This window comes from Salvia hispanica, chromosome 3 (assembly GCF_023119035.1).
Source record: "Salvia hispanica cultivar TCC Black 2014 chromosome 3, UniMelb_Shisp_WGS_1.0, whole genome shotgun sequence".
Taxonomy (NCBI): domain Eukaryota; kingdom Viridiplantae; phylum Streptophyta; class Magnoliopsida; order Lamiales; family Lamiaceae; genus Salvia; species Salvia hispanica.
In genome coordinates this window covers 19,652,657-19,724,745 of record NC_062967.1, presented here as the reverse complement: position 1 = coordinate 19,724,745, position 72,089 = coordinate 19,652,657, and the positions used below count along the sequence as shown (strand labels likewise).

Here is a 72,089-nt window from a genome sequence, read left to right as displayed (position 1 = left end):
ATTATTTAAGGAAAAAATAAGAAAGAATGAAAAAAAATTATTGACATCGTAGTGGATAGTGGACCCATAATAATAAAGTAAATAAATTATTTAAGGAAAAAATAAGAGAGAATGAAAAAAAATTATTGACATCGTAGTGGATGGTGGACCCATAATAATAAAGTAAAAAAGAAAGAGAATTTTTTTTCATAAATAAATATGATCACAATTTAATATATATTTAATTATAAATATATCTTAACTAAATATATATGCAAATACTTTTAAAATGAGAATTTTTCATTAAAAAAAATATACTATCCAAACTTAAAAATTTACATAATCGAATTTTAAAAACTAGGGTTCTCAAATTTTCCTAGAGAGTTTTTTAATATTTTGCAGTGCATTTTCAATTACTGATTCTCATTTAGATGCGTCTTTCTTGCTTGCTTTATATAACACATTCTGAAATACGAACTCGTTTATTTTAAAATGTTGTCATCATTTGGGAAATCTCATGCTTCCCTAGGAAAGACGAGTTCACTTTTTTAAATTGTTGTCATCGTTAGGAGCGGCCGTCCGACGGGGTTGCATTACATCCCCCTTGAAAATGATCGGTCGTCGTTGAATCGCCGGCCGCCCGGCAAATTTTGCGGCTGACATTGCGGCCACGGCCGCGCAATTGAGTCCCGATTGAGTCGGGCACATGTTTTAAGAAAGTTTTTGAGTGTGTAATAAATAAATATTGTAGTGGATGTTGGGACCCACTTTTAATTGAGTGTGTAATAAATAAATGTTGTAGTGGACGTCGGGATCCACTTTTAACACTTTTTTACTTACTTTGTAGACATTTTTTATTAGTTTATCCCAACCGAGACTCCTAAAGCAGGATGCAAAATTGATCAACCGGGACTCCTAAAGCTGGACAGAGGGAGTATGTTTTTTTAAAAAAAATATTTTTGTCCAATTAATTTTAGTCTAGTCCAATTAAAGTATACAAACAATTGATAAAATTAAGTGATTTGTGGCTGTGGCGTGGCTGGACAAGTTTTTATTTATGGCTGTGCTGCTGATTAGGCGGATAAGTTTTTGTGGTTGTGCTGACAAGGAGAACAAGTTTTTGAGGCTGTGGCGTGGCTGTTCCACCTTATTGTGGACACTCTTAAAACAGTAATGTCAGATGATGGGATGATGAAATAATGAGTTGATGTGGAACTTGAAAGTTGATATTGTGGGATCGAATGGAAAAGTGTATAATGAAGATTGAATAAGCCTAATGAATGTGCCACATGAAATTTAAAAATACAAAAAACCCTGAAACTTAATATTTTTTAATTAAAAGTCGCAATCCATTGGGCCGACCCGCAACCCGTTTAGCCTGTTTTGTATTCAGGTTTCAAAATTACAGCCGTAACTCACTGATTTATCGGACTATTCGGCTGACTCATGAGTTTCGGGTTGGATTGACATCCTTGACTAAATATGAAATTAGACGTCTTAATATATGAATCTTTACTAAATTCTAGATTTGAATATGAAATAAAAACATTGTCCCTAAATTGTATTCATACTTTACGTAGCTGCCAATTAATTCTAAATTAACAACATTAGATGTGAAGTAGAATCAGTGAATAATGTTGTTTAGATGTCCTTACTGAAAAAAACCATTAAATGAGCCCATTGAAATTTATACATAATGGAGTATAGCATAATTTCAAAATGTAAGAAGCATTGACTACAATTAATGTCTTAAAAGTGTACTGGAGCATGGAGGGGTAATTTAGAATAGGGATGCAATCGAGTCGGTCCACTGGGTTTAGGGCCAACTCTATTCAGGTTGCGGGTCAATCGGGTGCGAGCTAGTCGGGTTGTGATTTTTTTCTGGTTATAAAAGTTCGACCCTAACCCTAAAAGCTCGGGCTTCGGACTAGCCCAACGCGTTAATCGGGTCGCTACCGATAATATTAATATGCGATCAATCCAATAAATATCGATGAAAATTAGTTATATTCATAAAATGTAAAATATTTAATTATGATAAATTTGAATACTGTATGCTTAATCAATCATAAACATGATTAAATACTAACATTTGAGATATTTCGTGAAATTTTAATGCATGTTTTAGAAATTTAAATATTTTTTTAGTGAATTTGAAGTTTTAATTTATTAATCAATTATTATATTAATAAAATTCAAATATATAATTTGTATATTTAATATAAAATTGAAGCTTTATTTTTTAGTTATATATATTATAAAATTAATCAATGAAGTGTCGAATTAGAAGTAAAAAATAGAATAATAGAAATTTTTTCGGGTTTTCGGGCCAGCCCATCGGATTTTTGGGCCTGGCCCTACCGGATTGCGGGTTAATCGGGTGCAGACTAATTGAGTTTTAATTTTATCGGGCTATAAATTTCCAACCCTAACTCAAAAAATTTGGCGGGTTATTCGGACCAGGCCACAGATTGCGGGCTATACATTGCCATCGCTAGTTTAGAATAAGAAATACTCTATCCCACTACAAGTGAGGCGTTTCATTTTGGCCGTTGTTTTACGAAAATGATAATAAATAGTTAAAGTAGAGAAAAAGTAAAATAAGAGAGAGAATAATATACAAGAGAGTCGTATAGACATTATTATCTTACTTACTTTACTTTATCTCTACTCTAACTATTTATTATTATTTTTGCAAAACAACGTTCGATTTGGAGCGTCTCACTTATAGCGGGACGGAGAGGGAGTAGTACTTCATCCCACCCGCTCAAGATATCCACATTCTTTAGTTGCACGAGATTTTTAGAAGGGGTTGTTAGGTGGAGTTAGCAGAGAAAAAAATATAATTAAATGTTTCAACGAGGAAAGAGAGGAAAGCGAGATTTATTTCCAATTATAGAATGTGGACATCTAGGACAAACTAAAAAGAAATGGACAAATATGATTCATCATTCTGCCTCTGTGTCTAAATTACAACACTTCTTCTACGAAAACTTAAGATTTTTTCTTGATCTCTTCCAAGGCATGGATTTCCACTTACCTTCTTGTTTGTTTTCTTTTGAGAATCGAGGATTTTTTTATCTCTACAGATTGTGGCTTTAAAAATTTTGAATTAGAGAGTCTATAAAAGTTAGCATCTTCAATCTGATCAATATTATTAAACTTCTAGGTCCGCTGTGGGTTCGCGGGACATAACTGTTGCTGTTCGGCAATTGCAGCCTCGGCTGCTCGGGTTCGAGGGCTGCAGCCGTGAACGACCTTAAAGCTAAGTCCTTTGGGTCGTGGATTGAACTTCTAGTCTTGATTTAAAAACAGCTCCTTTCATTCTCTGTGTTCTCTCTTCAACTTTTCTTATATTTGGTGTGAATTTGGACGTGATTTGTGAAGTGAAGGAGTTGTGATCATGAAAAGAAAGAAATTGTGTGTGCAAGTTGCCGTGGGATTTTCTTTTGGAAACTAGGAGTTGTGAGGCATTTTACAAGAAGTAATAGGGATTTAAATTTGTCAATTGAATTTGTGTCATTTGATCTGCAGATTGTTGAATCGGAGAGTCACGCTGGAAGAAGAACAGGCGCCACTGTATAGGAGGAGGAAAATTTGGGCTTACAACAAGAAAATATTTGAAGCAATGGGCTTGACATATTATTTGATGAGTTCACATAAAATATAAATTGATGTACTTCTACTAGCGAAAATATAATTGTTAGGCCCAAAAGATTATCATTTGATTTTGACAAGCCCAAATACGAAGGAAATTCCTCTTGCTCGACAATAAAAATTTTAGTAGTCGAAAAGAATCAAGGATTAAATGAAAAAAATCAGCTTGAAAAAAAATTCAAACTCCATTCAAGAATAACTAAAGGATAGAAAAAGTCGGGGTGTTACACTCCATGTTCCTCATTCTCATCTTCTTTTCCTTGTTCGGGCTCTTCATCCAAAAAGAATGGGTTGGTCATTCTAGGTAATCGATTCTGCAGGTCTTCCAGGTAGATGGCATCTTCAATATGCGCATTACCGTCCTTCTGGAATAGCTCGTCATCTTCCTTGTTTCCATCAGCAAATTTCTCACCATCTGTCTCTTTCATGGGACCTTTGAACTCTTTTTCTGATCTCAAAGTAACCTCACTGATGTTAGGTTTTTCAGGTACCTTCACGATGGTAGGAATCCGTCCTAGGCTCCCTGGCATGTCGTTGATCGAGGTGGCTATTTGGGACAATGCTTAGTGAGCATGTCCATACTAACTTTATGTTCTGCTTGTGCATCTTGCATTTTATGCATCACTGTGTGGTTGTCCTGTGTGTGATCTGCATATGCTGTTGTTGGTTCAGCAAATCCACAACCAGAACATTTTGAGTTAGCCTAACCAAAAAGGAAAGGTGCCTTTGATAGGAAGGGAGTATTATTTTATTTATATTTATTGAACATTTATGGTAAGTGTTGGGATGGCCATGCAAATACTACAAGTATAGTGATCGACTATGCTTGATATTTGTTTCTGTTGAAGGCAATTTGTTCTTGATCAGTTGTAATCGAATGGTGAGCTGTGAATTAAACGGTTGTCTCCATTGCTGTATAAATAATTTATTTAGCTCATATTTTTTTATGAAAAAGCAAATGCTCAAGTCACAAAACGGTGAGCTACAAAAAAGCAAGCCAAAAGGCGAGACCCTCAAGTTATTCGAAACACCCTACCTTGAAGAGTAGAGGATCCAAAACAAGCAAAAAACCACCTCAACACTAAGCAGCACCAAAAAGCCAACAAACCAACCACCCCATCACCAATCCAAACCCTCAACAGTGTCACATGAGAAGGTAAAACCAACAAGAGCCAAGAGTTCAATTGAAAATCTGCACAACATACCTCTTCGTGAATCTCTTGTTCTTACCCAGCCTCTAACAAACTTCAACTCATCCACTAACAACCCCCGGTGCAAAGGAAAATTTCGGGCAACACACTTTTGCCCAAGTTCCAAGATGCCACAAATGACACTTCTTCTCGAACTCTCAGTTAGGTTTGAAATCTTTGAATGCCTTTTTGTTTCTAATATCCCAAATTGTCCACACAACGACATAAAACATGGCGGTCCACGAGCACTTATAAAATCTTTTGAATGGAATACCCACCCAAGAAAGTAGGCATATCTTTGGATCTTTTGGAAGATAAAATGATATATTCCAACATTTGAAGTAGTGATACCAAACATTGCTCGAAGGTTTGCAGAAAGAGAAAAAAAAAAAAAAAAAAAAAAAAAAAAAAAAAAAAAAAAAAAAAGCAAGTGTTTAAACAGTTTTCGTCTTCTTTGCACAAAATACATAGATCATCCTCAATTCTAGCTACTCCTAGTCTGAAAAGCCTCTAGTTAGTGTATATCTTTCCTTGAAAGAAGAAACCATACTTGAAGTTGCACTCTTGGTGGGGCAATATTCAGAGCCTTCCTTGTACTTGTGGTGAGCTCTCGTCCTCCATGATCTAGGTAACCTGCAAACCAAAGTCAGACACCGAGAAGAAATTCCATAAATCACTCTACCATACTCTCTTGTCATTCATGTTTTTGCACAGCTTTGTAAGATTCACGGCGTTGATGAGGTCTCTAAGAAATTCTTCTTCCCGAGAAAAAAGATTTCTCGTCCATGGAAAAGTCCATCTCCACTCCCATTCACCCATCTCCACGCAAAAAGATTAGCTCATTAAGAGAGCTAACATAATACTACAGTGGAGATGATTTAACTTGTGCTTTTGATATCACTTTACACACACGTGGCTAATTTGTATGTTGAGTCCTTAAATGAATAAAATACCGAGCTGATTTCGTCTCGTCCGTGGATGTAGACGTATGTTGAACCACGTAAGTAATAGTTGTGTAGTTCTTGTTTCTACATTGTTTGATTGATTCTAACAATTGATTATCAACAATAAGGGAAATGCATATCTACAAATTAATACGTATATCATTTATTCCAAGATTGAAATATAATTAGGACGAGTGTGAAAATAAAAATATAAACACATTACTTGTCCCATAATATCTTCTTACATAAAAGTGCCTGAGTTTATATTTCAATTACGAGTTAATTAATGCTAGTGTAAGTATATTTGTATTATGAAGCTATCAAACAATGAGTTGGAAATGAAATATATATTGAACTGAGCCATTTATAATTTTAGATCATTTATGAATTTCGCTATCTGTAGCACTGAGAACAACATAAAAAAGAATGGTAGAATTAAGGGGTCCACAATTATTCATAAATTTTGGGCATTTTCCAACCTACTTGATATTTGATGGAACTAATTCTGTAGGTCACCAGACAAATTGGAGCCCATTACCAACTGTATTTTGAAACACTATCACTTTCTTCAACACAATAAAATAAAAATTAAGCATCTTTTCTTGTTGTTGTTGCTCTATATTAAAATCTAGAACCATCTGATTCTATAACAACCCATTTAAATTTCCTCCTTAGTGCCATTAAATATTTCTTTGTGGGCGCTAGGTAATGATTAGAAGCTCATGAAGACTGACAAAATAATACAAGTTTAAGAGTTTGATGCATGTGACTATGTGGAGAAGTAGAGCGACAATTTGCCAGATTTAAGTAAATTAGAGTTGAGATTATTCATTGGAGTGTGTTTTTATTATTTTAATGTTTATGCAATTATTATGTTTATAGTCCAAACTAGAATTTTAACGTGATACATTGCACCTGGAGAAAAAGATAATGTTATTTCAACTTCAACAGAATACCTATCTCATAATTGTGCATGAATATGGTTTAATTTGTTTTTATTTAATAATTAAGCTGGAGTATAATGAATTCCAAGGTTGCAAATAACGTCTTTTTATGTCTCTTCGTGTTCATTTGTAGCCAATCAAACTCTTTTCTTATAAGGGTCTGGTTTAAAACTGTTGAACTGAATAAAGGAATGGAAATAATTTTAATTAAATCACTTCCTTTAATAATTATATATCAGAAAAAACCACATTTGATCATGAATCCATGGAAATTGGACCATTATATATAATTGGTTTTCTAACAGATTCAGTTTAAGATGGTTGCAAATAGTAGTATTAAGAATAATTGGTCAGGAATTGATTGTTTGTCTAAGTCAACTAGAATTTCGGCATGAATTTTAATTCTAAAAGATGTGGATACTTAATTGATTATAGCTTCATTTGCTATGGAACAACTAATGATTTTTCTACCTCTAGATTTTGCGGAAAATCTTCGCACTTATGCAGTTAATGCATTGCTGCTTTACTAAAAGTATGCATTGTCTTAAATTTTACTCCATGTTTTTACCAATAACATGTCTCTACCATAATAGTAATATGCATTATTTCTTATTTTTGATTAATCATGAAATAGGAGTATATAGTGCTATTTTATCTTAGACATTCTTATCCCCTTATAAATTAATTTGATTTTTAAATTTTAAAAGTATATCTAATTTAATAATCTACTAGGATTTCAGAATTAGGGACTTTTACGTCAGTCAATTTTTTTATTAATATTTTCTTTTGCTTTGTTTTCTTTAATATTTCGATGAAGAAATGAATGGACAACTTTGAATTACTCCACCTAATAGAAAGCGTTACCAGTCATATTAGCCATCCACTACTATTATACAGGGGCAGATTGTTACATACTATGTTGCAAAGGTAAGAACATGTAATAATCAAATAATGATGAATGGCCGTTGCAGAATGTTGACTCACCAAGCTGTGACGTGATGTGCATGCAGTATATACATGCATATATATATGTAAAAGATATAAGTATAAATATATTTAAAGGATCTGCTACCTATCTTAAATAATTATGTTAACCATGTCAACGTCCTATGTTATAGATGTCAACACGAGAATTCATTTGTATTGGCATTTATAATATAGGCTGTTGACATAATTAGCCGTTAGCAATTAGCAAATACTCTCTCCGTCCGAGAATAGGAGTTTCGTTTTTCTATTTTGATCTATGCGCGAACTGGAGTCTCGGTTTATTTATACTATAAATTGTAATAGGCCCCACATTCCGCTAATTCATTTTACTCTCATTTTATTTAAAACTAATAAATATAAGTGGTACCCATATAGCACTAACTTTTTTCTATCCACTTTTCTTAACATTTCTTAAAATCCATACCGAGAAGAAGTGGGACTCTTGTTTGCATACGGAGAGAGTAGTTAGCAACCGATCGTATTCCCATGTTAAATTAGTGAAAATGCTACAAATATGTGAATCTGGGATAGATTCGTATAATACTTTAATTTGATTTTCATAATGTGATATACTATCCCTATTAAAATGCAAAAAATAGGTAGTAGCACTACATTAATAGCAGGAATAAGACATGGTAGTGAAAAGGAAGATCTCGTGGGTAAATGATGAATTATGTACTATAGTATAATGGAGAAATAGAAGGAGCGCATTTGGACGCACAATGTCACATGTCATTTATATATGAATACCCAATAACAGACATTGTGGTATGTCTGGAAATTAATGCCTACATATCTGCGGCACATGCATCTTACTATCCAGGACCTACAAATTTTCCTAATATAACATATTTGTCTTGCAATAAATATTGCTACAAATTATTGCAGATTAACATATTTGTCTTGCAATAAATATTGCTACTACAAATTATTGTGCAGATCGTCACAATCCCTTTCTGTACAGTATAGGGTCTCCGGAATGTGATAACACAATGTTGTACCTATAAAGCGTCGCTTAAATGTAGTGATGCGAAAGCTACAAACATAAATATTTCAAAAATAGTTATGAGAAATTCAGTATTTCCACCTTAAATATTTATTTGTATTTAACACAGAATGCATATCAACTCAAGTTATTCACGAGGGAATTACATAAATTGTTTTCAGTCACTACAACATGGGCATTTGGGATGACACAGAAATTAATGGATAATTGGTAAAATAAGAGACAACTAGAGATAAAAAGTAATTATAGTATTGTTAGTGAAGAATACAACCCACTTTTATTAGAGAGAAGAAAATTATCAAAAATAGAAAGAGATATTTTTATGTGACATTCCAAAATGAAAAATGTCCTTATTTTTATGGGACAAGAGTATTTGATAACTATCTTGTCTGATTTTACACATAATGAGGTACTCCCTCTGTCCTCGAATAGGGGTCCCATTTTTCCATTTTAGTCCGTCCGCGAATAGGAGTCCCGGTTCACATTTACCATAAATGGTAATAGGGTCACACCTTCCACTAACCCATTCTACTCACATTTCATTTAAGAGTGAACTGCATGAAATGTCCCTAACTTTTGCACTTGTAACACCAGTGACCCCTAACAAAAAAAAAAAGCACAAGAGGGGCCACGTTAAATATAATCACGAATCATGTTTTTTCGGACCAAAATACCCTCAGGCCCTAAAAGGGCGTTTTTGTCACTCCATTATATTGCTGACATGTGATTTCTGCCACATTTCTGTCAGCAACTTCTTATGTAATTTTCTAATAAGTTTTTGTACTTCATACGTAATTAAAAATTTTCCATTATTTGCATTTTATCATTTTTGTTATAATATACATATTTATCATTATCTGCATTAATATGAACATTAATTAATATAAATATGAATATATTTATAAAACTCATTTTCTGGTATTTTTCCGTGTTTTTATTTCCTGTAATTTATTTTATTTACATTGATTTATGGATCAATTTTATTTATTATGAAAATATCCTAATTTTGTAGTATTAATTTATAAATTTACATTGTCTTATTCAAATACTGTTGTTAATAAAAAAAATCTTGAAGGATTAAATAGCTAATATCACATGCTTGAATTTTTTCAAAATATTACTCATGTTTCAATTTTATCATAAATGACAAGAAACTATGCAAATTTATATTTAAAGATTGAACGTTTATATGATGTTAAAATTTCAGTTTGAGCTAAATTAAAATTACATCAATAAAATATCAATCGTAAAAATCATATTAAAGTTAGGCTTAGAGTAACAAATTAGTTCGACGATATATAATGAAATAGTATTTTAAATGTCAATGTTTTTAATAAAATAAATATTGTATCATTTATTTAAAGGTGCGATATTTTTATTCTGTGTATTATTGATTCATATTTTATTGCATAAATAACTTCACTTTTTTCATATTTTTTGTTTCTCAATGAATTTCCTACATGATATAAGTACTATATTGTTACCACTAACTAGAAATAGAGGGACATAAGAATTTTTTTTGTACAAATATTGACAAAACTTTAATCACGTATGAAGTACCAGAATTTATTAGAAAATCACTTAAGAAGTTGCTGACAGAAATGTGATAAAATTCAAATGTCAACGAATTTAGGGATTGCCAAAAATGCCCTTCAAGCTACTTGGGCATTTTCGTCCGAAAAGTGGCTAAAAAAACATGATTCGTGATTATATTTAAGACTCATCTGATGTAATTTTTTTTGTTAGAGGTCACTGGTGTTACAAGTGCAAAAGTTAAGGATCTTTTATGTAGTTCATTTTTCATTTAAAACTAATAGTATATATAATTGGACTTCTGTTCCACTAACATTTTTCCACCCATTTTTCTTAACATTTCTGAAAACCCGTGCCATCCATAAATGGGACTTCTAATTGCGGACGGAGGGAGTACCATTTATAATTTATAAATCCTAACTAATCCAAAATTTTATTAAATTTATATTTGAATTTCACCACGTCGAAAATATTCTCATAAAACTGGTGGTAACCATAACCACAATACGTTACAACTGCGGCTCAAGCTGAAATAATTGCTTATATTCTGAAAGTGGTAGCCTTGGCAAAAGAAGATGTGCATAATAATTATTACTCCTTCTGTGTTCTACTATCGGTGTATATTTCTTTTTTTTCCCTTGTTTAAAAAAATATATATTGAATTTGTCTGTTAAAAAATATCCATTTTTGCTATTTCGAGGTGTCTACAGTTTAAAATCTTATTGTATTTATTTCATTTTAAATAGATGAATCTCACCATATTTAACTAAATCATTACACTTTCATTCTATTATAAAATTAATACTCTTCGTCCCCAAAAAATTGACAAACTTGTAAGAGCATCCACAATGGTAAATAGGCTAGCCATAGGCTAGTCTGCTTCTCCTCCTGCCACATCATCAGGACAAGCAACTGGACAAGCAATAGGCTAGCCACATCATCAACACTATTAAAATAAACAACTAATAAATTTACGGAATTAAACACAAAATGCGGAATTAAACATACGACACATATACGCAAAAAATCATTAATTTCATTAAAATAAAAAAAAGTACATTACTTTAAAAAAAATTACATAATAAAAAAAAATACATAAAACAAAAAAACTATCGACGTGCAATCCTCCGCGCCCACAACTCTTCAATTAAATCCTTTTGGAGTTGTATATGCGCATCCACTTGGCGCATGTCGGCATGTGCCTGGAGGCGGCCGGCTTCATCGTGAGGTACCCCCCTTCGTACGTTGGGGGTGGTCACGCCGTGGCTTGGACCGGCTTCATCGTCGTTGGCCCAATTTGTCAGTTGTACACCTTCATCTTTGACTATCATGTTGTGCATGATAATACAAGCGTACATTATAGAAGCAATGCAGTCGACATGCCACAAACGCGTTGGAACCCTAATTGCCGCCCATCGAGCCTTGAGCACACCAAATGTGCGCTCCACGTCCTTGCGCGCCGACTCCTGGCGTTCCGCAAAGTAGGCCTTCTTGTCCTCATTTACGCATCTGATTGTCTTCACAAAGACGGGCCACCTAGGGTATATCCCATCCGCCAAGTAGTAGCCCATATCATGCCGGTTGCCGTTGGTGACAAAACTGATGGTCGGACCGACACCTTGGCACTGCTCGTTGAAAAGGGGCGACGAGTTGAGGACGTTGAGGTCGTTGTTCGACCTGGCTACCCCCAAAATACGCGTGCCAAATCTACAGCCGATAATCAGCTACAGCCTCGAGGATCATCGTGGGATTTTTTCCCTTGTAGCCGGTGGTGTAGAACCCCTTTCAGGCAGCGGGACAGTTCTTCCACTCCCAATGCATACAATCTATGATGCCTAACATCCCCGGGAACCCATGCTTCTCTCCGTGCATCTGCATCAGATCCTGACAGTCGATCGGGGTAGGGCTTCGAAGATACTTGGTCCTTGAATATTTCAACGACGCCCTCACGTAAATGCTTCCGACACTTCAGCGGCAGACGTCTCACCGATGTGGAGGTACTCGTCCCACATGTCTGCCGCGCCTCCGTAGGACCAACTGCCTGATTGCCGCCGTGCACTTTTGAATAGGGGTGTGGCCGGGTTTGCCAGCCGCATCATGCCTGAAGCGGAAGCACTTATATCGACGCTCCAAAGCTTCAACGATACGCATAAACAGCTCCCTGCGCATCCTAAAACGCAGCCTGAACATGTTGGCGTTAAACCGCGGTAGCTCTGCGAAGTAGTCGTCATATAGCCGCGGATGTGCAGCTACGTAATCCAGAGGAATCACTGCTCGGTGGACAACGGGTGGAGGTCGAGGTACCGCCGGCTGCATAGCCCTTTGTAGCAGCCGGTCTATCTCACCCTCCGTATAGGCCTCCAATGCTTCGTCCATTTGCCGTTCGTACTCCTCATCACTACTACCACTACTACCACCCGCATTACTCATTTCACGTTGTTGTTCTTGTACAGAAATTAATAGAGAGAGAAAACTCGTCAAAACAAGTGGTGCGAATGAAAATGACGCGAAAATCATGTATATCATAGTGTTTCGAAAATTTAATAAAAAAAATTGCCCTGGCCGATCGCTCGCCGATCGCCAGCCTACATTAGCGGCGAGCGCATCGGCCAGCGCCCGAGAACCGGCGACCGCTCGCCGAAATTCTCACCGATTCCGCACTCGCCGGTTGCAATAGTTCGACGAGCATACCGACTAGCGTCGGGTATCGGCTAGCCGGTCCCTCGCCGGTTACTGTGGATGCTCTAAATAACACGGATTTTAATGTGTAATTGGTAAAGTAAGACAGAGACGAAAAAGGTAGTGGAACGAGTGCTCGTTGATTGTGGGGTCCACATTATAAATGATGTGTAACATTATTATTTGTTCAAAAACTTTCCATATTTAGAATTTGTCTAATTTTAGAGGACGGCCAAAAATGGTAAAACTAGTCAATTTTTTGGGGACCAATCCAGCATATAAACTTGAGGCATACATTCCACAAACTTATTTCCACATTTTTATCAGCTTGGATCACCTACAACTTATCCTAATCCACTCCCTAATCCACCCCTCACAAACATGAAATATAATGATGGGCCCATCACTTGTGTTTGTGATGGGTGGAGTAGGGAGTGGATTAGGATAAGTTGTAGGTGACCCAAACTGCATTTTTATTCACAAAGTCAAATAATTTTTTAAAACCCATGTCGAGTCAACATATGACCATAAATGGCGAATAGAGGGAGTAATAAACGATTAAAGTGGTGAGAAAATAAAGTAAGAGAGAGAAAAATATAGAGAAGAGTCTTAACTATATTATTTTTCTCTACTTTAACTATATACTACTCTCTTCGTCGGCGAATGAGTCCCGTTTTTCAAATTCAGTCCGTCTGCGAATAGGAATCCCGGTTCATTTTTACTATAAATAGTAATAGGGTCTCACATTCCACTAAATATGTAACATTTGGTTTCCAGCACGGAATTTTATGCAGTATTATTTTGTGGGTTAATGGAGAGAAAGTAAAGAATGAGAGAATGAAAAGTAGAGATAGTGTTATTTCCATTTTAATAAACGTTTCATTTTCATTGGGACAACTCAAAAAGGAAAATATTTCATTTCTAATTGGACAGAAAGAATTGTATATGCTAGTGTGAGCTATATTCCACTAACTTTTTTCCACTATTTTTTTTAACATTGTTTCAAATTCTGCGCAGCTAAGAAATGGGATTGCTGAGGGAGTATCATTTTTTCAAAATAAATACGGAAAACAAATGTGCCATTAGTAATGAAAATATAGGGAGTACATCTTTATAAATATTACTCATTCCGTTTTAAGGAAATCAACCCCTTTTGGGTAATACAAAAATTTATGCAATTTTGTCTGCGTGTGAAATGGAGATAGTAAAATAAAAGAGATAAAATAAGATAGATAGAAATACTCAAGTCAACATGAGTGGAATTGTGGCAATACTAATTTTCTCGGGTAAATTTGCTTAAATATCTTAGCGCAGATACACATGTTTGGCGAAATAATGAAGATGTGGTCCCCCAGTGTTTGCCACGTGGCACGCAGCATCGTCTGGTATTCCACGTGGGTCCAGCCAAAGTCAATATGACGGTTAAATGTGGCCCATCTTGTGGGGCCCACTAATATAAACCTTTCTTATTTCGGGCCCTACAAACCTTTTTTTTCTCGGTCTTTACTTACAAAAGATTATCTCTCTATAATGAAGATTATCTCGAGTTGTATTCCCTTTTTTCTAGCATTTCAATAAAATTGAGTCATTTTTATTTTTGACAAAAAAGTAAAATAAAATATTTTATTATTCTTTTTTTATTTTATTATCTATTTTATTCTCTCTTCATCTCTCTTACTTTTTTTTTCCTTTCCTAATTATTTTAATTTCATTTAATCTATTCAACATAATTTCTTAATTTCCATACCCAAAAGTTTTATATCAATTTAGTTCGGACGAAGGGAATATTTTGTTACATAGTTACTCCCTTCTTCAACCATTAGAACATTAGCATTTAGCAATAAGATTTTTTATTACTATTTTCATTTTTGACAAAAAAATAAAATAAAATATCTTATTACTCTTCCTTTATTTTATTATCTATTTTATTCTCTCTTCATCTCTCCTACTTTTTTTTTTCCTTTCCTAATTATTTTAATTTCATTTAATCTATTCAACATAATTTCTTAATTTCCATACCCAAAAGTTTTATATCAATTTAGTTCGGACGAAGGGAATATTTTGTTACATAGTTACTCCCTTCTTCAACCATTAGAACATTAGCATTTAGCAATAAGATTTTTTATTATTATTAAAAAAGGCTTGAGTATGTAAGAGATGAGCAAATAGTAAATGTAATATACCATTGATACTAAGAGAGACACACAACCACTACACTAACCACTACACTGCTAATGAATTTCAATATTTCAATAATAGATATGTAAATAGTAAATGTAAAACTCATTCGTTCCCGATTAAGAGTCATATTTTTTCATTTCGGTCCGTCCTGAATTGAGAGTCAAACTTCATTTTTACCATAAATAGTAAGTAGGTCCCAAATTCCACTAACTCAATTTACTCACATTTTACTATAAAACCAATATAAAAAAATGGGTCTCACATTCCACTAACTTTTTCAACTAACTTTTCTTTACATTTCTTAAAACTCGTGCCCGGTCAAAGTGTTACTCTTAATTGGGGACGAAAGGAATATACTTTGTTAAGGTATTTTAGAAAAATAATTAAATAAGTGTCTCAATTAGTACTCATTATGTTCTGCCATAAACAATGTGTTTGTTTTGGGGATTAGATTTAGGAAAACAATATTTAGAGAATTAAACGAAGATAAGGAGTAAAGTAGAAGATAAAATGCAATGTATAAAGTAAAAAATGAATAATTATAATATTTCTTTTAAAATGAAATAACTCATTTTAGATAAGACGTTCATAAAATTGAACACGATTTGCTTACAATGGAATGGAAGAGAGAACACTATTAATTGCGTTCAATGATATTATTCTTTCAGAAGGAATCTCTGTAACGTGGTGTACAAATTATGTAATACTCAACAAAGTACTAATGATATTGTTTTAATTGGTTATTAAGAAGACAAGTACATATTAAAATTTAAAAAATGGGTCATAACTATGATTAAAAAGACGCATAAAATGATATCCTTAGATTCAAATTTGACAGTATACTGTATATATTGATATTCGCAATAAATTACTGATATGAAGAGACATGTACATGTGTATACATTTTGATAAGTATATATGTGTCTTCCATAATTTCATAAAAACAATAAGTACTGATATTCGCAATAAATTTGATATGAAGAGACTTGTTTATACATTTTGATACTCATTATCTCTGTTTACAATTTCATAATTCCTCTAAAAGGGATGTGACAAAAAATTGTAGATTTGCCAATTGTGTAGGTTGGTTTTCTTAAAAATACTTTTACGTCTTTTGCAAAACTTGTGGGACCCAGGCCCCAGCCCTTCCCCGTTAATCTTCGTATAGAAGTCAGGATACATAGAATGCATTTAAGTTGGTGCATAGGAATCAGTCAAAATATGTAAATAAATATATTTGTATATTTAAATCTGTATGTATCACTACGGCGGAATGGCATCATCGAAGAATGGCCAATTTCTGCCAAAAACGAAATCTTCAATTCAATTCCTGCCAAGGGCAGACCGGCGACTCCCATGATTGAAAGTTGACTCATAAACATAATTAGATATGCATCCATATTCTTATTAGATACTCCCTCCGTCGCTGATTAAGAGTCACACTTTGACCGGGCACGAGATTTTAAGAAATGCAAATAAAAATTGGTTGAAAAAGTTAGTGGAATGTGAGATCCATTTTTTTTATATTGGTTTTATAATAGAATGTGAGTGAATTGAGTTAGTGGAATGTGAGACCTACTTACTATTTATGGTAAAAATGAAGTGTGACTCTTAATTGGGGACGAACCGAAATGGAAAAGTGTGACTCGTAATCGGGGACGGAGGGAGTAGTACTTAAACAGTATTATGAAAAATATAAACTTTTTTAAAAAGAATAATAATTTAACTTCCTTAGAATAATTAAAAATAAACTCAACTATCTTAGAATGCAATGTAATGTAGTGTATAAATGAACGTATACTCCTAAATAGAATATGTATTGAATGCCTCTATATATATGGAAAATTAGTTGGTAACTATTATCTCCGTGTCCCTGAAATTTTGTCACATTTTTCCATTTCTATTCGTCCTATAAAATTTGTCACATTTCACTTTTTACTATTTTTGGTAGTGGATCTCATATTTTACTAACTCAATTTAACTTACATTTATTATAAAACTAATATATAAAAATAGGATTCACTCTCCACTAACTTTTTCAACCCACATTTTATTATAAAACTAATATATAAAAGTATGATTTACTCTCCACTAACTTTTTCGACACACTTTCCATTAGATTTCTTAAAATCCGTGCGTGTGACAAAATTTAAGGGACGGAGGGAGTATAATTCTCTCCTTGTGCTTGTCATTCAATAAGACTAGTATAGTACTCCCTCCGTCCCATAGTAGATGTCACACTTTCCTTTTTAGTTTGTCTTACAAAAAATGTCACATTTTCTCTTTTGGAAAAAGTTTCCTCTCATATAAATTATAAAATTATATTTTCTCTCACCACTTAACACATAAAACAACATCTCCTAAAATCTAGTGTCATCTCCCAAGTGTGCCATCTTCCTTGGGACGGAGGGAATATATACTTTTTCCGTCTCATTAAAAATGAAACATTTTCTGAAATAGAAACAATATCATATCTACTTTTCATTTCTCTTATTTTATTCTCTCTTTATTAACTCACAAAACAATACTCCCACCGTCCCCAAAGATGAACTTTGGGTTCGGCATGTGTTTTAATGCAAAATTGGTACGTAAGAGAAAGGTAAAGAAAACAAGTAAATAAAGTATTGTTAGTAGAGAATGAGTCCCACCTCATTAGAAAGAAAAGAGTTTTCAAAACCAGAAAATTGATATTTTTTTGGGACGGACTAAAAAGGAAAGAGTGCATATTCTTGGAGGACCGATGGATGCTGTTAGAGTTTGTATACTAGAAATCACGTTTCGAGTGATTGAATACTATAAAACTCTTATTTTATTTTTCAAGGAATAAAACAGATTATTTTTGCCATAATGTTGTTATGTTTTACATTTAATGGATGTTGATTGCATATTTAAATGTATAAGTTAACTTAACAAAGTTTAAGTCTTTATTTTAGTAGACCGGTTGTGGGCGACGTCCACTTTAAGGTAACACGGTCAGTCCTAAACAAAGAAAAAAGAAGAATTTACGACCTAGATGGAATTAGACTATCCATTGTGAAAGGTTGCAATATTAGTCCGCATATTTCTAAGCCTTACTGAAATAAAATGAGATTGGTGTGGTAAAGCACTGAACGGATCTAACAGCAAGACGAGTCTGTGTGCTATCTACTGAAAGACGAGGTCTTGATAAATATTTGTTTCTTAATCAATGTAGGTTAGCATTGAACATACGGTATTGATTATGCATTACTTTGACTTATCAAATGGTGTGGGTTTTTCGCAATCCAATAATCCCGATATATTGGGTAGTGGTGATTAATATCTAGCGGTGCTAGGATTGCTATTATATTCAATCGTGCGCGAGGTGAGTCTCGTTTGATAATGTCCTCAAGAGGAGCGTGAAACAAGATTTTATTATTCGGAACCTAGCTAGTTGGAGTTTGATTACTGTAAGAATAATAAATAAGCGTTTCATGCTAAGTCCACTCTTGGAAATAATAAGAAGTTAATTAATCAAGTCCACAGTAGACATTAATTAATTAATGGACATTTTTATCTTAAGCGCGGGAAATGAAAGTTAAAACGGAAACCCGGATTACTTATAATTTCGGATTTGGATAGGAAGAGTTCAATATTACTTCTGTAGTGGCTGCTTGTAATATTCCAATTAAAGCTTGTATTAAATTGTGGGTTCAATTTAATTAGTAAAAAGTAAATTGGGTGAGTCCATATCCAAAACCTTTCATAGATCCTTGTCTGGAGACAGAAATCAATTATTATTATTATTATTACTCAAATTTTCGTCCCCCTCTGTACTTGAGGAGCTCGAAATTTTCTCCTTTTAGGAGTAGGATTAGTTCTGTTTCTTTTATTTAAGTCCTAGTAATCCGGTGAGATTAGCCCACACTGATATTGGAGTACAGTTCGGGAACCAGAGAGAAGATCCGTGGTCTAGTATTAAAAGCGTCACGTGGAGAAGTCGCTAGCCATCGTCAACTCTTTGGAGAATTAATAAGGAATTATTTCTGCTCCGTAGAAAAGGATGTTTTAGGTTTCAATTATACTTAAAGCATGATTAATTCAAGTTATGAGCATGATACATGTGAAATTACGCGAATAGAATTTGTCTAAATAATCTGCTAAATAGATCTGATTATTATGTGATTTATTTGTTTGATTTAAATTCGAATGCTCCCGCTATCAGTTCCTTCAGAAACCACATAAAATCCAGTGCCAGGAGAAAATGTGTGAGATAGAGAGTGTACGAGAGTGGTTCTAGTGAGAACTTTATAAAAATGAGCATTTTAAAAATTGAAAATAATATTAGTTCTCAAATACATTAATATCAATTGAAATTACAAATCAGTTACTGATATTTGAATGAGAAACAGATATAAAGATAGAAACTGACTTCGTGAATCAACAATTATCAATGTATTTGTAAACTGACATAGTTATTGTTCTGACTTTAAGAAAAGTTCTGTCATGATATACTTCCGAGGAGTGCTTAAAAAGTACTCCTTCGATGCCACTTCATGTTATTGATTTCAAATTTAGAAGCAAAACCGAGAATACTTCCATGAAACCTAATGAATCACGAAGGACCATCGACACACACATGTATGCACAAGAAGAAGATGATGGGAAGAACACTCGAGCTCATATAAAGAATGAGAGGTTTTACAAAAAAACCTAAATTGCAGAGAGAAGGTAGAGCATCTCGCATACAAGAGTGAACAAATAAAAGAAAGATAACTATCGACCTAGAGCATAAGGTGCATCGAAACAATATTAAATACCTTTGTCATCTATTCATCTTTTTCAGTAATGTTTGGAGACACATATTAATTTCAAAATTGGAAAATATATAACCCAAAAGATAATTATAAATCCTAATTGCATTAGTTAACACCATACTATAACATACTCCCTCCGTCCGCCATTTATAATCTCATTTTGACTCGACACAATTTTAAGAAATTATTTGACTTTGTAAAGAAAAATGGGGAAATGAGTTAGTGGAGTGTGGACTCCACTTTTATATGCTCCCTCCGTTCCATAAAAATACGTGTTCTTTCCATTTCCATCCATCCAATTAAAATATGGATACTTCCATTTATGAAAAGTTCTCTTCAGCTTACTACCCATATATATCAATTTATTTACAACTTATACCACTATGACCTACTATTACAACTCATTAAAAACTAATACTCCCTCCGTCCCGCGTTACTTGCACTAGTTTCCTTTTTGAGCGTCCCAAGTTATTTGCACTCTTTCATTTTTTAACAAAAGACAAAACATCTAATCACTCTTTTTTTATTCTATCATTTACTTAACTCTCTCTTATCTTTCCTACTTTTTTCCATCTCTCTTATTTATTTAATATAATTTCTTAACCTCCGTGCCCAATAGTAAACGTGCGACTAACCCGGGACGGAGGGAGTAATAATATGAGTCCCACAAACACTAAATCTACTTTAACTACTCTTCTCTTATTCTCTCTTACTTTACCAATTGTGCATTAAATCTCATATCATTTCAATTTCCCATATTTTTATGGGATGAAGGGAGTATTGGTTTTATAATAGAATGTGAGTGTAATGATTTAGTTAAATATGAGGACTTTTAATCACGGACACCCCGAAATGGCAAAATGATTCTACATTTTTTACGGACGTAGGAAGTAGTTAATTAAAATTAATACTCCCTCCGCCCGTCATTAAAGATCTCATTTTTTTCATTTTCGTCCTTCGGTCAATAAATGTCTCATTTCACTTTTACTATATTGCTAACTCTTTTCACTCACATTTTATTTAAAACAAATACTCCATCCGTCCCTGAAAATTTGTCACTTATTTTCATTTCCGTCTGTCACTAAAAGTTTGTCACCTTTCACTTTTACCATTTATGGTAGTGGACCACATATTCGACTAACTCATTCCCACTCATATTTTATTATAAAATTAATATATAATAGGTTCGCATTCCACTAACTTATTGTATTACCCACGTGTCACTAACTTTTTCAACTCACTTTCTATTACATTTCTTAAAATCCATGCCGAGTCAAATGGTGACATATTATGGAGGACGGAGTGAGTATATAAAAATAGGTTCGCATTCCACTATGTTATTCTATCCATTTTACTTTATAAAATCAAATAATTTCTTAAAAATCGTGATGGTAGATATGAAACATTTAATCTTTAGGTAGATAAAATAGATAGTTGTAAAAAGTTGTAAATGAGGAAAAAAGTGGGGAAATATTTAATGTGATTAACTGAATTTGGCATCTTCCAATGAAATGACGCGGTAAGTAACAAACTCATCTCATTAATTATAGTCAACCTAACTTATCAGTTAGTAGGAGTATGAATTATCAGCCTCTCCTCGTCAACTAATTACGCTATAATTAATTAATTAGATGAGTCTGTGGTATCCAATTGCCTATATATAGCAACCCTCAAACCCAAACAAAGAAACCCTCAAACAAAACCATGGATCATCAAGAAGACTCCATCTACTCCTACTACCTCCCCACAGACTCCGATCTAGACCTCAGCTTCACCTCCGCCACCACCGCCACCACCCTCTCCGCCCGCACGAGCTTAGCCCGCAGCAGCCTCACCCTCAGCTTCAACGACCGCCTCTCCACCGCCTCCACCACCACCACCACCAACTCCCATCCCCGCCCCCACCGCCGCCACGACAACCCGAACTGGGCCGCCGTCGACGCCGCCACCACCCTCTCCTCCGACGGCGCCCTCCACCTCCGCCACCTGAAGCTCCTCCGCCTCGTCGGCGCCGGCAACCTCGGGCGCGTCTTCCTCTGCCGCCTCCGCGACTACGACCACGCCAACTTCGCCCTCAAGGTCGTCGACCGCGACTCCCTCAGCTCGAAGAAAATCTCCCACATCCAAACCGAGGCGCAGATCCTCTCCTCCCTCGACCACCCCTTTCTCCCCACGCTCTACGCCCACATCGAGGTCTCGCACTACATTTGCCTTCTCATGGACTACTGCCCCAACGGAGACCTCCACGCCTTGCTCCGGAAACAGCCCTACAACCGGCTACCGGTTCACGCGGTCAGATTCTTCGCGGCGGAGGTTCTGGTCGCGCTCGAGTACCTCCACGCGCAGGGGATCGTCTACCGCGATCTCAAACCGGAGAACATCTTAATCCGCGAAGACGGACACATCATGCTCTCGGATTTCGATCTGTGCTTCAACTCCGAAATCTCACCCAAATTGGAAAGCAAGAAACACATCAAGACCGGATCCAGGAGGTACGCCTGCGTCACCGAATTCATAGCCGAGCCAACGACGGCGTTCTCGAAGTCGTGCGTGGGGACGCACGAGTATCTCGCGCCGGAGCTCGTCAGCGGCAACGGCCACGGCAACGGCGTAGACTGGTGGGCTTTCGGCGTTTTGATATACGAGCTCTTGCACGGAACGACGCCGTTTAAGGGATCCACCAAGGAGTCCACCCTACGCAATATTGCGTCGACTAGAGGGGTCAAATTCCACGAGGCAGAAGGGGAGCCCGGGATGGCTGAGGCCAGAGATTTGATCGTCAAGTTGTTGGTGAAGGACCCGAGGAGGAGGCTAGGCTGCGCCAGGGGTGCAACGGATATTAAACGGCACCCGTTTTTCGACGGAATTAAGTGGCCCTTGATCCGGACGTATCGGCCGCCGGAGATTCGCGGGCTGACCGTGAAACGGACGAAGAGCAAGGCCAACGTGAGCGGAGCTATGTCACCGAGGCGGCGGCGGTGCTTGTGGAAGAAGCTGAGAAATTTGATGAGGATTAAGAGGTCTAAACACAGATTAAATTGCAATTCCAACTATTACTCATATGTTGATTACGACATTAGCCAAGGTTTAGGTGGTGTTTAAGTTGTCATTATTTTTGGTTTTAGATGAATTTATTATCTTGTACAATTTGTCTGGAGTTAGGTCGCCAGAATATACATCAATTTTGGAGAGGCTGTAAATCACAAAGGAAAAGGGGGCATGGAAATACAGAGCTTGCTTGTACATTGTTCATTAATTACTTTTATGTTTATTCTTGGAAATTCATTAAATTCTTCTGCGAGATCACTGTATCCAATAACAATTTATTATGGAGTAATAAATTCCTCTTTCAGAAGCTGAAAATACTGCAGCAAACAGATGATAATATTGCATTAATTTCTTCGTCGCCTTACAAATTTTAACTTTTGACTTTGCTTATTATAAAAGATACATTTCAAATTATTTGAAGAAGGGTGGTGTTCGATCATGGCCGGCAGAATTTAATCATAAATCTATAATAAAAAAAATATGAATGCCACGTTAAACAATTAATAATTGAATAAAAATATGTGAAATTCTCCTATTATTCAGTGCAAAGTTAGAGATTAATGTGGCATATGCATGGTAACATGTGGGAGCAACATGGGTCCTCGTTTTACGGATGCGAGAGGGGATTTGACTTTTGATTATCATATTAGTATTAATATATGATGATGAATATTAATTAGGCTGATTACCTAACAAATGTTAGTAGTTTTCTACTTCTTATTTGTCGATCCACAGCTCATCTACATTACTAATACCAGCCATTTAGCGTGATTGAAAATAAAGAGATTCCACAAGTTGCAATTAATTTCCTGTCGTGGCAGTCACTTTTAATACCATTTGCTTATACTCCTTAAGTTCTTAATAATTTATCACCATGATTCGACACGAATTTTAACAAAGATAATAAAAACTAGTTGAAAAAGTTAGTAGAATGTGATTTTTATTTTTATATATTGATTTTATAATAAAATATAAATAAAAATAGATTAGTGGAATGTGGAGTCCATTATAAAAAATAATAAAAAATGAAAGGTGATAAATTTTTAGGATAGTATAAAAATGAAAATAAGTGATAAATTTTCAAGTACGGAAGGAGTAATTATAAAGATATAATTTTCCAATTATCATAAGTATATTATAAAAATAAACTACAATAAAGTAATACTAGCATATTAATGGCTTGGAAATATATGTAAAAATGAAATTAGAAATTAATTACGAAGTTGCAAGTGGTGACTACACAGCATCTGTTTCGATCTAATTAATTCTAAGCAATCGATCTCAACAATTTGGATAGCTACAGATCGCGAGAATGAAGTAGAATAATATATTCCTTACAAGCAAAAATCTATAAATCTATATAGATATAAATATAATACTCATTCACCTTGCATTTAGTAGTAGCTCACAAGGAAAGAGGGTTGGGCAAAATTATGAAAAATGAACCAGCTTTAACTACTTCCTTCGTCCCAGGATACGAGTTTTATTTTGCCATTTAAGTTCGTTCCACAATAAGAGTCTTATTTCACTTTTACCATAAATGGTAAGTAAACCTACATTACACCAACTTATTCCACTCACATTTTGTTATAAAACTAATATATGTAAATGACACTCATAATCCACTAATTTATTCAACCCACTTTCTTTTGCATTTCTTAAAACTTGTGTCATAATTAAATATGACTCCTATTTTGGGACGGGAGTATCATCTTAAAAATATATCCATTCTTCGGTATGTATGTTGGGTATCCGTTGCTACCCAAACTCGAAAAATCAAATATTCGAACCCGACATCTCTAAAATATTTTATCCAATATTCGATCCACGTGTTAATTCATGTATCCTTATACCCAAATCTGATATCCAAAAATAATTTAAAAATTATTCCAGTTATTGATTAGTATAAAAGTTATTGAAATTAATATTATAATTATTGACTATGGATCAAAATTCAAAATTCAATCTTAATACTTCAGTTTTCTCATTAGTATGATACTACAACTATACATATATACAAATTAGTAGTAATAGACACTTATGCAACACAATTGAACTTATACGAAAACATAGTTAAACTAAGAGTGATTAAATAAATTTACCTTATGGGCCTAAGGCAAACAATATTCATAACTACAAGCACAGATGCATAAATTCATAATTGGGTACTATTCGCGGGTACTATTTGCGGATACTTGAATAACTGTCTGGGACCTGAAATCTAAAAAAATCTTTACACCAATTACCTGAACTCGTACCGAACCCAAAATTTTGGGTTTTGGGTACTCAAAATGCACTGGGTATATCCAACATCCCGGAACTAAATTTGCACCTCTATTTTTTCAGTATTCACAAAAATTGCTTGAATTAAAGTCGTTATAATTAATAATAATTCTCATTTTGCCATAGATATGGTTTAGTTTGCTTGTCTACATTTGACATGGCACAAATTTTAAGAAATGCAATAGAAAGTTGGAGCGTTAGAAGTTTGGAACAAAATTTTTGCCTTTGTGCCTTTCATCAATTTATGGATCGGAGTTTTCTCAAAGGATCAAAAGAAGGACATTTATTTATGGAAATTTCCAGCAAGTAGATTGGTTATATATATGGGTGAGTATATTAGCTACACGAGAGAAACAAAAGCTAAGATTTCAAGTCCATTTATTGTTATATCCTTGCATTTTAAAGTAGTTGGGGCCAGTTTTCATTTCCATTGTTTTTGTGAATACCATTCTACATGACTTCAGCCCATTTCTAATTAAGCTCGATAGGCCCAAAACTGCTTCATCAGATTGCAACAACAGCTGCTCAGCTCTTCCCCACATAACTTAGTTATGAAAAGGAGATTTATCCTCTTAAATTCAGGCGTGGCTATCTCCACCGATTATACAACTGCCCTTATATTCACAATCTCCAAACACGCTTCACAATCAAAATCAGAGAGAACCGAGAGTGTGGAGATGAGTTTACCAACTGCAATTCTTCACACCAAAGACTATAGAGGTGAACGACACGAGCAACAAACGGTTAGTTCGGTCGCCGGAAGAGCCTGAACGAACAGCAACTACGAGCCCGATAGTGACGACACGACGACCGAACAGCGACGGCAGGGGCAGTAGCTGCGCGGCGATAGCAGCCGTGTGCGGCAATATATAGTACTACTACTTTATAAGATTTGAAAATTATCAAGATTTGGATTTCATATATTTGTATAAATTTGTAGCTAAATCACTGCAGCGATTAGATCGTAAAATGTGAAGAAATTTTAGAATTTCGTAAGTGCTATGTCCTTTACGATACTAGTACTAAATGAACTACTGTATTAAATTTTTAACTTGGGTGATAAATTTGCCTACATTTTATATTTTTCACTTATTTACATGTGCATTTTATTTATTTTTATTTATTTTTAATTTCAAGTTTTTTTTTTAACTAATTAGAAAAGATAATTGTATAGCTAGGACGGCTTCCTAGTTTCCACAATATTCAAACTAGTGCGAAAATCCTTGACAATGACAACAGGATGGATACACACTAATTTATCCAGGTCAAAGTCAAAGTCATGAGCCTAGCTATCTTGCATTGTTCAATTTCGTTTCATTCGCTTACGAGATATTTTTCATTAGAATATTACAATTAATTTGAAAAGATCTTTGTGTTAATAATATATACTAGTTCAAGTTAAATTTCATAAATTAATCATAATGAAATTACAATTAATTTGAAAAGATCTTTGTGTATATAATATATACGAGTTGAAGTTAAATTTAATAAGTAAATCAAATACTCCATTCATCTGATATTAAATGTCCCATCTTTTCTTTTTCAATTATCCACAAATAAATGTCTTATTTTACTTTTATCATTTTTGGCAAGTGGTATCCACGTTCCACTAACTCATCATACTTACATTTTATTATAAAATTAATATAAAAGATAGGATCCATTAACTTTTTTTTTCTACTTTTATTTATAAAGTCAAACACTTTCTTAAAACCTGAGAAAGTAAAAAAAATGAGACATCTGTTGGTGGATGGAGAGAGTACCAATTATGCGTCATGGAATAGATGAAGAAAATGTCCAAGTGCTTGTAGGAAGATATATGGAAACACAAAGTGTTAAAAGAGCTACTACTTCGTATGAAATTATTACTCCCTCCGTCTCGGATAATTCGTCCCAGTTTTTCATTTCGGTCCGTCCCACATAATTTGTCCCATTTCACTTTTTACCATTTTTGGTAGTGGACCTCATATTCCACTAACTCATTCCTACTCACATTTTATTATAAAACTAATATATAAAGGTACGGACCCACATTCCACTAACTTTTTCAACCCACTTTTCATTACAATTCTTAAAACCCGTGCCCGGTCAAAGTGACCCGAATTATCCAGGACGGAGGGAGTAATTCATTTGGATGGACACACCTGCTTTTATAGAATGAATTATATGTTTAGTTCCAAATATTTTGGGTTCTCACACCCATAGACCCCTAGCAAACAAAATTAACCTCTACCATTTACATTATTCACGAATGTGGTCATTTTTCATTTTTTAGGGTTTTTTTGGATGAAAACGCCTCCCCTTAGACAACAGTTTTGTCCATTCCGAATCCCTCAACCTGCAGCAAACTGTAGCACTGTGTAATACACCAAGATATTCTCGGTGCAGAGGGGGCAGCGGGGTGGCCAAAGAGGAGCCGATACGGGGAGCTTGGCGGCGGGATTTGGAGGAGGATGGTTAGGGGCAAAACTTGCGAGAGAAGTAAAAGAGAATATGAAGAAGTTAATTCTAATTCTTTCTTGTTTCACAATGAGTGAACAAGAATTATTTATAGGACCCTAGGCGGTTTGACTAATACGTTCATGTAAAGAACCGTCACGAAAACCCATAAATGAGTTTATAATTATGACGGACTCGAAATGCGGTTGGAAGTGGATGAGACTTCCAGGCTTCTGAGTTGAATATTTGGTGACTTGGTGGGTGCGTGACAAACATACAAACATCTCGCCACATATTTGGCCAATAGAAGGCCGTCGAGAGCTTATGAAAAGTTCGAACAACGCCTTGATGACCCCTGAGGAGCACCATGAAACTCTTTCAACAACTTGTAATGCATCGAAGAGGACAGACTAATATAGATGCGTCTCTTGTTGTAAAGTAGACAATCGTGTTGTATGATAGCGTCGTGCCAGCAGATACGACCGAGTGGAGGAGCCGCATGTCATCAAGGTTGGAGTTCTCGGCCCGAATATCTGCAAGAATTGTAGGCACTGGACGTGCCACCATGGTGAATAGGGTCACTGCTGAGGCTGCCAGCTCAGTATCAAGAAACCTTGTAATTGCTTTACTTTAGTCGGGACTTCCAATCCTTCATAGCCTTAATCTTCGCCTCGTCTGCTTAGATAACACCATCTAAATGATATGGCCTAGATAATCAATATTGGTCGTACAAAAGGGAGCACTTTCCCAATGTCACAAGAAAAGAGTGTGATGCAAGTATATACAACTTCACAAAGAAATAGTAGCATATGGAATCAAGGTTCCAATATTCTGATACATGTAAGTAATGAATATATATACACCCTCAGGTCCTAAGTAATTGTCTCATATTTTCTTATTTGGATGGTCTCCAATAAATGTCATATTTCACTTTTACCTTTATTGGTAGTGGACTTTATATTCCACTAATTAACTCAGTCTCACTCACATTTTATTATAAAACTAATACTCCCTCCATCTAGAAAAATATTCTCATTTTGCCATTTTTGGATGTCCAGAAAAAATACTCTCATTTCTATACATGGATAGTCTCTCTCTCATACTATATCCACTTTTTCTCCTCTCTCACATATTTTACCTACTTTTTTTTCCATATCTCTTTTTTTTTTTCTCTATCTCTCTTACTATATACCTACTTTTTCTCATTTTCTTTTACTTTACCAAATCTTACTATATATCTACAAATGAGACTATATTCAGTGAACAAAGAAAGTATATAAAAGTAGGACTAACATTCCACCAATTTTTTCTATCTACTTTTACTAATAAAATTAAACAATTTTTTAAAATCCACACTAATCAAAATATAAATTATTTAATGAAGACCGAAAGGAATATCATTCTCCCTCGTACCAATTTATGTAAAATTGATTATATTGGTTTAATATACCTACATTGATTTAACTACAAGTGGTCGTTTATCAATAAATTTAACTATATTCCATGGTCTACATCTCAACTCATTTACCAACCAATTTTTAGGTGCAAAGTCCAAATTATTAAAGTCTGCGTTCCAAAAATCAATATCTAATCACATCTAGTCATTATTCTTTATTACCAAGATCAATTACTGTTTTTCTTGTTTATTGGCTCTTTTAGTAAACTCTTTCATGGAACTATGTTTGTTAAATCATGCTATTAGATACTTTTGATCCTTAGAATAGTTATAAACCTTAAATATTATTTTATCAAGAATGAATATCATTTTACCATTATTAGACCCCATCTTCTAACAACCATCATTTGGCCTGCGTTAATTTTTACCTGATGCAGTTTATCTGTATTAAAGTTGCTATTAGCTAGATAAACGGATTTAATTATCAAAATTACAATTGAAGCCTGATCAATATTATTACTCCATATTACTCAATCTGTTTATACCAATTTTAAAGAAGAAGGTGGATTAGTTTTGAAGACGGTCATAATTTGTAAGCTAATTATCAATGTGAATACAAAAATGAATTATTCTTGCGATGGATGGACCATCCAAGGAGCCCGCTGGCATGGTTGATAATTTGTTTGAAAGAATATTGATTCCAAGTCAGTAGACTCCCCATATATATGTATTCTTTCTTCCAATTTATATCCACTATCTTTATAATACTTCTCATTCCGCCAACATGAGTTTTATTTTTTGGCGACACGGATTTACAGAAATATTAGTAAAAATTGATGAAAAAAAGTTAGTGAAACATGAGTCTTCACTTATAATATACTTTTCGTCCTACTATAATATATACTACACTTTCTTTTTTAGTTTTTCACACAAAAGATGTTACATTTATTTTATGAAAAAAATTCTCTCTCAGATTAATATAAGTATAATATTTTCTCCCTCAAGTGTCATATATTATACCCCTTCTGTCCGCGAATAGAAGTCCCGTTTTTTCATTTTAGTCCGTCCGCGAATAAGAGTCCCGGTTCACTTTTACCATAAATGGTAATAGGGTCCCACTTTCCACTAACTCATTCCACCCATATTTCATTTAAAACTAATATATACAAGAGGACCCCTATTCCACTAATTTTTTTCCACTTATTTTTCTTAACATTTCTTAAAACCTGTGCTGTCCATGAATGAGACTCCTAATGGCGGACGGAGAGAGTATTGAATATAGTCGGTCAAGTCATCGGAATAGAATCAAGGATTCGTCCATGAATGTATTTCTCCCAACTCCCTGCATCCACAATAAATAAGTCATTTTTCTATTTTGAATGACCATAGTTGGATTGTTTCATATAATCACTGACGGGAGGGAGTAACAGTGACTAAGTTTTTCTTGACAAAAAAATAAACATATATAATTAGGTGATAATGATAGTATTGATAAGATACGATATACGTCGACAGCACTGCACTTCCTTCACATTTGGACCCACCAAAACTTTGACAATACCAATTCTACCAATAATTTCAAACGAACAGACAATTTTGACTGCTTTAACTATCGATTTTCAATATGATAATAGGATGCAAAATCTCCCATTTCAATACAAATCAAATCTTGATCCGCAGCCATGGATGAATCCCGAAAGCATTCATCACCGTTTTTACTCGTCTATCTCCTGCTAATCCGCTCCCTGTTTTCCACTGCAAGCGACACCATAACCACCTCTGCAAGAATCAGAGATGGAGAAACACTCGTTTCAGCAAACGGAGTGTTCGAGCTCGGTTTCTTCAACCTCACCAATTCCACCAATCGCTACGTCGGAATCTGGTACAGCAACATAACCGTTCCTACTTATGTGTGGGTCGCAAACAGAGAATCACCGCTCACAGACAGAAACGGCGTGTTAACGGTAACGGCGCCTGGCGTCCTTGCTATTCTTAACAGAACTAACGGCACCGTCTGGTCTTCGGCGTTGACGACTCCATCCCCAAATCCAATCGCGCAATTGCTCGATTCCGGGAATCTGATCGTCAAAGATGCAGGCGATGATGATAATGATAACTTCCTCTGGCAGAGCTTCGATTACCCCTGCGACACGTTGCTCGCCGGAATTAGGCTAGGGTGGAACTACGTCACCAACGTGGAAACCTACATTTCGTCGTGGAAAAGCGACGGCGATCCCGCGAAAGGCGAGTATTCGTCGCACGTTGACACCACCGGATACCCGCAGATGGTGCTGAAGAAGGGAGAGGCCTTCCAGTACAGGATCGGGCCGTGGAACGGGCTCCGGTGGAGCGGGGCCCCCGACACGAGCAACGACCCGACCTACTCCGTCTCGCTGCAGATGACGCGAGACGAGGTGCGTTACACGGAGGGCAGGGTCGGGGACTCTGTTTTGTCGATATCGAGGCTGAATCCCAACGGGGAAGGAGTTCGCTCCACGTGGAACGATCGGACAAATTCGTGGACTACTTACACGAACGTGCCGGCTGACAACTGCGACAGCTACGGGCTGTGCGGTCCCCACGGCAGCTGCAATGCGGGGACGTCCCCATCGTGCGGATGCCTCGACAGGTTCGTGGCGAGGGATCCGGAGAGCTGGGGGCGGACGGACTGGTCGGATGGGTGCGTCAGGAGGATTGCGCTGAGCTGTGGTACGGATAAGTTTTTGAAATACTCTGCCATCAAGCTGCCTGATGCTCGGAACACTACTTACAATGTGGAGAGGAGGAGCCTTGCGGAGTGCCAATTGGATTGCGCGAGGGACTGTTCGTGTGTGGCGTATACGCAGCTCAATATCAGTGGCGACGGGAGCGGATGCTTGTTCTATCATGGCGACTTGATCGATATCAGGGTGATGGCTTCGGCAGGCCAGGATCTTTATATCAGGATGGCTGCGGCTGAGCCTGGTGGTAAGTAAGAAGCTTGTGACGATGATGATATTGAAATGAGATTGATTGATTGTGATGTTTTGTTTTGGTTGATTGAAGATGTGGCGAGCACGAGCAGGAGTGGCGGAAATGGAGGGAGAACAAGAACTATAGTCATAGCAAGTACTACGTCGGTAGTGGTGATGGTTTTTGTGTGCGTAATCCTCGTTTATGTTTATGGCCGGAGGAGAAAGAACGATCCGAGTATGAATGATGAAGGTATGTATAATTATGTGGTTAAGTTGTGTAGATTCTGTGTGCTTGAATTTGATGATGATGTTGTGCAGTTGTAGGGCTGTTCAGTGCAACTCATGCGAAAGAAGGGGAGCTGCCATTCTTCAGTTTGCCTACAGTTTTGAAAGCTACTGATAATTTTTCAAACACGAACAAGCTGGGTGAGGGCGGATTTGGACCTGTCTACAGGGTAAAGACACTACAATTCTTAGCAATTTCACATTATTTGTATGGCATTTCACATTTTCCATATTGCGTGCAGGGCTTGCTCGAAGACGGGCAAGAAATTGCTGTGAAACGCTTGTCAAAGACGTCGAGCCAAGGAGTGAACGAGCTGAGAAATGAAGTGATGCTGATAGCCAAACTCCAGCATCGTAATCTAGTGAGGACTCTTGGATTTTGTGCTCAAGGAGAGGAGTACATGTTGATCTACGAATACATGCCTAATCATAGCCTCGACTTAATATTATTTGGTGACAAACTTTTTCCTAACTCTACATTTAAACTCACTTTGGCTCTCTTCTAATCATATATATGTTTGGACAGACAAGGAAAAGAGTAGGCTCCTTGGCTGGCAAAAGCGCTTCGATATCATCAACGGAATCGCTAAAGGGCTACTCTATCTTCATCAAGATTCGAGGCTGAGAATCATCCACCGCGACCTCAAAGCTAGCAACATATTGCTTGATGCTGATATGATTCCCAAGATATCCGACTTTGGATTAGCTAGGAGCTTCGGAGGAAACCAAACCGAAGCTCAGACGCGCAGAGTTGTTGGAACATAGTAAGAAAATCAATCTCAAACAATCTGAATTTACTAAACATATGTATCCTTACATGAATTACTCTATCACAGCGGCTACATGTCTCCAGAATACGCTATAGACGGGTTGTTTTCAGTCAAATCCGATGTTTTCAGTTTCGGTGTTCTCGTGCTGGAGATCGTTAGCGGCAACAGAAACAGAGGATTCCTCCTTAAAGACCACAATCTCAATCTTCTCGGACATGTAAGCAGTGCTCTTCACTTTTTTTTTCTTCTTTTTAGTGCTTGATAATCTGAATGAGCTGAAACTGTGCGCAGGCGTGGAGGCTTTACATGGAAGATAGTTCGAGAAAGCTACTCGATCCTTGTCTGGATGAGGCGTTCAACTGGGGACAAGTGGAACGTGCCATCCACGTGGCGCTTCTGTGCGTGCAGAATAGCCCAGACGACAGGCCAAGCATGTCGTCTGTGGTGTTCATGCTGGGGAATGAAGTGGCGCTGCCGCAGGCGAAGCAGCCGGGTTTCTTCACGGAGAGAGACATTTCTATTGATCACAACAGCTCTAGCAGCTCTAATCCCACAGCTACGCATAATGAGCTTACAATCACTTGGACACAAGGTAGATAGAAATCAAAATTGTTGTATAGTGTGTTGATTATATGTGTAATTAGAATAGAGTGAAAGACAGAGAAAGAGAGAGGTGTGTAGAAATACTGCCATTTATTTGAAATTTTGATGCTTGAAATCTTAGCTGGGGTCTTAAGATATTCACTCCACAAAATGCTTACTATCTTGAAGAATGATGAACAACCTCATAACTCTACTGAATACTCCATATTGTATTGTTTAGGATTTCAACTCCATTACATTCTAACTTATTCAGTAGACTTATATTTTACATTAACAAAGAAAGTAGTATTCGATCCTGTAATATCAAACAAATAAGGTTGTAAAGTAATACAATTCATAGTTTATTAACGCACTAGAAAATTATTGGGTAGATTCAGAAAATTAAATGTAATTAATACCTGGGATTCTGGGAAGCTAGAAAGTTGCACCTAAATAAAATTAATACGACCAATACAAGGTGGAATTGGAGAAATAAATATGGGATATGGATCGTCCAGTTCCTATAGAACCTATCACTAAAATCCCCTTAGAGGGGGATAAGGCTAAGCGGAGCGAAAAGGGTTTTCCATGAGATGGGAAATGCAAAGTATTAGTCCCACACGAAGTTTGTGAATAAGTGATTGTCTGATAATGAGCAAGGAATACCCGTCTTTCTGCTAAAGAGGATGTATTGATCCCCTGTTGTGCTCAAAGCCACAACAGGGTGTGCTGTTTCACACAGCCAAATATAAAATTCATAAATAATAACATTTAAATATTAATTTCTTTTTTAATTAAATATTTGGCTGTGTGGAACAGCACACCCTGCTGTGGCTTTGAGCACAGCAGGGGATCCATATCCAATAAATATGTTATGTTTGCAAAGAAAATCTTAGTAGGAGTAATTCAGAGAGAATCTACCGAAAAGTAACTACTCCCTCCGTTCCGCTTTAGGAGTCCCGGTTGAGATAAATTAATAAAAAATACCTACAAAGTGTTAAAAGTGGGTCTAACATCCACTACAATATTTATTTATTACATTCTCAAACACTTTTTTCTTAAAACATGTGCCCGACTCAACCAGGACTCCTAAAGCGGGACGGAGGGAGTAATATTTAATCATACCTTTAAAAATATTACTCCCTCCGTCCACGAAAATTCGTCCCGGTTTGACCGGACACGGGTTTTAAGAAATGTAATGGAAAGTGAGTTGAAAAATATAATATTAGTTTTATAATAAAATATAAGTAGGAATGAGTTAGTGGAATATGGGGTCCACTACCAAAAATGATAAAAGTGAAATGGGACAAATTTTGGGGGACGGACGAAAATGAAAAATTGGGACAAATTTTCGTGGACGGAGGGAGTAATTATTTTTTAAATCCGTTCCTTTAAATTGTGATAAATGAGCTATTGGTATGAGCTAACCAATTAGGGCTGACAATTTTTGACACGACATGATAACACGACACGAACCGGCACGAAATTAATGGGTTTGGGTCAGAGCTTATTGGGTTCGTGTCCTTATCGGGTCGACCCATTAAGGACACGAAAATTTCGTGTCGTGTTCGTGTCGGGTTCGTGTTATCCGTTAACAATGCGTGTTCGTGTCGTGTTCGTGTTATCCGTTAACAAATAATATTTTAATATTATTAATTCTTATTGTTTTCATTTTTCACTACTTATTAAATGACTCTTACAATCTCAATTTTCAATACGTGTTGTTATCATGTCGTGTTGACCCGAAGTGGTTCGTGTCGTTAATGGGTTCGTGTCGTGTTGTTCGTGTCTGAGGGTAGCGGGCCGTGTTCGTGTTCGTGTTTGAGGTTTTCTTAACGGGTCGTGTTCGTGTTTGTTGTTATCGTGTTCGTGTCGTTATCGTGTCGAACACGCACGATTTGCCAGCCCTATAACCAATATTTTAAAAATCGGACCGGCCGGCGAACCGGTTCACTGGTTCAACCGATTCACTGGTCGAACCATTGGTCGAACCAGAATATTATTATAAACATATATAATTAATATATATTAAATAATGAATGATAAATGTAATTAATAATTTATTACTAAAACACATTTAACATTATGTATACTTATATAAAAATATATTACACAAAAAATAGTAGTAAAATATATTAAATATTAAATTTGTACTAATATTTTTTATAATAAAATATATTTTAAATATACTAATTTTTTTTTGATATTTTATGATAAAAACAAATAAAGTTCATTTTTTTTTAAATATGTTTTATTTGAAGCAATAATATAACATATATATAAAATGTAAATGCATACTATATACATTAAGATTCAATAAATATCAAAATAAAATTAATAATATATAAAAATATTAAACCTTATGTATAATTGATTATATATAAATAATATTAAAATTTAGTGATTGCTAAATATAGTTATAGATACTATAATTAATAATTATTTATTAAATTTGGATTATAAGTTAGTGTAAATAAAAATTTATCATGTTTAATATATAAATTTAGTTAATGTTCATGTCATATTACTCAAAGCATTGTGGTGGAGTGGTAAAGATGTCATAAATTTTCTGGTTTTTAAAACACTGGAGCTAACTAATAAGCTAATTATTATTTTTGTTACCGATCCGGTCCGGTTTTTAACACACTAGAGCTAACTAATAAGCTCATTATTATTTTTGTTAATAATTTAATCTAAAAATTTTGTCTCATTTTCTTTGTAAGAAACAGAACATCTACGTAGGCCTGCTTATTCGGCCGGTTCCGGTTCTACCCGGTCCGGTTGACCGGGTACCCGGTTACAAATTTTAATGAATCTTGGAACCGGAACCGGAACCGGACCCGGCCGGATCCGGTTCAGAACCGGTCGGGTAAGAACCGATCGGTTCCGGTTCAGAACCGGAACCGATTTATAATTTTAATTTTGATTTATTTAAATAATTCAATATTTAGAAATATAACAATTTAATGCCAAAAAATTTAAATAAACACACAAAAATACAAATTAAAATATTGAAAATCTAAAATAATACAGTAGTAACTTTTAAAATGGAGTAAAAATATAGTTCTTGACCACTAATCATGTGATTTATGCCCAACTTTGTCTCAAAAGTGGTATACAAAATAAACCTAGTCCACAGATTATGAAATTTCAATTCTTTAATATCTTTATTACATTATTATTTGTATTCACACAACAGAATACCTTCCAATAAATAAAACATTAAGAAGGAAAAATGAGTCATGAAATTGATTACTTCAGTGATTGATATATTCACAAAACTAGTAGTTTTGTTATTTTTAATTTTCTATATGCTAGCCTATTTTCACCCAGTATATATATATATATATATATATATATATAGTCTATGTGTATATAAGGCTTATAAATTAATATAATTTTAAAGTAGTAGTATTTGATTTTGTCATATATTTCTTAACGATACAGATGTGTATCAAAATATTCACTATATAGGTTAATCGAAAAAAATTAGATAAACTATACAATATGTTATTAATTGAAAGCATATCAAACAAATTTATATTTGAAGCACGTTCTTTTGATTTATTTCCAACTCAATTGAATGCAAAAAATGAGGAGATATCAAATGAAAAATATGTACTCCATAGTTGTTGGCTAGGAAGTTAGGAATAGGATTAATTTTATTTAAGTAAAAATATTAAATTTTATTAAAACTAAAATTAAAAATCTGAAATTAATATATTATCCGGTTCCGGGTAAGAACCGGTCGGTTCCGGGTAGAACAGGAACCGAAAAGTTTGAAAAATACTAGAACCGGTACCGGAACCGGAACCGGTTCTCCGGTTCCCGGTTCCCCAATTACCCGATCGGTTTCGGTTCCGATTCCGGGTACCCGAGAACCGGAGAACCCGTTAAGCAGGCCTACATCTACGCACTAAGAAACACTCCATTCACACTTCACAGCAGCAAGAAACTCCAATACTTAGTCTGCTCTTTGTTTTATTCGTTTAGGCTACAGAGGCGCTCCTTCCTTAGAAGTTCTTTGCACGCAATAAGAGGCGAAGCCATGAATTTTATATTGGAGCCCAAAAAGAATAAATATCTTGACTTTGCCTCGGTTAATAATTGCAAAAGCATCACTAGATTTAGATGTTGTCATTGTAGGAACACCCTCTATTATTTTCTTTCATCATATGGAAGAGAGCTTGAAAGCAAAAGAGCATTTTCAATTATGTAGAAATTAAAATATAAAGCATACATCAGGCTTTATCATGTCAGAAAATTTAATATCAACAATTTGTGATAATCTTATAAAGAAGTTTACATACTACTAATACATTAACATAATAATAAAATTAAGTTTTTTCCATAATTAAATTAATTAATCGGATCTATTAGAAAATTTTGGTAAAATTATGTAAAGTATTTTAAATTGGAACTACAGGTTTTACAAGTCATTAAATTAATAACATCCCTTTAAACTATAATCTTTAAAGTCAACTAGTAAGTAGTTTTTACAAAATATTTTTCAATATACTAGTATTAGATTTAAAAAATAAATTTAAATGTATGGAGTAGTATGCACTATGAACTACTAAAAAGTAAATTGTTTTAGTAATAATGCAAACTATAGTATTTAAAAGTCATTGGATAAATATAGCATATCTCGAAAATTAATTTGACAAAGTATTTTATTTGTAGTGCATATAATATATATTCAAAAAGTTGGGCTTGACAAAGTATTTTATTTATAGTGCATAAAATATTTTTAAGAGTTATTGTGTATATATTCCCACATTCCGTTATTAAGAGTCTCATTTCTTAGCGGTACGGGTTTTAAGAAATATTAAAAAAAATAGATGGAAAAAAGTTAGTGAAATAGGGGGTCTCATTTAGTGGAAGGTGAGACTTATTCCTATTTATGGTTAAAGTGGACTGAGACTCCTATTCTCAGACGGACTAAAATGAAAAAAATAAGATTCCTATTCGCAGACAGAGGGAGTATATTCAAAAATTTGTGCTTGAGGAAGTTCGACCTCAGTTGACCTAAAGTCAAGGAGGAAGACCAACTGCAATCCTCCGTCTACAACAATGTTTTAAAAACCGGACCGGTGGACGAACCGGTGTAGCTACTGGTTCACGGTTCAACTGGTCCGACCGGTCGAACCACTGGTCAGACCGGAATACTGTAGCAACACACTTATATAGTTAATTAAATAATATATTGTGCAAATAATTAAAATAATATCAGTAATAAACAAAATTAACAATTACTCCCTCTGTCCCGCTTAAGATGACACGTTTTCCTTTTTAGTTTGTCCCAACTAAGATGACACATTTCCTTTTTTGGTAACTTTCTCTCTCCAATTAATACACTCAACCACTTTTTCTCACTCCTATTAAAATATTTATCTTTCTTTATCTCTTTACTTTAATAGTTACACTCATCTTCTCTCTTTCCAATTAAACACTTTAACCAATATCTCCTAAAACCCCGTGCCGGCTAAGCAATGTGTCATCTTAGCCGGGACGGAGGGTGTATAATGCATTGTTTTGAGCATTCGTAACATAAAATATCAATAATCATACAATCTATATAACTTTCTCCACCGAAAAGATGCTAGAACAAAACTTTTTCTAAATATTATACCACTGTACTAGTTGTATATTTTTACTATATAAAATTTGTTATCAAAACCTCAAGTCCTCAACTTATTTATTCAATAAAAAATCAAAAAAGTAAAGAGTAAAAACATGTTGGTTAAACGGATGGCAGATTTTAATTTAAAAAGAATAAAAATTTAAAAATACATCTTAACTAAAGGAGCGAATATTTTGTAGTAGTACTTAATAAATTAGTACAGCAGGAATAGGAATGTTGTATCCCACATCGATGAGTAAAGGTTGATTCGTAGCTTGGAACTTCTATAAATAAAGCACAATTGCCAATTATAATGTTTAAAATAAAGTTAAAAGCTTTAAACCGGTTTAACCGGTCACCGGTTTCCGGTTGAACTGGGCGGTTTGAGCGGTTCAAAACGGCCCGATAGTGGAATGGTTTTATCGTCTAAATCGGACCAGATAAGGCGCTGGTTCGCGGCCGAACCGGTCTGACCGGTCGGTCTGAATCGGTTTTTAGAACACTGGTCTACAAATATAGTCTCATTTTGCCATTTTATGATGTCCACAAAAAATATTCTCATTTTTAAAAATGGAAAGTTTTTCTCTGATACTCGACCCACTTTTTCTCCTTTCGTACATACTTTACTTATTTTTACTTAATATCTCTCTTATTTTACCAATTTCTCATTAAAACTCGCGTCGTCCACAAATGGAACTGTTTTTTTGGACGGAGGGGATACTAGATAATTTTATGTATTGTTGAACATATATATAATTCTAATTAGTAAAATGGCTTGGGGCCCATGGGCCCCCTGGCCCCAACGTAGTAGTGCTCCTGCCTACAACAATGGAGTTTGAATAAGAGCTGTTGTGGGGGTCAATGACAGCTTCAAATCTCTACTCCGGTGGTACTAATGGGATGAGGGAGTGTTGGTCGACCCTCTCCCCCCATCCAAGTCTGTGATCCATCCATGTTTATCTCATAGTGATATTACAACATGGTATTTGTAGTTAATGAGGAATTAAAGATATGTTGACCTAACTTCAAGGAGGAAGACACTACTCCCTCCATCTACGAAAATAGTCTCATTTTGTCATTTTACGATGTCCACAAAAACTAGTCTCATTTTCAAAAATGGAAATATTTTCTCTCATACTTTACCTATTTTTTCTCCTTTCTTCCGTACTTTACTTACTTTTTTTTTCGTATCTCTCTTACGTTACCTACTTTTGTCCTTCTCTTTTACTTTACCAATTTCTCATTAAAACTCGTGTCGTCCATGTTGGTTTTGCAGCGGAAATCTATTTAGTTTGATTGAAAGATTTACATCTAAATATGCTTTTATCTGATTGTAAACTAGAAACATGTTCATAAGCATATAATCACAGATTGTACTGAATATATGCAATTAAATAAAACATACCGTAGGAATTCAAGAGTTGAATTCAATCACCTTCTTCAATTTCTTCAATTTATCTCAACCACGGATCTTCTGATCCGTTCCCTTTAACTCGGAATTGACCTTTGTGTGGGCAAAGCTTGTCAAATCCTCAAAAGCCGGAGAAGAATTGAAGACAAATATCTCTGGGTTGAAGAACCCTAAATTAACGATTTTTCACTCTCTCAAAATTGCAGAGAACGAAAAATATCGGTAGAATTATTTATCTGTCTTCTCCTCTTCTCCCTTTTATATTAAATTAATTATTTTGGGCCAGATCAGGGATCTATGGAGGATTGGATTGGGCCACAGTTCAGGCTTTCACTAATTAAATTAAAATTAATTTAATTCGAGCCCAAACTTAAATATTATTATCATCCACTATAGATATAATATTGACTGCCCGTCCAAATCGAAATTACGAGTATTCCGGGACTTCCTTTTTAATTAAATAATTTCTCGTGTTAAAGATATAAATATCCATTAATTAATATCAAGTCTGCTATCTGACTTTTATTAATTAATTTCTTTTTCCAAGAGTGGTCTAGTTCAGAAATATTATTTATTATTCATGGAATAAATTCCAACTAGCCAGTTTTCTGAATAATAAAACCTTTTTCTAAACACCTTTTGAGGATATTATTAGACTGGCCTCTCCCAGCACACGATTCATTGCAATAACAATACTAGCACCACTTAGACATTATGATCACTACCCAATCTATCAGGATTCTTGGGCAACGAAATACCCTCACTATTTGATAAGTCAAAGTACTTTTCAATTAATATCGTATGATCAATGTTATGTCAACAATGATTAAGAAATGACAATCACCGAGACCTCGTCTTTTAGTAAATAGCCAAGAAAGACTTATCTCACTGTTGATCCTGTCAGTGCTATACCACACCGACGTCGTTCATTTCCTTAGGTAAGGAAACTTTCGGACTGACGTCGCAACCTTTCACGATAGGTAGTCAAAGCCTATCTAGGTTGTAAAACAATTTTCCTTCTGCAAGAACCGACAAGTTACCTACTGTGAACGCCGCTCACAACTTGTCTACTATGCAGAAGACTTAGACTCATTTTGCTTAAACTATGTATTTAAATGAAAAATATATTTCAACATCTCATAAATACATAAACAACCCATAAGCGAAACGCATTGTAACAAACTCTTTCTCATTAAATGGTAAAAATGGATAGAAGAGTTATTACATATACAAGCATTTAAAAGATGCTTTCAGTATACTAAACTCTAACAATCTCCCACTTATACTCAAAACAACTTTCGAGTATACCAAAACTGCAAAATCATTTGTGCTAACAAATACCTTCTTATCTCGTAGACTATAGAATTCATAGCCTTTCGTTCCACTGGGATACCCTACAAACAAACATAACTCAGTACGAGACTCCAACTTCGTTGGATCTTTCTCCAACACGTGTGCTGGACAACCCCACACTCTGAGATGTCTTAGACTAGATTTTCGTCCAGTCCACAACTCATGTGGTGTTGTAGGTACTGATTTGGATGGTAAGTTGTTCAAGGTATAGCTTGCTGCGAGCAACGCGTGTCCCCAGAACGAAATAGGTAACTTAGCATAACTCATCATCGATCGAACCATTTCTAAGAGGGTTATATTCTTTCGTTCAGCTACGCCATTCTGCTGGGGGGGGGGGTGTGCCAGGTGCAGTCATTGGGATTCAATTCCCGCCTCTGCTAAGTAGTCGAAGAACTCACTACTGAGGTACTCGCCTCCACGGTTAGACCGTAGAGACTTGATTGTCTTACCATGTCGCGTCTCCACAAGTGCTCTGAATTCTTTGAACTTTTCAAAAGATTCTGACTTGTGACGCATCAAATAGACATATCCAACTTTCGAGTAGTCATCAATGAAGGTGATGAAATATCGAAAGCCGCCTCTAGCTTGAGTAGTCATTGGTCCACACACATCAGAATGAACGAGCTCAAGTACTTCCTTGGCCCTATTACCATTGACCTTAAATGGACTCTTAGTCATCTTGCCTTCCAAACATGATTCACAAGTTGTATAAGGTTCTATTTCTAGATCCTTAAGTAGACCTTGATCTATCAACGCTTGAATCCTAGTAGGGTTAGCATGACCAAGTCTAAAGTGCCATAAGTACGTTTCGTTCATTGAAACAGAAGGAGATTTTCTTTTTCGAGAAACTTTCAATGTTGAGTTAGATTCAGTTTTATGTTGCATATATTGTGTAGACTTTATAGTGTAAAGAATATTTTCCATGATACCACGACAGATATAAGAACCACATTTCTTGATAATGCATGAATCATCAAATGAAATTGAATATCCATCAGAAACAAGTTTAGAAACTGAAATTAAATTTCTTCTAAACGAAGGTATCAACAAAACATTGTTCAACACTAAAATTCTATCACTAGAAAAACGTAAATAAACGTCTCCCACTGCAACAGCTGCCACTCTCGTAGCATTGCCCAACTGGATTTCGACCTCTGCTTCATTCAACTGCCTTGTTACCTGCATAATATCAGGATCAAAGCAAACATGATCAGTAGCTCCAGTATCAACCACCCATTGCTGAGTAGATACAACTACTAAATATGATTCTACAATGAAAGCTTGGTGCATACCTGAGCCATTGCCCTCTTTAGGACAATCCGGCTTCCAATGCCTCTTTTTGCCGCATTTGAAGCACTTGTCGCCTTGCTTCTTGTTAGTGTTCACCCGTTTCTTTTTGCCCTTAGCTATCTTAGGTGCTACAACAATCTGGGCTTTCTTCTTCCCCCTACCTGGCTTAAAGCCTGAGGAAGACGACCTAGAACTCATCTTAGCAGCCTTTGTCTGGACCATAAGATCCTCCGCTGACTGCAACTCAGTCAATAGTTCAGCTAGGGTGTAAGCCCTCTTGTTCATCTCGAAATTGAGCTTGAACTGCTGATAGCTAGCTAGCAAACTCTGAAGGATTATGGTTACTTGGGACTCGGGATCAATGGTCCCTCCCAAAACCTCAATTTGATGGAGGTGACTCATCATCTCGAGGACATGGTCCCTCACAGGTGTGCCCTCTTTCACAACCTTAGTCATGATGCTCCGAAAGGCTAAAGACTTAGCCACTCGATTCTAAGTACCAAAAAGGTTATTAAGATTGTTCATAATCTCAGTAGCAGTGTTCATGCCTTGATGCTGATGTTGAAGTACTGTTGACATAGAAGTCAACATGTAGCACTTCGCCATCTCATTGGCTTTACACCAGTTCCTGTATGTTTCTTTCATTGCTGCAGAAGCATTTGCAGCAGGTACGGGTGGACATTCAGTAGTGAGCACATATTTGTACTCTTCGGCAGTGAGAACGATATCCAAGTTTTGTTTCCATGCAATATAGTTATGACCTTCGAGTTTGTGTTCTTTAAGAATAGCGGAAAGAGGATTGAACGACATCTTGTTTGGATATAGCTGAGAAAAAGAATAGCTTATTGTTACAAACTATGTAAGATTCTAAAGAGTAAAAAGGTTAGCCCTACACTGAGTATACCTTTTAAAAAAACTGTTCTGAGATTCAGAAATAGATGTCGTCTTTATCAGAGAACTGTTAGGGAAGTCCCTAAAGTATGCCGGAACCCAGAACTCTCTAGATTCGAACATAGAAACAAACCATTCAGCGTCTTCAAGTTCATATGTCTCCATCACAGTCTTCCACTTGTCTTCAAACTCGGTGGGTTCAATCAACTCCGACCAAACACATGAATTCAAATCCTTTTTAAAATCAGAATTACCAAGAAGTGATTTAGGTACCTTTTCAGCGACTTTAGCCATGATGTGCCACATGCACCATCTATGACGTGTATTCACAAGAACATTTTCAACAGCTACTTTCATTCCCAAGTCTTGATCAGTAATTATCAACTTAGGAGCTAGTCCCATGCACTTGATAAACTGTTTGAAAAGCCATGAAAAAGAGTCTGCACTCTCACTACAAAGCAAACCAGCTCCAAAGGACACCGCACGCCCATGGTTGTCCTTCCCAGTGAACGGAGCAAATATCATAGAGTACCTGCACAGCAAAACAACAAAGGATTAAATCATGAACAAGTAGATCTCGATGTAGTATGATAATATGTCATAAAAAACTGAAATCATAGCACAACAGAAAAAAGGTAGCAATTTTAATTGGTCAACATTTACCTATTCGTTGAGTACGTAGTGTCAAACGAGACAATATCACCAAATTGCATGAAATTCTTCTTAGCAATAGGATCGCACCAGAATAAATGCGTCAGTCGACTACGAGAATCAACCTCATACTCGTACGTGAAGGCGTCACAACTTTCCTTCTTCTTTTTCATCTCGTCTATTATCATTTGGGCATCATATCCTTCAGCGTATCTTCTGATATCCCGTGTGTAGTTACGGATGTCCAACACTGTACACCCAACGGAATCATATCCGCCCATCAATTCAGTCAACAGCTTGAAAGTGAGTGAAGGACCAATATTAACACCAGCACAATCTGTAATAAATTTTTGGTGTACTGGATCAAGTTGACGATTTAATCTCATGAACTTCTGGTGTTGTACCAAAACCATTGGGTGGTTGTGTTCTTCGTTCAAGTGTTGAATGACATAACCACGGTCAGAATCGAATTTGAATGCAACCCGAGCATTACATCCACATTTTTTCGATTTACGTCGTCGTTTGGGTTGTTCATCGATAAATTTCTGCTCACCTTCTCTGTTACACACCATGTAAAACCATATGGTGAGATTATCAACCTTCTTTGAACCGTTCTTCCTTGTGTCAAAACCGACACGGCGCCCATAGTTCTCGTAGAACTCAATGGCGTTGTCCAATGTGGGGAAGCTACGGCCAACAAAAGGTTTAAGCTCTATAGGGCATTCTGGTGTATATAAATCTGTAAAAATTCATAATCAGAACACACCTACAAACTAACGATGAAGTAAAGACAAGTTTCGGTCAACTGGATGTAGAATGATAATAGGTCATAATAGGATGGAATCGTGGCATACAACAAGTTGAATTGTCTTATACGGAAATGGGTCATACTAAACACAAAACGAAGCATAGCGGAAAAATCGATCAAATAATAGAGGTGAAAAGATTCATTTTGACAGAAGACACTGGAAGACACAGACACAAATATAAGAAATGGAGCAAAACAAATAAATGAAAAATACAACAAAAGGTTTAAGCTCTATAGGGCATTCTGGTGTATTTAAATCTGTAAAAATTCATAATCAGAACGCACCTACAAACTAACGATGAAGTAAAGACAAGTTTCGATCAACTGGATTTAGAATGATAATATGTCATAATAGGATGAAATCGCGGCATACAAAAAGTTCAATTGTCTTACACGGAAATGGGTCATACTAAACACAAAACGAAGCATAGCGGAAAAATCGGTCAAATAATATAGGTGAAAAGATTCATTTTGACAGAAGACACTGAAAGACACAGATACAAATATATGAAATGGAGCATAACAAATAAATGAAAAATAGAACAATAGCCATAACCTGTATTCTCAACAACGTCATCGGAGTATGATTGATTATCTACGTGCGGAGTAGAATTTGTGTCGGATTCCATTCTTGGTGTTAGGATCTGCCAACGACTATGATCTAGAATTGAAAATAGAACAGCTTAATATGGAACACGATTGGAGTTGGGATCTCCAACGACGATGATATAGAATTGAAAATGGAACAAATATATCTGGAACATGTATAATGGAAGTTTGACGGTACTGTGGCTGAAGGCGAAGAAGATACGAAGGAGATGAAAATGAGGAATGTTAAATCATAATTCACGCATATGATTTGTTAGTGGAAAGAGACATTGCAAAATTATAGGATTTGCCAAAACAACCGATGATTAGCTAATTACTTTAGTAACCTTTTTGCATTTTTAATGAATAAAATAATAAGATTTAGTTAATAAAGTGAGCCATCAGATGTTTTCATCGCAAGATGATCTCGCAAGATCCTAAGGCTGGAAGTTGACCTTGATTTCTTTATTTAAATCAATTCTTGTTTTGATCAAAATCCTATATATATATATATTTTAATTCTAAATCTAAAACTCCTAATATAGTTTAATTCTGCAATTTTGTAATAAAAAGTGAATTTGGATATATGACTCTTTCTTTTATATTGTAAATAGGTTACTCCTTTTGACAAATCAGCACACGCCGCAATGCACCTAATTGATGCTTTTCACACACAAGACATGTGACAAATTTGATAAGAATAGCCACCGACCGTGTATGTTATGGGATTATTATACAAAATATTAATTTTCTATTATTAATATAGAAAATTTAAAAAATCCCACAAAATATTATTTTTCTATTATTAATATAGAAAATTTAAAATTTCCATTTTATTCGTATACATTACTCCCTCCGTTCCATAGTAATAGAGGCATTTCATTTTCTGCACTCGTTACTAAAAAATGATACTCTATCCGTCCCGTTTTAGGAGTCCCGGTTGAGATAAATTAATATAAAATGCCTACAAAGTGTTAAAAGTGGGTCCCAACATCCACTGTAATATTTATTTATTGGACACTCAATTAAAAGTGGGTCCTAACATCCACTACTATATTTATTTGTTATACATTCAAACACTTTTTTCTTAAAATATGTGTCCGACTCAACCGGGACTCCAAAAGTGGAACAAAAGGAATATTAAATAATTAAAATAAAAAAAGAATAAAATAAAGGAGAGAATAATATAGAGAAGAGTCTTATACTCTTATGTATAATAGGTTCAAATTTACCAAAATTTGAAAGCAGACGCTAAAAAGAAAAGAGTACTCCCTCCGTCCCATTGAAGATGACCCACTTTCCTTTTTAGTTTGTCCCAACTAAGATGACCCATTACTTAAAATAGAAACACTTTTGTCTCTACTTTATTCCCTCTCTCTTACTTTACTCTCTCATCTCAACACACAAAATAAATTTGCATAAAATCCCGTGCAGCCTAAGAAAGGGGTCATCTTCCTTGGGGCGGAGGAAGTACTATAATCTCGTTGGGGACAGAGAGGGTAGTTTGTTTCAAGCTGACTAGCACCACAATGTGACGTGGCGTCCTAATCAGTAGCTAATTACCCCTTTCTGACGTGGCACAAAGATTGTTGACGTCGTCGTTTCGGTGGAGTTCTTCATTTCCTCTCAATTGGTCGTCCAGTTAAGACGCCGTTAACTTACTCACAAAAAACCTTGCACTCCAACTCAAGCCACTTTCCCCAATCTCACTCCTCCGATTACATTCACCTTCGATGAAATTCAATCCCTAGATCTCTCTGTCGGCAGCCATGGCGGATCGGTATACGAAATGGATGAAGGAAGAATTCAAAACATACGCCTACATTCTCATCTACATCGCTCTCTCCAGCGGCCAGATATTCTTCAACAAGGTCCCCCCCTTATTATTACCTTTATCTAACATTTTTATCTGATTTCTGCGCGCGTTTTTCCTGCCTGGGTTTACCGCCACGTTTATTCATGCAAGCATTTTGCCGAACAAGTGGCAGGCATGTTTGGTTGATCTGTTAAAGCTTTAGATCTGTTTAATAAGCTGAGTGAAGTAGTGAAAATTTGATTTTAGGTCCTCCGTTTTTGCTGCAAGTTGTCTTCCTCTGTTTGTCATGATCAAGTAATATATGTTGAAGTAATTCACTGCTGGAAGCAGACTATTCATAAGTTGCAGAATTTAGAAATTTCATGTTACCGAGTTCTGGTGCTGGTTTTAAAGATACGAATTAAATTACTACTTGATAACATAGCAGAAAATAGCTACATGATTGTATTCCTTATATTGAGTTTTTAGTTTCCACGTGAGTTTGGTTTTGATATGATTCAGAATCCATTTAAAGTGTGAAAATAATTGACTCACCTCTTGATATATATGTCACTCAGATAGTTTGACATATGGAGTTAATCTACTTGCATCAGTATCATGTATGTAGGGTAACCATTCGGTCTATTTTTTGATTTTTTGAAAAGAGAAGATACTAATGATATTCGATGATCAAATACCATCAAGAGGTAATTTCAGAACGGATATAACTCCTGAGTCATGGTTCATTGGCATTGTTGTCATGCCATGCTTCTACTCCTACAAGTATGCTCCAGAGTGTTGCATTGCCATTTTATAGCCAACCAGCACACACTGAATATACTTATGAGCATGCCACTGTTCTTAGCATTTACAGACATCTCATGTGCGGAATACGTTTCGTCGTTGGCTAAATTTTACTGTTTTCTAGGATTTGTTTATATTGGACTGACTGAGGAGACAAAGTATGTTTATGGTACATGTGTGTAACCTCTTGATCAACCCTTTTCGAATGCAGTGGGTTTTATCATCAAAGGAAATGAACTTCCCATATCCCCTTGGATTAACGCTGCTTCACATGGTGTTCTCATCTGCTCTATGTTTTTTGGTCACCAAAGTTTTCAAGGTAATTATTCACAACTGAAGCTTCTTGATTCGGATAGTCAAACTATATAGTTTAAAAACTCTGTAAACTGCTCAATATTTACAGATCATGAAAGTCGAGGAAGGGATGACTTTGGATATGTGAGTTCTCTAAATTTTAATGGCTGTGCTACAGTTCTTTTTTTGTACAATGCCCATAACTTCTTCTGTAGTTTAGTGTACAGGCAAAAACACAGAGAAATTTTGTCATTAGAATGAGTAATATGCCGAATAAGCAAATCTACAATTTTATTCTTCTAATTATTGTTTTTCTAAAATTTGATACGAAGTAAGTATTTATTTTATATCCTTTGGAAATCCTAAATTATCCTGTCATATTGCATTAATCTTGAAGTTCCATGTTTAACTGTAATACAATATTGCAATTGAATTCCTGCAGATACATATGGTCTGTTGTCCCGATTGGTGCGATGTTTGCAATGACACTTTGGCTTGGGAACACTGCTTACCTCTACATATCTGTTGCATTTGCTCAAATGTTAAAAGCAATAAGTAAGAGAATGTTCATTTAATGGTGTAATAGTAGTTATTGTCAACATAACATATATAGCAAACAACTTTTATCAGTATTATTCTAGTAATACTGCCTAACACTTGGTTACAACCACAGTGCCAGTTGCCGTATTCATTCTTGGGGTATTAGCAGGACTTGAAGTGATGAATACTAGGATGCTTCTGATAATGTCAGTTATCAGTTTCGGGGTACTCGTAGCATCTTATGGAGAAATAAGTATCAGTTGGATTGGTGTCGTTTACCAAATGGGAGGTGTGGTTGGTGAAGCCCTAAGGCTGATATTCATGGAGATTTTTGTGAAAAGGAAAGGATTAAAACTAAATCCTATTTCCATGATGTACTATGTCAGCCCCTGCAGGCAAGTATTATGAAGAATTCTTTCATATTTTTTGTTTAATATCCTTTCAATTCTAAGAATTCTTTCATATTTTTAAACATAATTTGGTCAATTGTCCAGTGCTGTTTGCTTGTTAATCCCGTGGATCTTCCTGGAGATGCCTAAGATGGATGCACGGGGCACATGGAGCTTCAAACAACCTCTTATTCTCACACTAAATTCTCTCTGCACTTTTGCACTCAATATTTCGGTTTTTCTCGTCATTTCACATACAAGTGCTTTGACCATTCGTGTGGCTGGTGTTGTCAAGGACTGGGTTGTGGTTCTAGTATCTGCACTCATCTTTGCAGATACAACGTTGACACCTATCAATCTCTTTGGTTATGCTGTTGGTAAGTACGAAAATTTTCAGTTAACCCAAATCACTTCACTTGAATATTTTGGCATGCATTAAAGTTGTCTTCCTCATAAGTGAAACCATGTTACTCTACACTTACTGCTTGTTTGGGTTAAAGTTATTACTAATATGTATATGCATGATTACCTTTCATAGTTGTTCTACTGAAATTGGTTCACAATTATGTAAACCAGTAGTCTCTTTTTAAACTGTGAATGAAAACCAATGTCTTACTGCAGCAATTGCCGGGGTAGTAGCGTACAATAACCACAAGCTGAAGAAAGAAGCTACCCGAGTTTCTCCAGCCGAGCCAGCTGAAGCAGTCCCGCTAGTTTCAACACCAGACTCAAATAGGTGAGAAACAGGGGAGCATATGGTGTTTACGAAGTCAGGTTTTTGGGCACAGCTACGGCCTTCAGTTCTGGATACATGTCTGTTGGGAACAACGTAAACTCAGCATATCTGTGTAGCTAAACCCGGGGTTTAATACAGTTATCATTGTATCATTTATTTGTTTTTTAGTCTCAAATCTGTTTTTTTTTTTACAACATATTGTAATCTGACCACGTGTAAAGTAGAGATATATACACATTCATTTTGTGTTGTGCAGAAAGGTACAACTGCTTTAAAGAAACTTAGCAAACTGCTATGTGGTTTTTTCGTTTTCTTCCCCTTCATTTTAGCTAATAGTGAGTTCACTAAATTTTAACTTATCTTCATATTTTTTTTATCTTTTATTTGCCACTCCATTATTTAGTCCAACTCCTAATTCTTCAAAATTGAGGCCCAATTCTAATCGTTCAATACATGGAACATTACAATACATCTACTGAATTAATCGTTCAATACATGGAACATTACAATACACCACCCTAATCTTCAAACACCGTATTATCCTTATTAGGAAAGTGACAAAGTATTGGAAGAAAAGATTATGACACCACTATCAAGAAAATAATGGAATTAATATCATATCATATACTCCCTCCGTCCATTAAAAATGAAACGTTTCCTAAAATGAAAACAACTCTATCTCTACTTTTTAATCTCTCTTACTTTACTCTCTCTACATTTACTCACAAAACAACACTACATAAAATCCCGTGTCGATTCCCAAATGTCTCATTTTAAGTGGGACGGAGGGAGTATGAATATGCTAGTATACACGCAAGTTGATTTTTATTTCTAATATTTTTGCTCACTGGATAATGAAGAAAAAGTGTGTGAAACACACAAGAAGGGTGTGGCAAAGATCATCCCATTAATCGGATGTGGTTTTGAATTCTAACCTCCAAAAGCTAATCCTGAATTTTGTGTCACTCCATCCATTCTTGACCACCACTTCCTTTGTCTTCTTCTTCAGTTTCCCCTATTTTTTCTTGTTTTTTAGCAATTATTTGTCAATATTTGTCTTGGTTCACTTATCTACTATACTAGTACTAGTACTAGCACTCCCTCTTCGTATTCGCTCTGCTCATTTGTCTTCGGCCTTCAGGTCTGCTTCCCACTCTCTACTTCTTTTTGTCACCCCCAACTTTTGATTAGAAAAATCTAGTTAGTTTAGTTAAAATATAATTAAACTAACACCTTTCTTGATTAAAGAATCTAGTTACTTCATCTCTATTCTTATGCTGTGGTTGATAAAAAAACAGTAATGATAGTTTATACTACTAATATATAGGAAAAGTTATTTTTTTTTACTAATTTTATGTGATTTATAATTTCTCTATTCTTATGCTGTGGTTGATTAAAAAACAGTATATGATCTATGTCTGGACTGAAATTTGATTATCCCAACATTCATATTTATTGGTTTCGTATTATATCAATCAAGATCAAAGGAAGGGAAGTTTTGATAAACCAAGTGCAGAGATGGGTGAGATCACAAACGTAACTGAGTACCAGGCTATTGCCAAGGAGAAATTGCCAAAAATGGCGTACGACTACTATGCATCGGGCGCAGAGGATCAATGGACTCTTGCCGAGAACAGAAACGCGTTTTCAAGGATTCTGTAAGTTGCTTAAGAATCATGTCAGAAGAGCATGCTTATTCGTTTTCTGATGACATCTCCAAACCATATGCAGGTTTAGGCCCCGGATTCTGATTGATGTGAGCAAGATTGACATGACTACCACTGTGTTGGGCTTCAAGATCTCCATGCCTATAATGATTGCACCGACTGCTTTTCAGAAAATGGCTCACCCTGAAGGTAAGCAACGGTCGTTCCAGTGAGCCTTATGCACAGGGCGCGCTAAGCTTAATATGAGGCAAAATAAAATGTTGTGAAGCTATTTGCATGATCACTAGAAAGGCTTTCAATCTGTTGTGAAAATCAGTTACTTATTATTGAGTTTTGGTTGCATACTGATTATATCAAGCATGTCTATGCATAGCATAACTTAACTATTTTGCTTCCAATCTATTATCATGCAGGAGAGTATGCAACAGCTAGAGCTGCATCAGCAGCTGGAACTATCATGGTTTGGTTTCTCTCTCTTGAAATGCTTTAAAAGTTAGAATTTTTCAAACAGGGGTGCGTTATTATATTGCTAACTTTTCTAAAATTGCTAACTTGCTATCTCATCAACGCAGTGTATTAAAAATGTCAACATAAACTTAGTTGATATTTTAATACACAGTGCTGACATTGTTCGCACCGTGTATTAAAATATCAACCAAGTTTATGTTGACATTTTTAATACACTGCGTTGATGAGTTAACAACTTAAGAAAGTTAGCAACGGATCACTACCTCTGTTCAAACATACTCATTTCTAGAACTGAGGAAGTACCAACTCTATTTCAGACTCTGTCGTCATGGGCTACTTCCAGTGTCGAGGAAGTAGCTTCCACGGGACCTGGCATTCGATTCTTCCAGCTTTATGTGAGTCTGCAGTTGAATTTTAATAGGGTGTTTGTCGAGATGTCTAGCTGAATCATTGCTTATGTATCAGGTGTACAAGGACAGGAACGTCGTGGCTCAGCTTGTGAGGAGAGCTGAAAAGGCTGGTTTCAAGGCCATTGCACTCACTGTCGACACCCCAAGATTGGGACGCCGTGAATCTGATATCAAGAACAGGTTCGAGCATTGAACTCATCATCATCACATCTAGACAGATATACTGATCTGTTGTTTTATTCAGATTTGTTTTGCCACCTGGCTTGACATTGAAAAACTTCGAGGGTTTGGACCTCGGGAAGATGGATGAGGTTAGTAGCTCGTTATATCGTTTACTAGCTAGTGGATGCTCCTTCTCACATAGTCATTGCTTCACATTAATGCAATGTATGTAGGCTAATGACTCTGGACTTGCATCGTACGTTGCTGGCCAAATTGATCGTACATTGAGCTGGAAGGTAATCTTCATGTTCATCATAGATTGATCAATTTGGTATTTGGATTTATGAGGTGTGAAATTGAGTTATGATGTACATGGTGACTAATGAAGGATGTTAAGTGGCTGCAATCAATCACTTCAATGCCCATCTTGGTGAAGGGTGTGCTCACTGCAGAGGATGGTAAGAGCATAAAGCATTTGAGTTACTGCATTGTGTGTGTGTGTGTGTGTGTGTGTGAATACTAATGTAGTAAAAAACATATGTGCAGCAAGGATTGCTGTCCAGAGTGGAGCTGCGGGTATCATCGTCTCCAACCATGGCGCTCGCCAGCTAGATTACGTGCCCTCGACCATCATGGCTTTGGAGGAGGTACTGACTTTCCAAAACCCCATCAATCACTGTCCATGCATTGGTGAGCCAATGTATTGCCCTCTTTGCTTGTCTAGTCTCTAAAGAGGAGTGGTCCTTTCAGGTTGTAAAAGGTGCACAAGGCCGGGTTCCGGTGTTCTTGGACGGAGGTGTCCGCCGTGGGACAGATGTGTTCAAGGCATTGGCATTAGGAGCCGCTGGCATCTTTGTAAGTTAAATATAGCACAAACTAACACAGACCCGCTAGGCAGAATGGTGATATAGGACAATCACTATTTAAATGCATAACTAGAGAACACGAAATTTAGTTCACTATAAAGGCTTTTTATGTTCACAACACGAATTTGAAAACACGGAATAAACCAAAACACCTTTATAAAACTATACCCTTCACGAAGTAAATCCTTCACTATAGACTATAGTGAACTATATCGCTCTTACAGTGAACTAAATTCGTATTCTCTAGTTATGTGTTTAAGACTAGTTATACTTTGATCATCTCCCGACTCTTGTTTTATTTATTTTTCTAGAAAGAGTCTGTTTAACTCGTGCACATATAATTGCTAGATTGGGCGACCAGTGGTGTTCTCGTTGGCTTCTGAAGGAGAGGCTGGAGTAAGGAAGGTACTCCAGATGTTGCGCGATGAGTTTGAGCTGACCATGGCGTTAAGTGGTTGTCGCTCACTTAGTGAGATCACGCGCAACCACATTGTGACAGAATGGGACGCACCTCAGGGACTCCCATCCGCCAGATTATAAGAGATGCGTGCGTGCATCATAACATATAGACGGATCCATATGGCAAGCTATATATCACGTTTGATGTTGTGAAATATGGTTAAGTTCTTCAATCTACTCATCTGTGACGATGAGTCTTTACATAAGCTTTTGAATGATGATTGAACACTTATATATTCCTGCTTGCCTCATTGTATATTCTTACTCTTTCGACCTTTTGTCCAATTTTATGGAATCTTGAAGTATGCACTATATAGCATAACAATGTCGAGCTTTTGCGGGTGTATATTCAAATAATTTCAAACATTTTATGGGGCCGTTCAATATTTTTTCTTTTTCGATTCTGTCATTTTGATTGAGTTTCTATTTTCATATTTCCATATTTTTCTCCTAAATCTAAAGGTCCTCATTGACGGTATGTTGTCATTTTAAGTATGATTGTCATTTTAATACAATCCAATATATGTATATGTGTGATCAATGTCGAACCAATTTTAAAGACCGAACTAGAGACCAAATTAAGGCCATTGGATCTAGTTTTTTATGAAATGCGCTGCTGTGTAAATTTATTTCGGTCTTAATTACATGTCCATTTTACATCATTGTATATGGTTCATTATTTCATTCCAGTGTGCAATACCTTGAAACTACATGTTTTTACTTACTTCCAGTAGGTTTTGAAATGATCCAACACATGCTTTATTTGAATTCATTGAACTGGGTTTTTACTTTATTCACTTTAAAAGATGCAATTTATTCCAGTAGGTTTATTACTTTATTCAAAAATGTTATTACTTCATTGGACAATGTTTTTACTTCATTCCGGGAGGACTTTAAATGCTTCTAAATATACTTCATTTAAATAGTTTATTACACCATTCCATGTGCTCATTATACCTTTCAATTAGGCTATCATTCTGTTTTGTTATCAGAGCCGTGGCGGCGGTGATAGACATTGTAGAGAGAAAGAACGGTACGCGACGACGAAACCGCCTTTACGTACTGGAACGAAGTAATAATCCTATTGAAATGAGTAAAAACCTACTAGAATGAAGTAATATATTCTGGAATGAAGTTTAAATCTTCCTAATATGTTAGTATGACTTATTTGCCCTGGGCTGAAGTAAAATAGGCTCGTGATGAAAGCGAAAATAATTTTATAAATTTGTGCATCTCATCCATAAAAAACTAGATCTTAAAATCATAATTTGGTATAGTTCTGCGGTTCTGGAATAAGGAGTGGATTTGCATATAATGAGACGAGTCACATTATCCACAAATCCAGTCTTAAAGACCAAACTAGAAACCAAATTAGGGCCCTCCATTTTCTTAATCTTGTGGTTATGATTAATTTACAATTAACTTAATATTCTATTCAATTAAAAAAAAATTATTTTATTTTTTATTCCAGACCACAAGATTAAGAAAATGGATGGCTCTAATTTGGTCTCTAATTGGTCTTTAAGAAAGGTTCGACATTGATCACAACTCTCTCTCTCTGGTCAATAAATAAAATCCTGTCAAATATCAAAGCAAATCTCAGCCCTTGGATTCTTAGATTGGATGGTTGTGATAACAATATCCGAGGTACATTATTACACTAAAAGCGTTACATTATCAGTCGAGCTACATTATTAGACTACACAATCTACATTATTAGACTAAAACACATTACATTATTAGTCGAGCTACATTATTAGAATACACATTCTACATTATTAGATGACACGTGACATTCATCTAACGGTTACATCACAAGATCCAATGACTGATATTTGCTTTGATTTTTGACAGATATTCACTTATTGATCTGATCACATCCCTATATAGGGTATATAGGAATGTAAATAAATTCAAACTCTAAATATTGTACAAGCTCCAAACTTTGATCTGGACCGTTGAAAAATGTCAGCGGATGACAAAATAACAGCAACAAAAAATGTCAACACATGGTCAATGGTTGATGTTGTGCTAACATTGTGTTGACATTTTTCGTTGTTGTTATTTTGTCATCTGTTGACATTTTTTAATGGTTCAGATCATAGTTTGAAGTTTGTACAACATTTAAAGGTTGCATTTTATCACTACCCTATATGAGTAAAGATCAATTTTTGGTCCTAAACATCTGACCAAAATATGAATTTGGTCTAATACATTCACTTTTTGAAAAAAAAATAGGTCCATAACAATTGAGATCCTTGTCGAAGTGGTCCTTTTTTGACGGATCTTTCAAAAAATTAACGGTCATGCCTCTGTGTAATTAGCATTAGCCGTTAGTTTTTTGACGGAACAGTAAAAAAAAGGACTATTTCGACGACATTTTTATTTGTTATGGACCGATTTTTTAAAAAGTGAATGTTGTGGATCAAATTCATATTTTAGCCATATGTTTAGAACCAAAATTGACACTTTCTTTCTATATGTATATATATGGAAATATGGAAACAAAAACTAAATCAAAATGACAAAATCGAAAAAGAAAATATATTGAACGGCCCATTAAAATGGTTGAAATTCCTTGTATATACACCCGCAAAAGCTCGACATTGTTGTGCTATACAATGCATACTTCAAGATTCATTAAAATTGGACAAAAGGTTGAAAGAGTTGGTAAATACTACTCTCTCCGTCCCACAAAAGATGTCACACTTGTGGGATGACACGAGATTTTAAGAGATTTTGTTTTGTGTGTTAAATAGAAAGAGAAAATATAATTTTTATATTTATGTAAGAGAGAACTTTTTCCAAAAAAGGAAAATGTGACATCTTTTATGGGACGGAGTGAGTAGTACTTATGTAAGAATATAGAATGAGGCAAGTAGGAATATACAAGTGTTCAATCATCATTCAAAAGCTTATGTAAAGACTCATCGTCACAGATGAGATGAGTAGATTGAAGAACTTAACCATATTTCACAACATCAAACGTGATATATAGCTTGCCATATGGATTCGTCTATATGTTATGATGCACGCACGCATCTCTTATAATCTGGCGGATGGGAGTCCCTGAGGTGCGTCCCATTCTGTCACAATGTGGTTGCGCGTGATCTCACTAAGTGAGCGACAACCACTTAACGCCATGGTCAGCTCAAACTCATCGCGCAACATCTGGAGTACCTTCCTTACTCCGGCCTCTCCTTCAGAAGCCAGCGAGAACACCACCGGTCGCCCAATCTAGCAATTATATGTATACGAGTTAAGCGGACTCTTTCTAAAAAAATAAATAAAACAAGGGTCGGGAGATGATCAAAGTATAACACATCTTAAATGCATAACTAGAGAATACAAATTTAGTTCACTATAAGAGCGATATAGTAGTTCACTATAATTTATAGTAAAGGATTTACTTCGTGAAGGATTTAGTTCACTATACTGGTGTTTTGGTTCACTCCTTGTTTTCAAAATTCGTGTTGTGAACTAAAAACGCTATTATAGTGAACTAAATAGCTCTTATAATAAACTAAATTCGTATTCTATAGTTATGCATTTAAATAGTGGTTGCCCTATATCATAACAAAGGTCTGTGCTAGTTTGTACTATATTTAACTTACAAAGATGCCAGCGGCTCCTAATACCAATGCCTTGAACACATCTGTCCCACGGCGGACACCTCCGTCCAAGAACACCGGAACCCGGCCTTGTGCACCTTTTACAACCTGAAATGACCACTGCTCTTTAGAGACTAGACAAGCCAAGAGGGTAATACATTCGCTCACCAATGCATGGACAGTGATTGATGGGGTTTTGGAAATTCAAGTACCTCCTCCAAAGCAATGATGGTCGAGGGCACGTAGTCTAGCTGGCGCCGCCATGGTTGGAGACGATGATACCAGCAGCTCCACTCTGGACAACAATCCTTGCTGCACATATGTGTCTTAACTACATTAGTATTCACACACACACACAATGCAGTAACTGAAATGCTTTATGCTCTTATACCATCCTCTGCAGTGAGCACACCCTTCACCAAGATGGGCAATGAAGTGATTGATTGCAGCCACTTAACATCCTTCATTTTACATCATACAGAAACCTCATCAATCTCACACCTAAAAAATCCAAATACCAAATTGCTCAATCTATGATAAAGAGAAACATTACCTTCCAGCTCAACGTAGGATCAGTTTGGCCAGCAACCAACGATGCAAGTCCTGAGTCATTAGCCTACATTGCATCATGTGAAGTGAATACTGTATGAGAAGGAGCATCGACTAGCTAGTAAATGATATATCGCACTACTTACTTCATCCATCTTCCTGAGGTCCAAACCCTCGACGTTTTTCAGTGTCAAGCCAGGTGGCAATACAGGTCTGGATAAAACAACAGATCAGTATATCTGTCTGGATGTGATGATGAGTTTAGTCTCCGAACCTGTTCTTGATATCAGATTCACGGCGTCCCAATCTTGGGGTGTCGACAGTGAGTGCAATGGCCTTGAAACCAGCCCTTTCAGCTCTCCTCACAAGCTGAGCCACGACGTTCCTGTCCTTGTACACCTGATACATAAGCGATGGCTCAGCTATCCATCTCAACAAACACCCTATTAAAATTCAACTGCAGAATCACATAAAGCTGGAAGAATCGAATGCCAGGTCCCGTGGAAGCTACTTCCTCGATACTGCAAGTAGGCCCTGATGACAGAGTCTGAAATAAAATTGGTCAATAGCAATTAGACTATGTTTGAACAATTATAATTTGAAAAGCATTTCAAGAGAGAGAAACCAAACCATGATAGTTCCAGCTGCTGATGCAGCTCTAGCTGTTGCACACTCTCCTGCATATTAATAGATTGGAAGGTAAAATAGTTAAGTTATGCTTGATATACGCAACCAAAACTCATTAATAAGTAACTGATTTTCACAACAGACTGAAAGCCTTTCCAGTAATCATGCATATTAAGCTTAGTACAGCCCCTGTCCATAAGGCTTTGTGGGACGAGCATTGCTTACCGTCAGGGTGAGCCATTTTATGTAGACCAGTCGGGGCAATCATTATAGGCATGGAGATCTTGAAGCCCAACACAGTGGTAGTCATGTCAATCTTGCTCACGTCAATCAGAATCCGGGGCCTAAACCTGCATATGGTTTGGAGATGTCATCAGAAAACAAATAATCATACTCTTCCGACATGATTCTTAAGCAACTTACAGAATCCTTGAAAACGCGTTTCTGTTCTCGGCAAGAGTCCATTGGTCCTCTGCGCCCGAAGCATAGTAGTCGTACGCCATTTTTGGCAATTTCTCCTTGGCGATAGCCTGGTACTCGTTTACGTTTGTGATCTCAACCATCTTTGCACTTGGTTTATCAAAACTTTCCTCCCTTTGATCTTGATTGATTTAATAGGAAACCAATAAATACGAATGTGAGATAATCAAATTTCAGTCCAGACATAGATCATATAGTGTTTTTTAATCAATAAATAAATCATATAAAATTGGTAAAAAAATAAAAAAAACTTTCCTATATCTTAGTAGTATAATCTAAGAACATCATTAGTGTTCTTTAATCAACCACAGCATAAGAATACAGATAAAGGTGTTAGTTAAATCATATTTTAACCAAACTAACTAGATTTTTCAAATAAAAAAGAAACCAACAAGAAGTAGAGTGTGGGAAGAAGCAGAGGTGAAGGCTGAAGACAAATGAGCAGAGTGAATACGAAGAGGGAGTACTAGTAATCTAGTATAGTAGATAAACTAGAAGGGAAATGAGCAAGATTATTTTCATCTATCTAAACAAATAAAACAATAAACCAAATCAAACAGTCTTTATAAGTAATTAAAATCACTTCCACTCCTATATCACAAATTTCCTGAGAAAACTAAACAGAATCCAATATACACCGACATAAAAACACATCAAAGCTGGGATAATTTAGAATAAAAAGAGATGCACAAATCAGTGTAATAAAAATCAAGAAGAAACAAATAGTACGATTTCTCGTGAGCTGAGTCGCAATAAGTGAAAGCTGGGAACTTTTAAAGGATGCTTACTTAGAAGCCAGATGAGGAATAGAACGAATTTATGGAATAGTGATAAGGAAATACAGCGAGATTGACCTGAAATCAAGGTAAAAAGAAAAGAAAGAAAGCCACGCTTTTCGGATAACAAATGCAGCTACATTAGAGAGAGAGAGAGAGAGAGAGACAAACGAGATCGAGAATAGAATGATAGAGTTTTGTTGTGTCCAAAAAGATTTGCCATACCACTTTGTGTTTCTATGTGCCGTACCACTTTGTGTTTCTTTTCTAGGGGGGTGGAATTATATCGAAATACCGGAATATCGGATTTATCGTATCAAAAAAATACCGAAAATATCAATTTTTCGGTATACCGAAATCCGGTACGGTATATCGAAAACACGGTATGGTAACGGTATAAAAAAACTACCTTACTGAATTTCCAGTATACCGAACTCCGATATACCAAAAAGTTTGGTACAGTATCGGTATGAGGTTTTGTCATACCGTAACTTTCGATACGGTATACGGTATGGCACTCACGGTACGGTATACCGTACCGAACCACCCCTATAATCTTTTCTCCCAATAGTTAGTCATTTTTCTGTTAAGGATAATAAGATGAGGATATGCAGACCCTGTTCTATGTATCTACATGAACAAATTCAACTTGATTTGTGAGCAAACTTCATTTGATTTCAGTAGATGTATTGTAACAACATCCAGATCCATGCTCTTTGAGCAAGAGCATGAAAGGGGCCTGGATCCACTTATTTTCATTATTTACTCTCTGCTCTTTGGCAAGAGCACAACACCTACATCCATGCTCTTCTGCAAGAACATACTAAGAGTCTCACCATTTCATTATTCAATTTAAACAAAAACATTTCCACAATATTAAAATGCATTAAAAATACCTGAACTACTATTACAAATTACAAAAATAAAAATAAAAATAAAAATTACATAATTAAAATACTAAAAATTAAAAATTACATACTTAAAATCCTAAAAAGTAAAAATTACATAATTAAATCCTAAAATATTCATCCGTAGAAATTTAAAGAAGACTAGTCCGACGGCGGCATCCCCATTTGTTGTTGGAGAGCTCGTATCATTGCATGATGTGCATCAAATTGCTCGGTAGTCATCTGAGATGTATCGGCGTTAGTGGCTTGACACAAAATGGCCAACAAACTGTTGGTGGGGGTGGAGGCGGCACAAAAGGAGTGGGAGCGGGAGCCGGCGGTTCGGCTGGGGTCGCGGCGCAATGGCGGCTGTGTCGTCGCTTGTTTGCTTCCTTGCGGCCGGCGTTGGGAAGCGCTCGGGCCGGCGTCGGGGCTATCCAAGTGAGCTTCGACAAGCTGGCATGCCACCTCGTCCTCGCCGCGATAGGATAGTGTCCTCAACCGTTTGCTGGAGGAGCTAGAGAAGGATCGGACGCCTCCCTTATACTTCGGATGATGACGCACCTCCTGCCAAGTGTTGAGATGCTTGAATGACTTGTAATGTATTGATTGGTAGGTCGACATGGCGGCCGTGATGATGTCGACCTCACTCGTGCCGCTCCCTGCCGACCGTTGTTCCGCGAGGTAATACCATTGGAACTTTTGGATTTCTTCGTTGGCTCTTCCGATTACATTGCGCACCATAATCTCATTGCGCTCCACCGTTCCAGTCGGTCGGCCGGCATTGTACCGCCGAGCGACGCGGTACCAAAACCTGTCCCCGGTTTGGTTCGTGCCTACTTCCTCATCTTCAAAGATTTTCAAATAGGCCTTGAATATCTTCTCCATCTCCCCCGGATTGTACGGGGTGCGGACGTTGGGGTGACCAATACTGCCACAAGTACGGACACGGACACCACGAGCAGGATCGCCGCGACTGCCGGAAGTGTCCTCCAGATTTTGGGACAACGGTGGCGTGGAGGTGCTCCCTCCCGGACCTTGTTCGGGTGCCCACCGGTACTGGCCAGAGGGGGCATCTTGCTCGTCGGCCGGTAGCCACTCGAAATTGCGAACCTTGGGTAGGAGAAGGGGGCGAGATATTCGTATCCGGCAAAGGGAATGGCGATGCACCGAATCATTCGTGGTTCCATCCGCTGGAGTCGGAGGAGTGATCGCCAAAACCGGATATTTTTGTAAAAGAGAAAGAATGGGAATTTATAGAGAAGTATATTGATGAGAGTATTGTTTAGTGTAGTGTGGTGTAATTTATTGTGTTGAAATGAGGCGTATTTATAGATGAAAATATAAATTTTGGGATAAAAATAATGAAAATTAAATTAAAAGTTGAGAAAAAAATGATATAATTTATTGGGAAGTGGGAAAGAATATATATTTTAATTTAAATCTCATTTTTTTATATATTTCTCGTACTTTTTTTAAAAGAAAAGGAAAATAGCCAACGGCATTATCGTTGGCGAATCACGCAGCGCCACGTCAACCTACTGTGGTGGTGGTGGGGACTATAGGTGTAAAGTGAGAGTCTTTGGTGCTGATCTCGCGCCAGCGAAATTGTTTGAAAAGGCCCTCACCAGTGCTGATGTAAGGAGCCGTATGCTTATCAGAATTGAATACTGAGAAACATTATTAGGGTTTCTCACTGATCAAGAAAGGAACACTGCACGCGGTGGAGGGCTAGAAGTTTCTGCATTTGATTCCAGCAATCACGAATCCAGAAGGACGATGAAGTGCGATCATTCTTTATATCTCAAAAGGGGGTAGAGAGCCCTTATAATTGCTAACAACTGGGCTGAAGGAGATACCATAGTCTGCTCAGTGCAGCATTTCCGATCCAACGTGCTGCAGCTGTGCTGTGGTTTAGGAAAATGGAAGCCGCAGTAGCCGTTCAAGAAGCTAAGGTGGTAGCCGCAGAAGAGGTTCAAGAGATCTCAACTTGTACAAAATGTTACAACTCACCCCTATTTATAGGCACTCCTTAGATATTCTAGAATTCTCTATTTAATTATTTTATAAAAATCTAGATATTTTTTAGATAATATCTATATTTTTAGTAAAAGTCAACAATTTTCTTCTTACTTATTTTTCCCTCTGTCTTACTTTATTCTCTACTTTTTCATTTCTCCTACTTTATTATCTTTTTATTTAATACATTACACACTTTTTCCTTAATTTTCGTACCGAAAAGAAATGTCTCCACTACTATGAAATGGAGGGAGTAATTTATTGTTCGTGACCGTGATTTGCTTGTGAGATTAGGTAAAAGAATGTGCATAGCCATAGATGATAGATGGCACGTTCGTTGTGGGTTTCCCTTCTATTTTGGGAAATGATAACCAGTGGTGTACCTATGTGGGTACAAGAGGTATAGTTGTACCTCCAAAACTTATAGCTTAATTCTAGCATTCTCACTTAACTGTCATGTGATCAATTCCTTCCTCTATCGGAGTGTACGGGGTACGGACGTTGGGGTCACCGGTATTGCCACAAGTACGGAGACGGACACCACAAGCAGGAGCGCCGCGACTGCCGGAAGTGCCCTCTGGATTTTGGTACAACAGTGGCGTCAAGGTGCTCCCACCCGTATTGCCCCAAGGGGGCATCTTGCTCGTCCACCGGTTAAGGCCGGTAGCCACCTGGAATTGCGAACCTTGGGTAGGAGGAGGGGGTTAGATATTCGTATCCGGCAAAAGGAATGGCGATTCGCCGAACCATTCATGGTTCCATCCGCGGGAGTCGGAGGGGTGATCGCCGGAGCCGGACATTTTTGCAAGAGAGAAAGAGTGGGAATTTAGAGAAAAATATATTGATGAGAGAATCGTTTAGTGTAGTGTGGTGTTATTTTTTCTGTTAAAAAAGGGGTATTTATAGATAAAAATGTGGATTTTGGGGTCAAAATAATGAAAAATAAATTAAAAGTGAAGAAAAAAGGATATATTTTATTGAAAAGTGGGAAAATATATATTTTTTTAATTTAAATCTAATTTTTATTATATTATTCGATTTTTTTTTTTAAAAAAAAAGGAAAATAGCCAATGGCATTGCCGTTGACGAATCACGCAGCGCCTCGTCAACCTGCTCTTCGGCACGGCGGTGCTCAATGCTCAGAGCAGGGTACTCGCCGTGCCAATGGCACGACGTCTGCTGATGCACTTTTTATCAGCACTAAAAATACCTGCAATTATACAGGGTAGATCTAGTCTAGCTAGAGGTCAGTACCGGGTTGTCGAACACGAGGAATAATATCACCGACTGGCTACCTTCTACTAAGCTTCTTTTACTATTTGGAGAAACAATGGTTTATATGAAAACTTTTGAAAACAAGAGAATTAAAAGCAGTAAATAGTTAATTGCAACTAAAACTAAAGGTAAAATACACGGGATAAGAGAATTCCAGGGATACGCATTCACAGTTATGGTTATACAAATTCCAACTACAATACCCTAGCACAGTTTATACTCCAGAATTCTATCTTCGAGTTTTTCCTATCTTTTCAGCTCAAATATGACAATTCTCACAAAATATGTCAAAATACCAAAATAGATCAAATATGCCAAATATAGACATGAATTGCGATTTAGACATTGAAAACAGACCAAATAAGAGCCTTAAAACAGTGCAAAATCCGAGCGTATCATCTGCTCTTAGCATCGAGCACCGATGCGGATGCTCTGAGAGCATCCACATACATGCTCTTTGGCAAGAGCATAGATGTGGGCTTGGATCAACTTTTATTCATTTTTTACTTCCTGCTCTTGCGCAAGAGCATGCAAGGGTTCCGCCATTCTATTATTCAATTTAAATGCTGCAATTACTAAAAACATTTCCACTATATTAAAATACATTAAAAATACCCGAAATACTATTACAAATTACTAAAAAATTAAAAATTACAATAAAAGTTCTTAAAATTAAAAATTACATAATTAAAATCCTACAAATTAAAAATTACATAATTAAATCCTAAAAATACATCCATGGAAATTTAAAGAAGACTACCCGATGGCGGTATTCCCAATGTTTGTCGGATAGCTCGTATCATTGCATAATGTTGAATCAAGTTGTTCGGGAGTCATCCAAGACGTAACGGCCATATTGGATTGAGCAAAAAAGCCCACAACGAGTTGGTGGAGGGTGGAGGTGGCACAAAGGGACGATCAGTGTTAGAGTTTGTAGAATATAAATCACCTTTTGAGTGATTGAATACTATTAAAACTCTTATTTTACTTTCCAAATGAATAAACAGATTATTTTTGTCATAATGTTGTTATGTTTTACATTTAATGGATGTTAATTACATGTTTAAATGTATAAGTAACTTAACAAAGTCTAAGTCTTTGTTTTAGTAGATCGGTTGTGGGCGTCGTTCACTTTAAGGTAACATGGTCAGTTCTAAGCAAAGAAAAAAAAAGAATTTCACAACCTAGGTTGCAATGTCAGTTTGATTAATTCTAAGCTTTACTGAAATAAGATGACATTGGTGTGGTATAGCACTGAATTGGATCTAACAGCGAGACATGTCTTTATGCTATCTACTGAAAGACGAGGTCTTGTAAATTATTGTTTCTTAATCAATGTACGTTAGCATTGAGCATACGATATTGATTATGCACTACTTTGACTTACCAAATGGTGCGGTTTTTACGCAACCCAATAAGCTTGGTATATTGGGTAGTGGTGATTAATATCTAGCGGTGCTAGTATTGCTATTATGTTGAATCGTGCGCGACGTGAGTCTCGTTTGATAACATCCTCAAGAGGAGCTTGAAATAAGGTTTTATTATTCGAAACCTAGCTAGTTGGACTTTGATTACTCTATGAATAATAAATAAGAATTTCTTGCTGAGTCCACTCTTGGAATTAATAAGATATTAATTAATTAAGTCCATAGTAGACAATAATTAAGTAATGGATCTTAAGTGCGGGAAATAAATATCCCAATATGTGACTTAATATAAATAGGAGAATAAAGGAGACAGAAAATACACTTGTTTTCCATCAAATTTTCGTCCCCTTCTCTACATAGAAGAGGGACGATTTTCTCTCCTCCGTGAGATAGGTTTTCGAACGCACTAGACGTGCGATTTGTCAGCGCGTGCGTCGAGACGAATCGCGCTACATGCGATCAGAGTAGGGTTGTCAAGCAAGTGGGAGTAGGGATGGCGATCGACCGGCGACGCGCGGACGAGGATGGACTCATGCGTGCCGCCGGTGGGACCGCCGGTCCCGAAATAACCCAGAAAATCGCGGCCAAACAGTGGGAGAATCGGAGCGATTGCTCGGCGACGTGAAAACGAGCTTGGGCTAGTCCACGCCGCCGGCGTGCCCGAGGGGCTTGTCTTCCTGGCGGCGGTCGGCGGCGCTGTTAGGCAGACCTGATCACTGCTCGTCCAAGAGCAGCGGCGGTTGATCCATGGAGGAAAAACCCTAACCCTAACCTAAGCCCTAACCCTAGTCGATCCCTGAACCGAGAGCTGCGACACTGCTGGCGGCGTCTGGTTCTGGCGAGGACAAACGGCAGTGAAGGGAGATCGCCGGAAGAGTGCGGCGGTCGCCGCGCAAAGGCTGACGTCGACGGAGGGACAGTCGTCGCATTTGCGACGGAGTGGGAGAAAGGAAGCAGCGCGCCGTCACGCGGCTGCCGGAGATAGCTGGATGGCGAACTCGCCGTTCTGGCGAGAGTATCCCGGCGGATCTTCGTCGGTGTTGATTCGTGTCAACCACGACCGACGAGATATCGATGATGGAATATTTAAATAATTATTTAATTCCTAAATTAAAAGATATCATTAAAAATATTATTATTTAATGGAAATAAAGTATTTTGGGAAGATTTCACTAGACTTTAGGAATATTTAGATTATTGATATATCTATGGAAATAAATAGATATGTAGAATCCTAATGATTATATATCTAGAATAATTTAATAGTTTCCTAATGATTATATATCTAGAATCCTATTAAGGATAGATATGTAGGATTTTATTAAATAATATAATATTATTCTCTTCTCAATCTTAATAAGGAATTAATTTAAGTTTATGTATTCATGTCCGTCCAAGATATAAATAATTTAATTATTTTAGATACATCTTATAGAAGGCATGAATATGGATTAAACTTTAGTAATTAATATATTATCCTTTAATAATATGTTTAAAAGATTATAAAAGTTTTAATTATCCAGTCAATTATCGATTGGTCCACCCATGCTGTGGGGACAATAATCCTAAGAAATAGCAAGTTCGTATAGGTTGTTCTTCTCATATATAAATAGTATGGACTAGAAAGTAGTTTCCAATATTATCGTCACCCATGCTGTGGGGACAATAATCCTAAGAAATTACAAGTTTCAGAAGTCCAAACAGAATTTACAAGATAGCTTGGTCTAGTTATCAATCCATGAACATTGTTACGGGAGTGGGTTGTAGAAACAAGATTCTGTAATGCTAAATCTGATGGTCGTGCTTAGGCAACATTTGGCGGCCATGTCGTGTTGCGGTCTCTGGACTATTCGTCGGTGTTGTGACCAGCAAAAATGTTAAAATTTTAATGTGTATTGACCTCTTCTTGAGGGTATAAAATTTTAATTTTACAGTTGTGAGAATTTGAGTTTTATGGTTAATCTCTTCAATTTCATTACATAAGTTTATGACAAATAGTAAATATTCTGTTTTGCAATGCAAACTAAATCGTTAAAATGTCACTCCATCCACTTTCTGCAATTCTTATAGAAAACAAACTCGAGGGCCAAAATTACATAGAATGGAAAAAAAATTTGGACATCGTTCTCACGGCTGATGAGTACAAGTTTGTGCTCACTACTCCACGGCCTCCAGTGCCGGAAGCTAATGCCGTGCATGCAATGCGAGATACGCACAAACGGTGGCATAAGGCAAATGAGATGGCTAAGTGCTATATATTGGCCTCCATGTCAACAGTGCTTAGACATCAACATGCTGCCATGGCGACTGCCGCCGAGATTATGCAAAATCTCACGAATCTCTTTGGTACTCAGAATCGAACGGTTAAGTCTCAAGCCTTTCGAAGTATCATGGCTAAGATTATGAAGGAAGGTTCTTCTGTGCGGGACCATGTCCTCGAGATGATGAGCCACCTCAATCAAATTGAGGTTTTGGGAGGCGTCATTGATGCCGAGTCCCAAGTTACTATCATCCTTCAGAGTCTGCCCCCTAGCTTTCATTAGTTCAAGCTCAACTTTGAGATGAACAAAAGAAACTACACCTTGGCTGAGTTGTTGACTGAACTTCAGTCGGCAGAGGATCTCATGAACCAAGCTAAGGCTGCGATGGTTAGTTCGACACATCGTTCATCTGGCCCTAGGCCTGGCACAGGAAAGAGGAAAGTGACGAACCAGGTCGTAGCTAAGGAAGCTAAGGGAAAGAAGAAAAGGAGGTTAGGCAAGAAGCAAACATGAAAGTGTTTCAAGTGTGGTGAGAAGGGGCATTGGAAGCCAGACTTCCCCAAAAAGGGTAAGGCTACATGTATGCACCAAACTCTAGTTGTCGAGTTATGTTTGACTTCGACTTCATCTCATACTTGGGTTATAGACACTGGAGCAACTGATCATATTTGTTTGATCCTGACCTAATGTAGGTGACAAGACGGCTATATGATGGTGAGATCGAGGTCCCGCTGGGCGACGCTACTAAAGTGGCGGCCGTAGCAGTGGGACACGTTTATTTGCATTTTAGTAGTGTTAGATTTTTTATTTGAAGAATGTTTTGTTGATACCTTCTTTTAGAAGAACTTTAATTTCAGTTTCTGAATTGATTTTTGATGGATATTCGATTTCTTTTAATGACAGTTGTGTTATTAAGAAAGATGGTTCTTATATCTGTCGTGGTATCATGGAAAACAATCTGTACACAATCATATCTACATAATTTAATAATCGCAAATTAGAACTCAATAATGCATCGAAAATTTCAAAGAACAGAAAGGAACCTTCGAGTTCAATGAACGAAACGTACTTATGGCACCTTAGACTTGGTCATGCCAACCAAAGAAGGATTCAAACTCTCGTGGACCAAGACCTTGTTAAAGGTCTAGATACTAAGTCATTTTCCACATGTGAATCCTGCTTAGAAGGCGAGATGACTAAGAGACCTTTTAGGGTGAAAGGAAATAGGGCTAAGGAAGTACTAGAACTCGTTCATACTGATGTGTGTGTACCAATGTCAACTGAGGCAAGAGGCGACTTCACTATTTCATCACTTTTATTGATGATTACTCGAAAGTTGGATATGTTTATTTGATGCGCTTTAAGTCTGAATCTTTTGACAAGTTCAAAGAGTTTAAGGCTTATGTGGAGACGCATCATGGAAAACGTATCAAAAGCCTGCGATCTGATCGCGGAGGCGAATACCTAAGTGCCGAGTTTTTGGACTACTTATCGGTAGAGGGAATTGAATCCCAACTGACTGCGCCAGGCACAACCCAGCAGAATGGCGTAGCTGAGAGAAGGAACAAGACCTTGTTAAACATGGTCCAATCGATGATGAGTTATGCACGACTGTCTATTTCATTTTGGGGATATGCCTTGCTTTCTGCGAGTCATATATTAGACAATTTACCGTCAAAATCTGTTCCTGCTACTCCATATGAGTTGTGCAATGGGCGCAAGCCCAATCTAGAACATCTCAAGATATGGGGGTGTCCAGCTCATGTTTTGGAAAAGGATCCAACTAAGCTGGACTCAAGGACAAAGGTATGTTTGTTTATAGGTTACCCCAAATGTTCGAAAGCTTATGAATTCTATAGTCTCTGAGACAAGAAAGTCATTGTGAGAACTCATGCGACATTCTTAGATGAAGACTTTGTTATGAATCATAAACCCAGCAGTGAGGTGGCTCTAGAAGAGCTCACTTTAGTCACAAGCTCCATTAACCAAGAACAAGTGCCAATTGTACAACCAATTCCCGAACCTTCAACTTCTACTCCTAATGTTATAGTGCCGCGCCGCAGTGGAGGGGTCTCTCATGAGCCCGACAGGTACATTGGTTTGGGAGAATCTATGGATCACTCCTCGGACATCAATGTACTAGATCCCTGGAATTTTGCAGAGGCGCAGGCGGATGTCGATCATTGCGAATGGGTAAGAGCAATGGATTCGGAACTACAATCTATGATAGACAAAGTCGTCTACGATTTTCTAACCTACCCGAAGGCTGTACTTCCATTGGGAGCAAGTGGATATACAAACGTAAATGTGGACCCGGTGGACGAGTTAAAGTCTTTAAGACAAGACTAGTGGCTAAGGGTTACACCCAAAAGGAAGGTATCGATTACGACGAGACCTTCTCCCCGTTGGCCATGCTCAAATTGATCCAGATTCTTTTGTCTATAGCAGCTTATATGGATTGGGATGTGTGGCAGATGGACGTTAAGATTGTGTTCTTGAACGGTAGTCTTGAGGAGACCATCTACATGGAACAACCCGAGGGTTATGTCGTCAAGGGCAAAGAGCACATGGTATGGAAGCTTAAGAAAACCATTTATGGCCTCAAGCAAGCATCTAGATCATGGAATCAGTGATTCCATCAAACTGTTCATAAGTTTGCATTCGAAAAGTGCCTTAACGAGAGCTGCGTGTATAAGAAGGTTGAGAAGGGGAATGTGGTGTTCTTAGTTTTATATGTAGATGATATTCTTCTAATTGGAAACAATAAAAAGATGTTGTCATCACTACGAACGTGGTTGTCAAACCAGTTCGAGATGAAGGATATGGGAGACGCGGGACACATTCTAGGCATCAAGGTCCTAAGGGACCGTGAGAAGAGGATGTTGTGCTTATCTTAAGAACCTTACATCGACACTGTACTTAGTCATTTTAGCATGCAAGATGCCAAGAAAGGTTTCTTACCTTTTAGACATGGCATCCATTTATCTCAAGTGATGTGTCCAAAGACAACATCTGAGATAGCAGAGATGAGAAGGATACCATACGCTTCGGCAGTTGGTAGTCTCATGTATGCTATGCTTTGTACAAGGCCTGATATTTGCTTTGCTGTTAGCATGGTAGCAAGATATCAGTCAAATCCGGGCCAAGGACATTGGACTGCAGTAAGAAAGAACATACTCAAGTACCTTAAACGGACTAAGGACTCGATCTAGTTTACAAAGCAAAGTAGCTCTGTCCTTTGGGATATACCGATTCGTACTTTCAAGCCGATCAAGACTCGAGGAAATCTACTTCTAGATATATGTTTACCTTAGGTGGTGGAGCCGTAATTTGGAAGAGT

At 36.6% G+C, this 72,089-nt stretch overlaps 5 protein-coding genes and 1 pseudogene across 5 annotated transcripts; 5 read left to right on the top strand and 1 right to left on the bottom strand.

The window, feature by feature from the left end:
• The first annotated feature begins 21,576 nt into the window (after window positions 1–21,576).
• LOC125208982 (serine/threonine-protein kinase WAG1) lies at window positions 21,577–23,176 on the top strand. Its single transcript, XM_048108539.1, has one exon. The coding sequence runs from the start codon at window positions 21,580–21,582 to the stop codon at window positions 22,975–22,977; it is 1,398 nt and encodes a 465-aa protein (XP_047964496.1). The 5' UTR covers window positions 21,577–21,579; the 3' UTR covers window positions 22,978–23,176.
• A 7,476-nt stretch (window positions 23,177–30,652) lies between these two features.
• LOC125213350 (G-type lectin S-receptor-like serine/threonine-protein kinase At4g27290) lies at window positions 30,653–33,804 on the top strand. Its single transcript, XM_048113847.1, has 7 exons — window positions 30,653–32,008; window positions 32,087–32,245; window positions 32,314–32,450; window positions 32,523–32,733; window positions 32,807–33,044; window positions 33,117–33,267; window positions 33,342–33,804. Exons 1-7 carry the CDS (start codon window positions 30,724–30,726, stop codon window positions 33,648–33,650), a joined length of 2,490 nt encoding a protein of 829 aa, XP_047969804.1. The 5' UTR covers window positions 30,653–30,723; the 3' UTR covers window positions 33,651–33,804.
• Window positions 33,805–47,899: 14,095 nt separating this feature from the next.
• On the top strand, window positions 47,900–51,089 carry LOC125213353 (probable sugar phosphate/phosphate translocator At3g14410). Its single transcript, XM_048113849.1, has 7 exons — window positions 47,900–48,118; window positions 49,058–49,165; window positions 49,250–49,284; window positions 49,583–49,695; window positions 49,814–50,075; window positions 50,175–50,446; window positions 50,691–51,089. Exons 1-7 carry the CDS (start codon window positions 48,017–48,019, stop codon window positions 50,807–50,809), a joined length of 1,011 nt encoding a protein of 336 aa, XP_047969806.1. The 5' UTR covers window positions 47,900–48,016; the 3' UTR covers window positions 50,810–51,089.
• A 708-nt stretch (window positions 51,090–51,797) lies between these two features.
• On the top strand, window positions 51,798–55,203 carry LOC125213351 (glycolate oxidase 1). Its single transcript, XM_048113848.1, has 12 exons — window positions 51,798–51,946; window positions 52,286–52,463; window positions 52,537–52,661; window positions 52,886–52,932; window positions 53,258–53,335; window positions 53,406–53,530; window positions 53,595–53,661; window positions 53,746–53,808; window positions 53,901–53,970; window positions 54,059–54,159; window positions 54,263–54,367; window positions 54,727–55,203. Exons 2-12 carry the CDS (start codon window positions 52,324–52,326, stop codon window positions 54,916–54,918), a joined length of 1,113 nt encoding a protein of 370 aa, XP_047969805.1. The 5' UTR covers window positions 51,798–51,946; window positions 52,286–52,323; the 3' UTR covers window positions 54,919–55,203.
• A 2,476-nt stretch (window positions 55,204–57,679) lies between these two features.
• On the bottom strand, window positions 57,680–61,071 carry LOC125213352 (annotated as a pseudogene).
• Window positions 61,072–70,330: 9,259 nt separating this feature from the next.
• LOC125209535 lies at window positions 70,331–71,382 on the top strand. The gene is made up of 3 exons (XM_048109134.1): window positions 70,331–70,555; window positions 70,622–70,839; window positions 71,034–71,382. Exons 1-3 carry the CDS (start codon window positions 70,331–70,333, stop codon window positions 71,380–71,382), a joined length of 792 nt encoding a protein of 263 aa, XP_047965091.1.
• The last annotated feature ends 707 nt before the right edge of the window (window positions 71,383–72,089 follow it).

Coding starts and splice junctions, on each gene's coding strand:
- LOC125213353 (XM_048113849.1), top strand. CDS start 48,017: ATGGCGGATCGGTATACGAAATGGATGAAGGAAGAATTCAAAACATAC. Junction 49,166..49,249: donor TGGTCACCAAAGTTTTCAAG/GTAATTATTCAC, acceptor CAATATTTACAG/ATCATGAAAGTCGAGGAAGG. Junction 49,285..49,582: donor GAAGGGATGACTTTGGATAT/GTGAGTTCTCTA, acceptor GAATTCCTGCAG/ATACATATGGTCTGTTGTCC.
- LOC125213351 (XM_048113848.1), top strand. CDS start 52,324: ATGGGTGAGATCACAAACGTAACTGAGTACCAGGCTATTGCCAAGGAG. Junction 52,464..52,536: donor AACGCGTTTTCAAGGATTCT/GTAAGTTGCTTA, acceptor AACCATATGCAG/GTTTAGGCCCCGGATTCTGA. Junction 52,662..52,885: donor GAAAATGGCTCACCCTGAAG/GTAAGCAACGGT, acceptor ATTATCATGCAG/GAGAGTATGCAACAGCTAGA.
- LOC125213350 (XM_048113847.1), top strand. CDS start 30,724: ATGGATGAATCCCGAAAGCATTCATCACCGTTTTTACTCGTCTATCTC. Junction 32,009..32,086: donor GGCTGCGGCTGAGCCTGGTG/GTAAGTAAGAAG, acceptor GGTTGATTGAAG/ATGTGGCGAGCACGAGCAGG. Junction 33,045..33,116: donor CGCAGAGTTGTTGGAACATA/GTAAGAAAATCA, acceptor ACTCTATCACAG/CGGCTACATGTCTCCAGAAT.
- LOC125208982 (XM_048108539.1), top strand. CDS start 21,580: ATGGATCATCAAGAAGACTCCATCTACTCCTACTACCTCCCCACAGAC.
- LOC125209535 (XM_048109134.1), top strand. CDS start 70,331: ATGGTCCAATCGATGATGAGTTATGCACGACTGTCTATTTCATTTTGG. Junction 70,556..70,621: donor AGCTGGACTCAAGGACAAAG/GTATGTTTGTTT, acceptor CTCTGAGACAAG/AAAGTCATTGTGAGAACTCA. Junction 70,840..71,033: donor GTCTCTCATGAGCCCGACAG/GTACATTGGTTT, acceptor TTCCATTGGGAG/CAAGTGGATATACAAACGTA.